Here is a 72,089-nt window from a genome sequence, read left to right on the forward strand (position 1 = left end):
AGCTTATACCTTTGCTACAGGAATACTACAGGGGTCTGTGCATAGTATGGCTGCACTAAGTTTTCACATTGCGGTGTTCTGCGTATCTGGCCCAAGAAAAAACCCAGTCTGACTGGGGCATGCAGTGTGGGCCGAAGCCCACCTGTACTTTATGTCACGTTAGCTCAGCTATCCGGGGCACTGCAATTGTATTTATTTCTGTACCGTTGGTGGCTTCCTGGGCCCCACCCATGCTGAGGGTCCACACAGACTTCCCAGAGCGGAGTTGTTCCTGCCTGTGACTATGAAAAAAAGCCAGACTGACTAGGGCATGGAGTGAGGGCCGAAGCCAATGTGTACTTTATCTCACGTTAGCTCAGCTATCCGGGGCACTGCATTGGGACAAACTAGAGGAGCAATACAGCGCTAATGAGACTCACAGCTACGCTAGCATTGGAGTCCGCTGTAGGCCCGCGATTTCTGAGGGTTTGTGCAGAGGCCTATGTCCTGGGTGCAGATAGCTTTCCTCTTGCAGTGTCGATTGAACTATGCGACACCTAGACAAAATGAACACTGTGCGGGCGCATGGATTACCCATTGCTATGTAACTCATGCCCACGTTTGCAGCTCCTGACGGAGGTGGCACAGAATTGGAATGAAGATCGAACGTCAATTTCTCATCGATTCTCTACAGCATTGTGGGCTATTGCCCCGCCCCTTTTAAAGAGGGTCGCTACCTGTCCCTGCGTACCCTCTGCAGTGTGTGCCTCCGGTTCCTCCTCATGGCAGACGCACTTATAAATAGACATGAGGGTGGTGTAGCTATGAGGCCAGCGTGTGGCATGAGTGCAGCTGAAGGCTGCGCAGGGACACTTTTGTGTGCGCTGCGGACGCAGGGTCGTGCACTGGGTTGGGCAGCATGTAACCCAGGAGAAGAGGCAGCGGTGTGTCCTGCAGGCAGTGATTGTGCTTAGTTGGAGGTAGTGTGGTGCTTAGCTAAGGTGTGCATTGCTAATGAGGGTTTGTCCAAAGTAAAAATTGTTGTGGAGGGGGCTCACTCTTGCCGCTATTGTGGCTTAATAGTGGGACCTGGGAGCCTGAGATGCAGCCCTGCATGTTGCCCCTCGCCTGCCCTATCTGTATCTGTGTTGTTTCCATCACTTTTTTTGGGTTTTGAAGATTTGCACAAATGAAAACCTTAGAGAGCATCGGCGATATACAAAAATGCTCGAGTCGCCCATTGACTTCAATGGGGTTCGTTACTCGAAACGAACCCTCGAGCATCGCGGAAAGCTCGACTCGAGCAACAAGCACCCGAGCATTTTGGTGCTCGCTCATCTCTAGTATTCAACATGCGTGTACCCAGCAGGCTGAGCAATAAATTGTTCAGTACTAGGGGCTGCTTTACTTCTTTCCAGGTGTTTTCCCCCTCTTTTTACCCAGTCAATAATGTCTAATTGTACCTACCAAACTGTATATGCAACGTAAGCTAGGGATGGCTTGTCCGCTTCCCCCTCCTTCTGCTCTATATCATATAAGTAGTGAAATTCTAGAGACCTTATTCCTCCAGATACATTTATTTATTGCTGATTGAAGAAATCTTAATTATTTTTTTTTTTCAGGAGGGGCAGGTCTGACTAGGCTGACCTTTTTTCCTAGGTTGTATCGTTCTATGAAATAGGTCTCTAAAACACTAGTGTTTTTTTCAGACTGACTGATTAAAAAAATGGATCAGGCTCAGATAACTCACATCTCCATATAAGTCAATGTGGCAAGACACACATCCGTTTTATTTTCTGGAACGCAAGAAGAAAAACCAAGGCATGCACTATTCTGATGTGATCTGCAGACAAGACTCACCCATTCAAGTTAATGGGGATACAAAAAAAACAGACAGTGCTCAGATGCCATCCAAATGCTGTCCAGTCCATATTCGGGCCTTATGCTGTCCATTTTTCTTAGAGATGCATAAAAAATAGAATTGAGCCTGTTTCAGTATTTTTTTTCTTTAAAGGGGTTCTGTCATTAAAAACAAAAAATTATATACTTACCTATTGCTCCCCAGGCAACCTTACCTCTCCTCTTCTCCTCCCAAATCTTCTCCTGAATCGTCTAGCAGCTTGTGTCACGTGACCTGCAGCTGCCTGATTTAGCTGGATCCGGTGATGTAACGTACATTGCGCTACATTCTGCTTCCTGCAGGTCAATGTACGCATACGTCACTAGTGACGTAGCGTTCATTGCCCAGGCAGGGAAGTAGTGGGTGTACACCACTGTTGGGCTGCTTCACAGCCAGGTGACGCCCCCACTTCCTCATTGGCTGGGCGCATTGATAGGAGGGTACCGGAAGGCACAGCAGCGGCAGCGCAGAGGAGCATCAAGGGACAAGGCAGAACAGCGGGCCAGCAGCAAAGGCTCCTACGACACAGGAGCTTCAGAGTGGGGGTCCTTCAGCGCCAGAGCATCAGGGGAGAAGGCAGAGCAGCGGTACAACAGCGGAGGCTCACAGCAGGGGAACGACACAGCCGGAGCAGTGGACCAATAGCGGAGGCTACAGCACCGCAGGGGAGCATGACAACAGGGGACTGAGAGCAGAGCATCAGCAGGGCAGATCCTTGTCTGCAGGGGGGGAGGATGGAAGAGCCAGGAGCAGGAACTGAGCTCCCGCCCCCTCTCTGCCTCCTCTCCGCCCCTCTGCACTATTTGCAATAGGAGGGGGTGAGACGGGGGCGGAGCTAAGTCTCGCCGCTTAGCTCCGCCCCCGCTCCTCCCCTCCCATTGCAAATAGTGGTGAGGGGGCGGCAGCTCAGTTCCTGCTCCTCTGGCTCTTCCATTCTCCCCCCCTGCAGACAAGGACAGCATATATGTATGTATGTGTACTCATATATATATATATATATATATATATATATATATATATATATATAATGTGTGTGTTTTATAAATATCTAGTGTGTGTGTGTATCTCTATCTGCGTCTCTGCGGCTACCCATCTCTCTGCTTGTGTATATACAAGCATATACATACATATATCTATGTGTGTGTGAGTATATGTATGTATGTATGTGTGTTTGTATATATGCACTTGCATATTTGCCTTGTGAAAAGTTGGTCTGAGTTACTTGGACTGAAATAGTGCTCACTTATGTAAAATCAGCCGAAGATTGTAAGGAAGATCTGGAAGCCCTTGGGAAGTGTTGGGTGTTCAGGGACAGAGGAAGGGAGAAACACTAGCAGATTTTGGTAGACTGCAGGCAGGACTATTCACTGCACTGGATGGGCGGAAGTAGCTTTGTGAGGGCGGAAGTGGTCAGCACAGCAAGGGGTGCTGGGAGATGACCTAGCAGGAGGGGCTGAACATGTAAACAGAGCATGGAGGTGAAAAATGGAGCCTAGGTAAGTGCTACTTCTGAAAAAAACGTTTTATATGTGTTATTTACCACAGCGTGTGTTGGCAGGGCAGATTTACTGGAGAAAAAAAATACAGATTGTAATGACAGAACCCCTTTAAGGCCTCTTTCACACGGGGTACAAAATCATTGCTACAAAACGCATGTATGTGAAGCCCATGGTCCCCAATGGGTTCTTTCAGGCTACAAACCATCTCTCATGTGAAAGAACCCATTGGGGACCATGGGCTTCACATACATGCGTTTTGTAGCAATGATTTTGTAGTGTGATTTTGTAGCCCGTGTGAAAGAGACCTCAACTACATGAAAAATGGATGACATACTGAAATAAGAAAGACAAACACATGGATTGCATATGGATGGCATACAGAACTGCACACATATGAGAAAATATCCATTTTTTGTGGACTTAACACATATACATCTTTTTACGCTGGTGCGCATCTAGCCGTAGTACCAAGTTCATCCATTCTAGTAGCTCGTCTTAAATAAAGAGATGTAAACATACAAAATAGAGAATGTATGACACACACAGATGATGAGTGTAACTAATTACATTTTATTACCAACTGGTAAAGTTACTTCCTTTTGGTTTGTATTAGAAATAATATAATGGTATTATCAATCTAGAATACAGTCAGTCAACTCGTACATAAAGCACAACAGCAATAATACTGGTTATCAACTAATACAGCTTCATTACAGACTACAATAGATGTATCATGTGAATGGGGAGAACTGTATGAATGAACCACTTAGCACAGAAACAGGCCCACTTTATCCCATACCCCATTCCAATAAGATCTTGTCTTTCTTGCTGTTCACTATAAAATACTATACACCATCTACATATAGTAACTACTCTAGAAATCAAGAGTGGGATGATCTATTTGTTAGGACCAGCGGCTCTCGGAGTCTCCGTGTCCGCACCACCGGTCCTATCACCCGAACTGATCAGGTGCGGCGCAGGGGAGCTCCGGTCTTGGTTACCTCCCCTGGCCGTCGGGGTCCCGGACACTGGCTCCGGGCGCATGCTCCCGTGCTCAGGGGGCGGCGCCTGGGTAATCGAGTTGCTGGGGATGCAGCTGATGCCATCCCCGTTGCCATGACATCCTGACTAGGATGATCTGCACTTGCTGCTGGATGTCTGGATCTCCGCACTCGTTGCCTTATGTCTGGGTCTGGTTGCTGGCAGGGCCCGCCCTAATTAGCTGCTGGGGCGGGAGTTCTGACAGCATTTAAACATGCCTGTTTCCTCCCAGCATTGCCAGTGTATGTTTGTCCCCAGGCTACACCCGCATATTTGGATTGTGCTCCTGGCTTTTGACCCTCGGACTTCGGACTCGACTTTGCTTTGCCTGACCCCTCTGTACCTCGTACCCTCCAGTTGCTGACTCGGACTGTCTGACTCTCCTCTGTGTTCGTTTGTTTCCAGTGTTTGTCTGTATCGGTCCCAGTGCCCCGCTTCCCTAGTGAGTGTAGGGACCGTCGCCCAGTTGTCGTCCTGGGGCTTAGCCCAGGGGGGCAAGTAGGTAGGGACAGGGGTAGTGGGTTGTTTTCAGGGAATCCCGTACCCGGCCCCCAGATCCCTGACACTATTCTTATAACAGCTAAAATGTTTCAATTAAGAAATATTTGTTTACCAAAGGGATATTGAATGCCCTAAGTACCCTGGAGTTGTTAATGATAATTATCTTATTCACATATAGTAACTATTTGATCTTTAAAAGAATATACTGCATGATTACGACTATTATCTTAAAGCATGACAACAACAAGTATTCTACCCTTCTTTTGGGTAAAATTATAATTCACCGATGGTTCCATTCAATAGAGAAATGCCTTCAATAGCACAACCTCTTGTTGTCCAAAATTTGCCTTGCAAATCGTCAGTGACATATACTGTATCTATATGCAAGCATACATATATTACGTATTAGCAAGGTGATAGCAAGAGTTCTGTCCCTAAACAGCAGGGGTAGCAGCCATACTGTTCCTCTTCTTCAAAGACAATTGTAATCCACTAGTAGGTTAATAAGTTAGTCACTGTAGAAAAAGGTTGTTAATATCACAAATTCTGTCTCCAGTGACAATGGTAACAGATGCTCTACCTCTCCTTTTCCACTGTAATTGTAATCTACCAATAGACTAGATGATGTGGAGAAAGGTCCCCAGTAGTAATATCTTTTCCGCAATCGGCTTTACAATATATCTGTTGAGTTTGCTGTCCAGAGACGAAGGTCAACAGCGAGAGTTCAGATCCACAGTAGTAAGATTCATAGCTCAACCATCAGCATGGCCTGCAGGGCAGAAAGCTAAAAGATGGACATCCAAGTCCCTCTGGAAAGTATGGTCCAATGGAATAATGTAGGGTTTACTGAAAAGAGTCCTCTAACATTAAGCTTAAAGTCTGTAGGAGTTATTTCATAGTCCACATCAAAGCAGGGACACAGATGACTCTAATATTTTCAGATGCTGCACAATTACTGTCAGTCTCCTCTGTTGTCCTCCTCTCCAACGCCAATATGTGATGGCCGTCACTGACAACCGACTCCAACTCTCAGGTTGGGACTATTAGTATCCTTATTGCCATAGCTGTGTTAAGGCCTGCAGAACAGTGCTGTCATCTCTTCTTCCTTTGGTTGATGGGTTAATAGGGTAAGAAAAACAAACTTACAGCAACAATAAGCTGGAATAGATTTTCACTATAATTTTTCAGTTTCTACCAAAATGTATAGTAAATCTTTCAACTAGAAGACATTGAACCTATCTGCTAACCCCCACCCAATTTTCTCCTAGAATTGATAAATTAGCATGAAATTGAAAAAAAAAGTTGCAACTCTTTGCACAAATATGGCACGCACCAAAATATGAGACTTTTTCACCATAAAACTGATGATAATGGATTGATAAATTCTCCCTTTTTATATCCTTAGAAGCTGATCCAAACAAATATAGCATTAGCAGTAAATAAATTAATTCACAATTCTTCTTACCCTTCTCCCCTGTATCTGTAATACTATGTTGAAGACCAAAGGAGAGAGAGGACAAACCTGCTTTCTTGTACCTTTTTATAAAGTAAAGATGTCAGTTGCCAAACCTTACCATTCTATTTAATGTGAAGGATAAAATGTGCTCAAAAGCAAACAATCTTTTTACCTTCTGGATGATACGGGGGGCATACGTATTTACATTATATCCCCTCATATTTCTTAGTGTGATAGATTAGAATTACTTGTTTCTTATTTTGACATTTTTTTATTCATGTAAGGAGAGAGTTTATTAAAAAATTATAATAAAAATGAGGCTGTATGTATTTTTTTCTTAATTTAACAGCCATTGGTAACACAATCCAGCCCCTAGAAGAAGTTGTCGTTTTGCTACAAAACTCGGCATGCAGTTACCTGGACCTAAAAGTGGTTCCCCCCTTGTCCTATGAAAAGGCTTTCAGAGGCTGCTTGTGTATAGTGGACTTCTTTTTCCACTTGGGTAGAGTATGTTGACCACTAGGAATGCTTCTACGACACAATCTAAGAGGTTTCTCCAAGTTAATAAAGTTTAAGAGGCAGTGCATTATTGGAATGTGAGAAGCTAGATGGTTGTGTTGATGAATTGCCTGCCACCTGGGTCATTCTGATCAGACTATTAGGAGGTTTTGGGACTAGTCTGGTCAGAATGATGAGTGCATGCACACAAGGCAACCAGGCTCTCGATGCCCTCAACAGACCCCCAGTGGAGATCACCCAATAAGCATGGGCAGCTCCAACTGTTTCATTCTTCACCATCCAGAGATAGGTACCATCATCATTATAGGACCCTGTGTCTCTTGGAACTATTTCCAGGCTCTTGGACTGCTATTGAGTGGAATTGGGTTGTCTTCAGTGACGAGCGTTAGAGTGGCACACTGCCCACATTGCTGGTGTGATGGTCTGGGGGGCCATCGCATATGACAGTCGGTCACACCTAGTGGTACAAGGAACAATGACAACTCAACGATATCTTCAAGACATCCTGCAGCCACATGTGTTCCTCTCATGGACAAGGCTTCCAAGAGGCCTTTTCCAGCAGGATAATGCTTGGCTGTACACACAAAGGTGTCAGAGGAATACAACATTATCACAATTTCGTGGCCTGATTTATCACCAATAGAACATGCAGGGGACTATTTGGGACACCAACTTCAACAGGCTACGAGTTTGCACGATCTAGAGACTCGGTTACACAGCAAATGTGGACTGAATTGCCGCGGGATACCATACAGATTCTGTATGTCTTCATGCTCACCTATATCACATCTTGTATCCAAGCTAGAGGCAGTACAACAGGGTACTAGAGCCTTCCTTCAGGGGGTCAATTTTCCACAATAAATTCTCCTTTTGCTCCAATATTGTAATTACTTACTCATATCAATGTTACAATCACAGACAGAAAGTTTCATTCTATTCCAACAACTCCTTCTAGGGGAGGGACTTTTTTGACAAAGATTGTACATAGTATAGGAAAGACATAAACTTTGAGTAAGAAAACTAGTACAAGTACATGATAGGAGCCCAGATAGATTGGCATTGACCACATTTACTGTATATAGTTTATATATAGAAACTACTTCTTGACTTCTGCATATTCGATTTCATCATTTTCTACAGCATTTTTAGCTTCCAGCTTTGAGAAGTTAATGGTCGTATATTCCACATCTTCGACGTTCATATATGAACAGGTGTCGCTGTCATCCTGCACTGAATCAACTGAACCAGTCCCAATCTTCGTCATTTGATTACCCTACAATAAATACAAGTTACATTGAAAATTATAGTGTCTGCTTATTTATTATCTGTCATTTATATTGTCCCAATATAATCTTACCCCTTGAAGAAACACAACCAGAAATTGTTTTCCCACCTATATTTAAAATTGTGTTCCAGTACACAGTAGTGTTCTTAAAAAACTTAGCAAGTGCTTTAATCCCAAATTTTTAGCCTTTATTGGGTCCTTCTCTTAAACCATGTGACCTGCACTCTGACTACAGAGGATCATACCTTATCTTATGTAATCCGATGAGATGCTCAATGTGAATGCATTGGGTACTCAGGACACTCAGAACTCATTGTATTAGTCAGAGTGGATGGACAGTACTATGAGTGCCTTTCGCTACATTGGCCCGAATCTCATTCGTTTGGGCCCCGCTCTCCAAATCAACACATCATCAGGATACCAATCCTGTCCAAACCACATCGGTCCCTGTCTTCAGTGGGGATCATCCCATTTCTCTATAATACATTAAGCCTGTACCCACCCACTGCGGCCAGTTTCAAGATGGCAATTAACTTAAGAATGTTTTTGGAGTATCTAAGACAATTTGAGCAGCCAAAACATTCCAGGAATATGGGAAAATTATTCAAACCTCATGTCGTAGATTCTGTGCTAACCACCATGCTTCCCATGGCTGTATATATATCATGTGTTTGCATTGTACTGGAGACCTAGACTCTGCAGGCCAAGAAGTCCTAAATGAGTATTCAAACCAAACATGCACTATCCTACCAAAAGTAATTGGACAACTGAGCAAGAATCAAAAGTGGTATTTATGTACATATGTTAATACATAGTAGGGTCTCCTTTGGCCCTAATGACATCGCATACTTCCCTGGCATACTTTTTTCTAACATCTAATACACTTCAGCTGATATATTTCTCCATTCATCCTGTAAACACCTGGCAAGTTCTCGCAAAGACTTTCTCATATTTCCTGACCTGATGTTCCAATTCATCCCAAATATGTTCAGTAGAGTTCAGGTCGAAATTTGTGCATGCCAGTCCAATTGTGGGACATCCATATCCTTAAACCAATGTAAACCGCCATTGAATTTGTGACAAGGCGCGTTGTCTTGTTGGAAGTATTGCTGACTAGAGATGAGCGAGCAAACTCGCTAAGGCTAACTACTCGAGCGAGTAGTGCCTTAGTCGAGTATCTGCCCGCTCTTGTATTAATATTCGGGTGCCGGCGTGGGTGAGAGGTGAGTTGCGACAGTGAGCAGGGGGGTGAGAGGGAGAGAGGGATCTCCCCTCCGTTCCTCTCCGCTCTCTCCCGCCGCTCCCCGCCCGCCGCCGGCACCCGAATCTTTAGACACGAGCGGGCAGACACTCGACTAAGGCACTACTCGCTCGAGTAGTTAGCCTTAGCGAGTATACTCGCTCATCTGTATTGCTGACCATTCCCAGAGTATTACCACATTGTCAACAGCACATCATTGTCTAGAATGTCAGAGTATATCTCCGCGTTCGTGGTTCTTGTCACTACAACCAGCAGACCGAGACCTTGTCATGTAAAATATCCCCAGGCTATAACAGAACCTCTGCCATACTTAACTGTTGTTTTAACACACTCAGACAAAGGACATTCCCCAAGCATCCTCCACAGCCAGGTCCATCCATCTGATTTGAAGATGGAGTAGTGTCATTTGTCACCCCATGGAACATTCTTCCATTGTCCAAAGATTACACTCCTTTCACCATTGTAAGTGTGCCAATACATTTTCTTTGACAGAAGTCACCAAACATTTGCAGGGTGAATTAAGGGAAATACCAGCTGAAGTGTATCCGACATTAGTAGAAAGTATGCCACGGTAAGCATCCAATGTCACTTGGGCCAACAAAGGCCCACTAAGTATTAACCTATGGAAATAAAAACTGCTTTTGACTTTTGCTCAGATGTCCAACTACTTTGGGTAGGATAGTGCATTTATGGCATATGTACATGCCTAAACTGGTCTCATAGCTCCAATAGATTTCAATATAGAGACCCATGTAAATGCAAAGCCACTTCTCCCTATCCTGATTGCAGCACAGTAGTCAAAGGACCTCTGTTAGGTGGATGTCCTAAATATGGGAGTTCCACCTATCAAACCTTTATAGCATACAGTATCTTGCAGACTATAATGATGCATCCACACAGGATGGATTTTCGACACCAGAGAATCTGTGACAAATTCACAGCAACATCCGCATGTGTTAAATGTCTACTGAAATATTTCCCTTTCAGTGCTGAAATAATTTCATTGTGTGTTTGCTCAGAAAAAGGGAACTGCTCAATTCTCCTTATTAGAAGGCACCAACAGATTATGTGGTGTTGTCCATTGCATCATAGAGAGGTGCATATAAAAACTCAAAAACTTGATACAGAAACATGATACATTAGGACAAGCAAGGCAATAGATTCAATGGTTGAAGGTAGAAGTCACAAATGTAAATTAGTCCTAGGACCCCAATGTCAAATCAGTAACAGGGTCCACGAACTATAATGTGTAATTTATTTTACTTGTGTCTTCTCATATGGCAATGGGGCTTCTACATCAGCTTACATACCAGGGCCCAGGTGCAGTTATTATCTCTCTACCAAGGTTGATAATAGTTTTTTTGTAGATACATAAGTTAGAGTTGAGAGGGAGATGGATAGTTAGATGCAGGGGCATAACTATAGAGGGTGCAGGGGATGCGGTTGCCCCCGGGCCTAGGAGCCTTAGGCCTTATGTCCACGGGCAAAATATGATTTAGGATCTGCAGCGGATCACCCGCATGTGGATCCGCATCCCATAGGGATGCATTGACCACCCGTCCGGATCCGCAGGAGACCAAAATCAGAATATACTCACCTGCTCCGGATCTTCGCTTCTTCGCGGCTTCATCTTTTCTCCGTCGCGGCCGGATCTTTTTTCTTCTGGCCGGCGCATGCGCGCGGCACGCAACCGACGTGCCGTGCACATCCGCCGGGCCGAAGAAAGAAGATCCGGCCGCAACTGAGAGAAGAGGAAGCCGCGACGAAGGGAAGATCCGGAGCGTGCGAGAGATGAGTTAATTCTTCTTTTCAGCGCTCATGTCCGTGGGGCAGGATAATCCATGGAGAATCCGTAGCTGGCCTGATTTTCCCCATGGATATGAGGCCTTAGGGGGCGCATAAGGCCTCTCTTCTCCATATTGGGAACCCAGTACTATGCAAAAAGCATTAGAGTTGGGGGCCCAGTTACAGATTTTGCACTGGGGCACAGAAGCTTCAAGTTACGCCTCTGGTTAGATGTAAAGCTATTTAACCTTTATAAATGCAGTTACTAATCTAATAGGACAAGGAAAAAAATTCTGAGTCGGGGCAAGCAAGGAGGTGAGAAGATAATAAGATTACTAGAGGATTTAAGAGGGAAATATGAAGACTTATCTTTCTATAAGTATAGAAATGTAGAATGACTCGTTGTGAAGTGACAGGTAAAATGCATTTGAGTATTGCCATTAGAGCCCATTTAGGCAGGCCAATAAATTGCCCTCATTCATACATCCAGCAGAAATCTGAATGATTATCGTTCAGTGTAAATGCCCCGACTGAACGATGAATTAAAATTTGTTTGCTTCTCATTCGTCGTTCAGTTTCTGCATGCAGAAAACTGTATGTGGGATCGGCTCGCGTAAACAGTCATTCATTTATGAACAACTGCCTGACAATTGTGAATGGAGGCGGGCGGCCGGAATGATCTTTGACCCACTTCATGTCCATTCACTAGCAATGCTCATTCCTTTGTAAAAGCACAGGACCGATTATGGCTGGGACGACCTGTCGGGCATCTGTGTCTGACAGATCGTCCCATATAAAAGTGCTCTTAGGCTGGTAAGTTTTGGAAGTAGAAAATTAAGCCCCATTAACATGGCATGATTGTAGTGCAAATCACTTATTAGATTGAGTGGTTTGCACGATAATTGTGCTATGTGAAAGCATGCAGTGAAAGACCAATCAGCGATAAATCGCTGATTGGATCTTTCATAGAAACCTTGATTCTTTGTATTTTTCTTTACTGTGAATGGAGGCAGGCGGGCTGGAATGGTCCCCGGCCCATTCCATCTTCAGTCATTGAGCAATGATCACTCCTGTGTAAAAGCACAGAAGCGATCATCGCTGGGACGGTTGTCGGACACTGAAGTGCCAGATAGTAGTCACAGCGAAAGAGGCGTTAGTCCTTATGGTTCATAGCAGATGATAATGGTAATAGCCTAATTTGTGTAAGACCAATTATTATTGGGTAGATTAGGACTTTGGGAGGCTCTTGACCACGGAACGAGCGTATTCTGGAAACGTTATATAGACTTGAAGATGCTCGAATTTAAGGAAAGATAAGCATTCTATGAGAGAACGAGGTGTTGGTTCTGAGCCGAAGCAGGTTGTATGACTTTAGCACTTTATCTTTACAAAATGATATGGAACATTGTGGATGGGGGGTATGGGAAGCACAAGAATTTTCAGAGGGTTTCCTAAGAAACACTCTTAAAAAATGTCAAAGACATTGAAACCTCCAGTTATTCGGAAAACGAGGATACCCTACTGATTGCAGAAGACTTATAGTATTCCTGGAGAGAACATTCTGAGGTACTTCTACCAATATCTGATGTCATGGAGAACTTCTTTAATTAAATAGTTCTGTAATGTATTGCACATCAGGTCCACTTACATAAATGTGCACTTCTGAGTTGGAATAAATCACACTGCAGTCATCCACATTGATCTCCTTCTTGTCTTCTGGTTTCATTGCCAATTTCTTCCTAAAAAGAACAAAAGGCCATTAAAATGACAAATTCAAAATGCACAAATCTATGAGGAAACATTAACATTTGTTCCAGTTTTTAAATATGGATGTACAAATGTGAAAGAATGGGACAGCAGTAAGACGAAAGCAGCTCCATTCTATATTCCTGCATGGTTTGGTTTAAGCCTATTGCATGTATCATCTAAGCCTTCTCATATAGTGGGATCCCTTGCAGAAGATAACTGATGATGGACTCCTAGTTGAGAGTCCTGGTGACAGAGTTCCCTATAGAGATCACTGCTGATGACAACATTTTATGACAGTTTTGTTTTGGCATTTTTCAGCCTAATGATGGCCACCTTCACTTTTATTAGCACTTTTTGGTCACATACTAAAGTGTTCCCATGAATAGCTACCAAATATAAATCAGCGCTTAAAGAGACGATGTCTCAATCATTGTGACATGCACAACCTTATGGTGCTCAGTGAGGTGCTGCAAGGAGATCGTGATAAGAGCCTCTTTTAATCAAATCCAGACTTTTTATGTCCTTAAAAGGGTTTTCCGAAAAATAACAACATTGGTGGCAGTGGGGGGATGACAAAGTAAAGAAAAAAAACATCTCCGCTGCCACTCTAGTCTTTCGGGGGGTTGTTTAAATTTTGCAGCGGGTATGTGGTTATTTACCCATGTGTCTTCTGCAGCCAATAGGAGGCCTGACATGACATGTCATCAGTGTCATCTGGTAAACAGATCAGTGCTTCTAATGTAGAAGCTCACATGACATGTTTTCAAGATGACATCCGCACGATGTCGTGCTGCCAGATCGGCACCACAGTAAGTATATTAATGAAGTATGGATTGTGGTAGTGGGCACAAATTTACAATGAAAAAACAACTCTGACAATTAATTTATTAAATTAAGTAATGGGACACACCGGATGATTCATTTGTCCAATGTAGGCCCGATGTTCACAGGCAGATCAGATTTGCAGAATCCTCACTGGTCACCCGGGCGGAAGATCCATAAATCAGGCCACCCATAGGGATACATGGGCCCTCCGCAATTGCATTAAAGCATGCGGATTTGATTTGGCGAGCTGTGGGGACCATCCGCAGTACAGATAACCCAGAATAAGAGGGGTCCGCGCAGACGCCACCCCCTGCCCGCATAGGTATGAATGCCCTCCTGCCGCGGTCACTGACGGATTCCGTGCAGGATTCCGTACATGGAATCCACGCCTGCCGTGGACATGAGGCCTTACATTTTAGCCTATGAAAATGGAGGGACTATGTTAAACATGGCTGTAATTCCTAAACAGTCAATGCAATATTTTCTAATATTTTTCAAACCCTTTGAATTAAAGATAAAAGTCCACACCACAGTCACATATTGATGGCTTTGTTTCACATTCATTGTGGTGACATACAGAGGCGAAATTATGAAAATTGTGTCACTGTCCAAATACTTCTGAACTCACTTGTATATTGTTACATTAATCAGCACAGAAATTTGGACATAAAAATGGAACGGAGGACATAAACTTTACAAGAGGCCTTTGGAGGAGCTCTCAGTGCTGGTGGGCTCCATTCTGAATTTTGCTATAGGGCACTATTTATATGGTGATCAACAATTCTTGAACACAATTGCTTTTTTCCAGAAATAGCGCCATCCCTGTCTAAAGGTTGTGTCTGATATTGCAGCCCCACTGCATATAATTGAATGGGGATAAGATGCAATACCACACACTGACTATAGACATAAGTGGCACTCTTTCTGTTTCATACCCTTTGATCAGAACTGTCATATTTTGTCTGTACTAATAATAAAGCAATGTCACCAAACCTATATTACTATCAGAACCCCAATATGTTAACGTATAACAGAGAAACTTACTTTCTGATATGATGCATGACTACGAAGCCTCCAATAAGCAACAGCACAACGACAGTTACACAGCTGACAGCAGCAATTATCCCAATGCTGTAGCCTGATTAAGTGGCGGGAAAAAAAAATTACTAGGCATTTGATTGTTTCTGGAAACAGCACCACTTATGTCAACAGGTTGTGTTTGGTATTGCAACTTGGCCCAACTGAAATGAAGCAGTGATACCAAACACAACTGCAATACCACTGCAATTTCTTATTCCCCATTTATACAGGACGACTGTCGGCTAAACAAGGGCACGAGCGAGTGGCGTCACCGCTAGTTGTTCGCAGTCATGCAGAATATTTAGACAGGCAGACCACCGTTGAGAGTCACTAACTTCTCGCTCGGGGCTTCACATTCTATGTCACACACTGAGCGGGGAGCGTTTCGACACAACGAAAAGTGAGCGAACCACCAATGATTTTTATGCCAGCTGAAAATGAGCAACAAACGAAAAGTGAATGCATAGTGCTCAATGGCTTCGCGTTTAGACAAAATCATTATTGTACATTTTCGATTGTTTGAACTAATTTTGCACAACAATCTTTACCTGTAAATGGGCCACTAATGGCTGACATCAGATTTTTTCAGAATGTTCCTCGAAATTAATGAACTTAATCATTGTTTATGAGGAAAGTAAATGATGTGCTGTTAAAGAGGAGATTTGGGACATTTAAGGTTCACTCCAGCAGTTTTCCATGCCGCCTGAGTACACAGGTTTCATGAAAAAAGTCACAGTTGAAAAAGTTGAAAAAACCATTATATCTAGAAAGAAACAAAAATTTGAATGATAAGGTTTATTTGTAGAGATGAGCGAGTATACTCGCTAAAGGCAATTGCTCGAGCGAGCATTGCCTTTAGCGAGTACCTGCCCGCTCGAGACGAAGGGTTCGGATGCCGGAGCGGGGGAGCGGTGAGTAGCGGCAGTCAGCAGGAGGGAGCGGGGGGGAGAGAGGGAGAGAGAGATCTCCCCTCCGTTCCGCCCCGCTCTCCCCCGCAGCTCCCTGCCCCCCGCCGGCACCCGAACCTTTGGTCTCAAACGGGCAGGTACTCCCTAAAGGCAATGCTCGCTCGAGCAATTGCCTTTAGCGAGTATACTCGCTCATCTCTATTTATTTGTGAAAAGGTCCGTATATCAGAAAAATAATAAGATGAAATCTATTTTTTTAAAAAGGACATTCTATTGGTGGCGCTGAAGAGTCTGCGTGTTTCTTTTTCATCTTCTCAGTTGGACACTGGGGATTCCCATAGTGACATCTCTGATATGGACTCTTCTACACCTAGTAATAAATTACAGGGTGTGAATAGGTGTCATGGCCAAGTGTCAAAGCACGTGTCCGTAGAAGTGGCAAAAGGCAGGGGAACAAGATATAAAATGAGGAGAAAGAAGAAATAACAACATCTACTCTTGAGGAATTGTTGACAGTACAAATTGAGGTCTTATCTAAAGGCACTTCTACACAGAGTAATTATCATTTAGGAAATCCTTTAACCCCTTAAGGACATGGCCTATTTTGGCGTTGAGGACCAAGCGATTTTTTTGGTATTTTTTCATCTCCATTTTTCAAAAGCCATAACTTTTTTATTTTTCCGTGCACGCGGCTGTATAAGGGCTTGTTTTTTGCGTGGCGAGCTGTAGTTTTTATTGGTGCCACTTTTGGGTACGTAGACTATATCGTAAAACTTTATTTTTTATGATAATAGGGAGAGAAAACGCATCAATTCTGCCATAGATTTTTTTTTCTTTTTCTTACAGCGTTAATCATGCAGCATAAATCACACACTAAATTTTTTCCTCTATAGCTGCATTCAAAGTCCTGTAACTTTTTTATTTTTCTATGTACGGAGCTCTATGAGGGCTTATTTTTTGCAAGACAAGCTGTAGTTTTTATTGGTACCATTTGGGGGAATTTATGGCTTTTTTGATCACTTTTATTGCATTTTTTGGGAGGCAAAATGCTAAAAATTAGCATTTTGCCTCTGTTTTTTAACGTTTTTTTTAACGATTTTTGTTGTACAAAATAAAAAGCATGTTCAACTTTTTGTACATGTCGTTATGGACGCGTCAATACCCAATATGTGGGGTTTTAATTTTTTTCCCCCTTTTTTATGCCAATATTAGAAAAAGCATAAAAAAAGGGGGTTTTTTACATTTTTTTTTACATTTTTCTTTTTTTTACATTTTTCTTTTCTTTTTTTTACACTATTTGAGTCCCTCTGAGGGACTTGCAGCACTGTGCCTATGATCGCTGTCATAAGGCATGGCAGAGCTACTGCTCTGCCATGCCTTATCGCTTATACAGCGATCATAGGCATAGGCAATACAGGACGCCAGTGTCTGGCGTCCAGTTGCCATGGTGAAAGGCCAGGCTCTCCCTCTGTGACCTCTTTCCCTGCTGCGATCTACTTAGATCGCGGCAGGGAAGGGGTTAACAGCGGGGGGGGGGGGGCATCTCCGATCCCCCCCCCCCCCCGCTGTTGCAGCGGGACGTCGGCTGTGACTGACAGCCGGCTCCCGCTGTGGGATAGCGCGGGATCTTATGTGATCTCACGCTATCCCCAGGACGTACCGGTATGTCCTGTTGCAGGAAGTACCAGGCTCTCAGGACGTACCGGTACGTCCTAGGGCGGGAAGGGGTTAAACGAGTGAAAATGATCTATGACTATAGTTTATTTTCTGTCGTTTAAACGATGGAATGATAATTTGTTGACTTTGTGTTCATTTCATGCAGGCATGAAAATCATCATTGGCTCATTTGCCAATCGCTCAGTCGTTCTCATTAACTTAAACAGTGAATGTGAACAACTGAACTGAAGTCGTTCACTTCTCGTTTATCGTTCAGTTTCTGCAAGTTGAGTGATGGATCGGTCTGTGTAAATAGTTCACTTATGAATGACTGCCTGCTTACTGTGAATGAAGGCGGGTTGACCATAACAATCTCCAGCCCACTCCAGCTTCATCCACTAGCGATGCTCATTCCTGTGTAAAAGTGGTCGCACTACAATACCCAGAGAGGTTATCAAAATTGGGATTTAGTTTAGAAAAAGACGGCTGAGTGGTGACCTAAAACTATGTATAAATATATCCGGGGACAATACAGAGATCTCTCTGTTGAATGACAGCTGAGAGCTGCCCCTGATTGGTCCCTGCGCTCAGCCAATCAGAGGCAGCACTCACTCACCCATTCATGAATTCATGAATGGGTGAGTGAGAGCTGCCTCTGATTGGTGAGGGTTGTGACCAATCAGAGGCAGCCCATTCAGCAGGCGGGGATTTTAAATCCCCGCCTGCTGAATACTACTCAGAGCAGTTCAGGAGAACTGCCGTCCGGCCGCGGCTGAACTCCGGCTGCAGGGACAAGGTGATTATATATATATATTTTATTTTTTTAACACATTTTAGGAATATTTTTCAGGGAAGGGCTTATATTTTTAATATTTTATTGCCGGCTCCATTGAATTCAATGGGCGAACATCGTTTTTCTCTGCCACAGCTGTTACAGCTGTGGCAGAGGAGAATGATCATTGTAGTATATGTTCTCAATGGGGTCGGCGCTGCTGCCGCGGGCCCCATTGAGCGCATATTTAGAACACAAGGAATCGCAGATCGCAGATAGGCGCGATCTGCGATTCCTTGTGTCCTATAATTTATCGGACATCCGCATAAAAAGCGGACATGTGACCGATCCCATTGCAAAGCAATGGTTCTATATATGCGCAGATCGCATGCGCATCCGCAAATCGCGGCAAAAAACAGTCGTCTGACCGAGGCCTTATTCTGATTTTCGGGTTGGAGGCAGGACGGATTTTTTTTCTCCTTAACCCTTTCCAATCCACTGTCTGATGTCTGAAGACATTCTGATTGAAAGCTGTACAGCTTCGATGTCGAAAGACGCCCGGCAGGGTAATCTTACTGTATATCACTGGCCTCTCTGTTGTCGGGGGCCTCTCCAGCATTTCCCATACATCAGTACTGGCTCTAGCCAGCAGATGGCGCCATTGTATAATGGCAGAAAGATAAAACCCCCTAGGAAACCCTAAATCCAAAATTGGATTGCAAAGGATTAAATGGGGAAAAATCGGCTTATATCTGTATGGTGTATTTTTTTGCCTTCCTCCGGATCAACATTGTGGGGTAATAGGCTGAACTGGATGGAGATATGTCTTTTTTCGGCCTCACATACTATGTTACTTATAGGGTGCAGAGCAGCCTGCTGGATTTAATAGTATGGGCATTATTAATAGCCCACATGGTGCAATACATGTATCTGTATGACTAGCACCCATTGCATGCTTTATTATGTGCAAGTATAATAATAAGCATCTGCCCCCCCATCCCCCCTCCAATATATGATGAGCATATAAATGGTTGTTGATCTGTATTTTCCATCAGTGCCATCTCCTCCATATAGCATGTTGCCTGTTCTGCATGTTGCTAGGTTTTGGTTTGTACCTCCCCATGTACGGTACTTACTAGCAGTAAATATAGCTGTGATTTTTGAATATATATTTAATTCTCTTTCAGTGCCTTATAAATACTTACCCTCTAACAATAGGAGCTCCAGCCTTCCATGCTTATTAGAGCTCATGCACCGGACTGTCCGGATATTCATCCAGCTGGATTTAAGGATCAGGGTGCTATTGGTCACTGCATTTACTGTTACAGTGAAAATATTCAATTCTTTATCGCTGTGGTTGGAAGAATATACTTTTTCATTAATGTTCCACTGGATATCTGCAGTTGGAGATGACTGGATTATGCATGCACACTCCGTGTGGCCTTCATGCTCCCGGCAGCTGGAATTTTTCCCTGTAACTGTTCTGGGTTTATCTACAGCAAAAATATAGAATGTTTTATAATATTTTTTAGAATTTTATGTAATTTCTATTACAGATACAGTACAGCCACATTTGTCATTTAAAGGGGTTTCCCTGCCCTTTAGAAGTGAAGGAAGATCACTAGGATGCGCCATGACTTCTGGATCAGTGGGAATGAAAAATCTCCATGTACCCATCTTGGAATTAAGGGGGGTCCCAAAGGTTGGACCCCCAATGATTATAATGCTCACAGATATTCTATGCTAGTCAAACACTTCTAAATACTAAATAACATTACAAAATTGGAATACCGCCTAAACTTTATTTTCATTGCTCCTTGACTCCACAGCCCAGGATGGCTATGAATGTGGTCCAAAGGGGAGTGTGGCTCACGCAGGCTGAGTCTGAAGGTCACTAGGCCACATGCGGTACCAGGCCACCATGGGCTGTGACCTTTCACTTATGGACAGGCTCATGCAGATGACGAGGCAGCTCTGTGACCGTCTGACTCACTCAGTCACTCCAGGTCCAGCACGTGGCAGCGATTCTCCTTTCTGTTCTCCCGAGTCCCGACAGCTTCTATCCAGTATCGATGTGAGTATGAGAGATGGTCATCTCATCTTGGCCAACCAATGCCGTGTGACCTCGAAATGCTTGTGAACTTGGATAGGTTCCGTGTCCAGGATCGCATGCAGAAGCAAGCACTGACTCCAGTTTGGAGACTATATGGCTTAGCAGCGGCGTATGGTATTTGGAAGATAATTAGGGTTGTTTGGGGCTACAGTGGAGGATGATGAGGGATTGCTTGGAGGACTGTGGAGGATGACGGGGGTTTTGTGGAAGATGATGGGAGTTGTGTTGAGAATGTTGGAGGTTGTGTGCAGGACTGCAGGGAAAGATGCCCTGCATCGTTAGTGTTTGAGCACTTAATGTGTAGCCCAGGTCAACTCTTCTTCTTCAAATGTGGCCCAGAGACACCAAAAGGTTCGACACCCCAACTCTAAAGGTATATACCAGGAATATTCCCTGATGTATACCTTTGATGGAAGGCTGTGACGTATGTCCTTGTGGAGGCATTCAGTGGCATACATAACTCATTGTGAAACAGAGTTCCTTAGATTGAACGTTTTTTTACAGGACAAAAAAAGGCATGCAGAAGATAACCCAAATGACATTGTTTTAATCATATACTGGCTACATGGGGCCCTATAGATACTTTGGCATACAAGCCGGGAGCCTTCCCAGCGTATACATTAAATGTAAGGACAAAATAAGTCTGAACTAAGCCTGATATTGACAAGCTTCCTCCTGTCATTGGTCACTGGTGATATTTTTCTTTTTCTTTTGCAGCTCTATAAGAGCATTTATGACTTGTAAACCCTGAAGAGATGAAGTTTTCTTATTCCTGGAAGAAATACACCATAAAATCTTCACATAGCTGCTGATATCTCTGCTTCAAGAATTAATGAAAATGGGATAATCAGGATTACTGAAGTCACATTTGAAAATGTAGGTTTTGAGAAAAGCTAGAGAATAAAGAAAGGTGGAGCTGCATTTATAATAAATCCATATACAGTCAAACCTCTAGTTTCATTTTCTTCTAGTTTAGTCAGTTTCCAGTGTCACAGATTTTTCAAGCCAGAATTTTGCCTCTAGTTTCACTGGCTGCTTCTAGCTTCATTGGCGGCCGCGGCACACGTGATCTCCTGCTCAGCGTCTCCTCCTCCTGATACTGAAACGCTACTCACCCTGCTCCAGTGTCGCTATGGGCGCTAGTAAAACAGTACTGTAGTGTAATGTAAGCGGCCATGTTTACCCAGATAACACAGTGATGTCACCTGCAGTTCTATGTAACACCACAGATAACACACAGTGATAACGCTGAGGACAGATAATGATTAGAGATGAGCGAACCTACTCGTTTTGAGTAATTACTCGATCGAGCACCGCGATTTTCGAGTACTTCAGTACTCGGGTGAAAAGATTTCGGGGGGCGGGAGGAGGCGTGGCGGAGCAGGGGTTAGCAGCGGGGAACAGGGGGGAGCCCTCTCTCTCTCCCTCTCCCCCCCACTCCCCGTTGCAACCCCCCACTCACCCACGGCTCCCCCCGAATCTTTTCGCCCGAGTACGGAAGTACTCAAAAATCGCGGTGCTCGGGCGAAAAAAGGGCGTGGCCGAGTAGGTTCGCTCATCTCTAATAATGATGCCACCTGCAGTCCTATGTAACACAACAGAGAACACAGTGATAATGCTAAGATCAGATGATGTAGTAGATGTCACCTGCAGTCCTTGGTAACACCACAGATAACACACAATAACACGTTCCATAACATGTTAGATGTTCATTTATTCTTTACATTAGTCTTTTATATTCATTTATTATTGTTTTTGGTATTAAAAACCATATTAATTCTCTATTAAATGTGCTTGGTGTTTTTTGGAATGTCTATAACAAATTAATTGGATTTACATTGATTCCTATGGAAATAATTGCCTCGCGTTTCATAGGTTTCAAGTTTGGCCGGTTTCTTTCGGACAGATTACCATCGAAATTAGAGGTTTGTCTGTAGTTACGTCCAGCTTATTAATGAACCTTGAAAGCCCACAGTGTTGTCATTGAATTTAAAGAAAAAGTTTTCATTTGCTTTACTTACAGGTCACTTTGATGTTGGCCAAGGCCACTGACTTCCCATAACTGTTACTGGCTACACAAGTGAACTGTCCATCATCACTGAGCGATACATTGTGAAGGGTGAGATGACCATTGACTCCACTTCGGTTAGTACTTGGACCTGATATTTTCCAGGACAATGAAGCTTCCGGGAGACTTTCTGCAGTGCAGAGTAAAGACAATGTGGAGTTCTCCAAGATGTATATCATATGCTGCTTGTCCATAATGCAATCTGTGGTTAAATAAAACAAAAGTGAATGCGTAAATTGTAAATTGCTTGTGTAAATTTTGCACAAGTAATATGCTGTATGAGCAGTCTAAGAGCAGGATCATTTCTGTACGCAGCACTAGACAAGACTTTCAGGTTCTATCTGACTTTGAGAGTGTATCTATAAATTGTAACCAAATTCTACAGTCCTAACCTTTCTTCTTTGCAGAATACTATTGACATATCCAGGGACACAGGTGTAAGGGGGTAACAGAAAGCTTAGCTGTAACAGCTCTGTTGTATTAAAAGTGTATTGCTGTACTATGTTGAATGGAGAAATGTTGACCTCTAGTGGTCATTCAGTATTACTGCTTTTGGTTCCTTTTGAAATGTATTGTCAGGACTTGAATCAGGGAACTCCTATGCTCCAGATGATGTCTCTACCTAGTGAGCTATTCAGCCTGCTGGACAGCTCCACTGCTTAACCTTGCCCAGTTCCTTGCTCCAGCAATCCAGCTCCTGATTAGCTCCACCCCCCATTATTGGACTTCCTATTTAAACCTTGCCCTGTCCTCCCCTCAGTGCTTGTTTATAGTTGTCTGAAACCTCAACCTTTTAGCCCCTTAGTGTCTAAGCTTTTTTTTTTTTTTTTCATTTTTTTCCTCCCCGCCTCGAAGTAGCTGTATGAGGAGTTGTATTTTTCAATGGTGCTATTTAATGTACTGAAAAACCTTTTAAAAATTCTAAGCAGAGTAAAATAAAATAAAACAAAATTCTGCCATGTTTCGTTGCGTCTTGTCTCCACGGTGCACAAACTGCAACAAAAATGACATGATAATTTTAGCCTATGGGTGAGTACGATTACTACGATCCCAAACTTATATAGTTTATTTTTGCTGTTCTACTTTTATTTTTTTCAAACAAATTTAATTTTTTAAAATTATTTTCTGCCACCATCTTCTGAGCGCAATAACTTTTTCATTTTGTCGTCGACGTAGTTGTGCAGGGCTAATTTTTTGCGGGACGTCCTGTAGTTTTTGTTGGCATCATTATGAAATACATATGACTTTTTGATCGCTTTTTATTGCATTTTTTTCTCGGAGACAGGGTTACTAAAAAAGTGCGTTTCTGGCGTTCTTTATTATTTTTTTTCTGACGTCGTTCATCTTGCGGGATAAATAATGCATTACTTTATTAGATCAGGCTTTTACAAACGCAGCGATACCAAATATATATTTTTGTTTTCTTATTTAGATTCTTTTATTATTATTTATATAGCAAAAGGGAGAGATTTCAAACTTGTATTACTTTTTTTTTTTTAATTAGTAAAACTTTATTGATTTTTTTTTAACATTTTTTTTTTTAGTTTCCAGAGTGGACAGCAACTTGTGATGTTTTGATTGCTTCTGCAGTATGTTGTAAAGGAACCCATCAATTGACAAAGACTATTTTGCTTGAAAAGCCTGATATCTGCCACCACTATGTGCCCCACCACCACCAGAAATAAGAGAGAGTGCAGCTCTGCATGCACTGAAGGACTAAACATGGACTCTAGTTGCTGTAAATCTGTTTGCTTGTCTTACAAAGAACTGTTACTGCCGATGGACCTACCAAGTAGTCCTTTGTTAATTCGATGTCCACTTTGAGTTATATTTGCAACAGACTGTTTGTTCATCGCAAGAACGTACATTCCGAATTATCGGATGTAAGAAGCATATCAAGAGACTGTTTCAGTTACTTGTTTTACTGTTTGTTAAAGTTAGGAAGTAAGATGTCAGGCCTCCAGCATGCTATTTTCTGTAAGACCCAGATTATCTTGATGCACTCTGGTGATGGGTCCATTATGATAAGTATGACCCAGAATCTGATCTGCTCTGCGAGTGGTAATGCGATCTGAAGATTGGGTTGAGCAAACTCCTATCCTGCCACTAGTAATTCCTGCAGGTTTGAATCCGGAGTCTTCTGTGCTCGCCAGGCTCTCAGCACCTTATCTGCCAGAGGGCCCAACCTCCATCCAAGGGCCTCTTTCAATGGCACATATATAAGTGAATAAATGGCATAGTGACTTGGGCACTACTATAGACATGGCAGGGTGGTGCTCCATATGGAATTCATTTGCTCACTGTTCTATTAATATCACCACAATGGAAACGACTTATAAGGTGTTTATGCATAGATATGTAGCTCCTAATTGTATTGCCCATGTACTGCCAAATTATTCTGCAACGTGTTTTTGGCTGTTCATCAATTGAAGATGTTTTACATACATTTTGTTCTTGTCCGTGATTAACTAGGTTCTGGGGTCGACTCTTTGGACTACTTCGCTTTATAATATGCAAAGATCCCATGGTGGCTATACAAACTACTCACTTTTGTTTTTCTAGCCACAAAGCAAACAATTGCAGGAGCTTGGAATAAAGTTACTGTTCCCTTTCATAAAGTTAAGTCTCACTTAGACAATAATTGTGCCCAGGAGAACTCTGGACTCTACTGCTAATTATGGGAAAATTTGGCTCCCATGAATTCAGTATGCCTATTCACAATTGCTAATTTAATCATTATCAGTATTATGACTTTGTCTGACTTCACTTTATTCTTTCGACCTTGAAGCATCGGGATGGCAAGCCCTCCCCCTTCCACGCTCTCTAGTTTTAACCTTCCTTCTTTTCCTCTCCCAATGATCTTTTTTGGTCAATATTAACCATGTGTCTATACAATTCTTTACAGGTTTGTATACCATAGTGCTCCACATATTAGAAATCGAGCTAGAATTGTCAATTCCAACCTCGTTGTTTTTGCTATAGTAACCATACTGGAACGGTCAGGCTGCAGTCTGTTACCTCACTAGTTCATTATTCTTCTTCCTTCCATAACAATGTAACCACTTTCAAACTATTTGTATATTTGTATTTTCAAAACATTTCAATAAAAATTGACCAAGAAAAATCTACATCGCCATCTAGTGGTAGAAGTAGCTAGTGCAGTAGTTTACATTTACTATTCATCTATAGGTACAACGATAACACAATGATTAAGACAGTAAAAGAAAAGTCATTATCATACCCTCAGTCGTTCGACAGATTATATTCGGAGGTCTCGGGGGATCTGAAAAAAAATCAACATAAACATTTTAGTAAATTTTGAATGATGCAACTAGCTGTACTCGGGTTATTAAAAAGACATCCATTTATTCCACATGGCTGTTTGAGAGGGATTATTTATTTTAATGCTGCACAATGCAATTGGTTACTTAAGGGCTTATTCAGACAACCATATTTGTGCAAGTATTTCCGCGCATTTAAAAGTCACATATAACGTGAAGCATTGGATTTCAATTGCTTCTTTCTGACAAATGTGTGGGGCTTTTTGTACAAAATAAAAAAAAAGGGACCTGCTCGATCTTTTTGTATGTCTCTTTTATATGGCAAGTGAAAAGATAGGTCTTGTCCTACCTTTAGCTCTGTTACGCAGCAGGCTCACATAGACCTCTTTGGCAGTTGGAAAAAAAGGAGGGGTAAAAGCTACCCTGCGTACAACGCTTGGAAAAGAAGACAGCCGGCCCTAATTAGGCATTAATTGCCATTCTGTGTATTTTATTCACATTGTTGTTTGCCATCGCTTTGGCGTATTTTTCTTAACATTCGCGCAGCGGTGTCCCGTGAGAATGGCTTTAAATCCACCAATTAAGCTTGGGAGTTGATTGTGGCAAAAATTAATTCCTGCGAATATACAGTGCATACGGGCAAGCATACTCTTGTGTGAAGGAGCCCTAAGGGTATTTGTACACATAGCGGAAATGCTGTGGATTTTCTGCAGTGGGAAATTTTAACTCTAAATCAGTGTTGCAGAAGCAGCTGATTTCAGAAGATACCGCGCTCCCTTTCACCTCCGAAGTCTTTACGTTTTTGGCACATCCTTCACCAGGCACTTGGCAGCCTATAGTGAGCGCAGAGCCGCAGGTCAGGTGATGCGGAGGTGACCAGTAGCACTGCAGTCATTAGAGATCGCCAAGTGCCCGGTGAAGAGAGCACCAAGAGCACAAATACTTTGGAGGTGAGGAGGAGTGTGGTATCTTCTGAAACCAGCGATCAGCTGTTTTCGATGAAGAATTGCTGTGGAATTTGACGCAGAATTTTCGGCTGTGGACATTCTACAGCATTTCCGCTAAGCTTAAACATACCTTAAAACCCCAAGATGCATGATATGGTGGTGCTTTTTGTTATATGACTGTCCATATTGCCGATTCTCATTAAAGCTCTTTTGAACAGTTTTTTTAAATTAAACATTAATCATTATGTCTAAACGCAGCATTAGGCAGGATAGTAACACTATTCACCAAATACATAGATAAGGCTCTATATGCAGCTGCCCTAGCCCTTGGAAGGTGTGAGTACTCCATCATATATTATTCCTCTTCTCTTAAATTAATCTTTCTCTGGGTACTTTGGTTTTACTCACAGTGAACAATTATTTCAATTGTCTTGGTAGAGTTCCCATGGTCATTCCTTCCTGTACACAAGTATTTCCCAGCATCATTAAGACTAATATTTTTAAGACTGTAGATAAGTGTGCTTTCATTAGTTGGTCCTTTTTTCAATTCACCTCCCACAAACCAGGTGATTACGGCTAGTGGGTTGCTGTCCACCATGCAGTCTATCATTTTGGAGTCTCCTTCTTTGACTATAAAAGTATCACTTGTGGCACTGGCTAAAAAAAAGAGAAACAGTAGTAACAAGTTAGAGAAGGATGTGATTGAAAGAGTATTAAATCCTTTGCATTGATTTCACCCTAGGCTGGCCCACCCCCTAAATGGTCAGATGACTATTTTCTGAACCACTTGTCATTCATGTTTGACCTGTAAAGGTTGTCATTCTGGATGACAATGTCATAAGTTACAGTAAAACACTAAGTGATCAATCTCTGCCTTCATATGTGGCCTGGGCTTCTATTGATAGTGTTACAGCATGTGAGTACAATTAATACTGGAAAAGATGTTTTGTGGAGTTCAGCGAAAAATCTTTGTGTATAATTTAATAACTAAGTGCCGTACTAATAATGTAAGAGCATACAGGTATATATCAACAGCAAAAACCACAAAGACAACTAAGTAAAATGTATAAAACAAACGTACCTGGGGAGCTTCTATGCACTGACTGGGGTGGAAGGGATCTGGGGAAGGGTTCTAGGAGGTAAGATAAAACAAGGAAGGTTAGAAACTGTTTTAATGACATTTTTCAAGACATTCCCAGTGCATATGCTGAACAACAGATAGTAACATAGTATGTGAAGCCGAAAAAGACATATGTCCATTCTGTTCAGCCAAATCCCCCTCCCCCCCCCCAATGTTAATCCAAAGGAAGGAAAAAGAAACCCCCACAAATTCCTTCCTGACTCCAATCTAGCAATCAGAATAATCCCTGGATCACCCACCGTTCTGAAATAATTAATGATTATAACATATAATATTGTATCGCTGGAGAAAAGCGTCCAAGCCCCTCTTGAACTCTTTTACAGACAGTTCCACAGTCTCACTGCTCTTACAATAAAGAACCCTCTTCTATGTCGGTGTAGAAACCTTCTTTCCTCAAGATACAGAGGATGCCCCTTGTTACAGTCACAGTCCTGGGTATAAATAGATGATGGGAGAGATCCTTGTGTTATCCTCTAATATATTTATATATAGTTATTAGGTCGCCCCTCAAGCATCTTTTTTCTAAATTAAATAACCCCAATTTTGATAACCTCTCTGGGTATTGTAGTCTGCTTATTCCGTTTATTACTTTAGTTGCCCGCCTTTGTACCCACTCAAGCTCTGATATGTCCTACTTGAGTACCAGTGCCCAAAACTGTATACAATAGTCCATGTGTGGTCTGACCAGTGACTTGTAAAGAGGAAGAATAATGTTCTCATCATGTGCCCCTAGACCTCTTTTATTGCGCCCGTGATCCTATTTGCCTTGGCAGCAGGCACCTGACACTGGTTGCTCCAGTTAAGCTTACAGTTACCTAAAAGTACCAAGTCCCTTTCCATGTGAGTGTTTCCCAGTGGTTTCCCATTTACAGTGTAATGGTGACATGTATTTCCCTGTCCGTGTGCATTAAGAGTGTCCTTTTGGCATCTATTGTGGAAAGTACTGCAGGAGAAGTTTAACAGCTCAGCACCCCACAAAATCAGTCCCATCTGCAATCCAGACATTTCTTCTGCAACGACCAATACAGGGCAAATGTAAAGATATATGGTGGCCATTCAGATGAAAGGCTACCTGTGTTATACATGGGCCACATGAGTTTGCAAAAGTGGAAGTTCCTCTTGCAGATTGACTTTCCATTCTGGCTAATGGAAAGAATCTCACCCTACTGATTATAGTTTCCTGCACCCTTGATATTAGTGTACAATGAAGTTACCTCTAATGGTAATGGTAACATCGGGAGGGTCTGCAAGAAAGAGATGAAAGTAAATTAGTTGTAACACAAGATCTCCTTTACTTCATTAAGGTATTACTACAGCATGTGTCTACATTGCCATTTAGCATGTGTCCACATAAGGTTTTTAAAAAAAGAACCGATCAAGAAACAATGTCAAACAACAAGAACTTTGTTTTGTTTCCTTGTTGTTTGACATTAGTTCTTGACCGGTTCTTTATTAAAAACCTTTCGTGGATACAGGCAGTAGTAAGGCCCTTCATTCCGGGTAGACCACCTGTTAGAGAAGTCTCATGTTATTTGTGGTGGGATACAGATATAGCAGTGCGGTGGGCACAAACTATGTGGAGCTCACCATGAAATCTTTGACTTTTCATGGGACTGAAGGTAAGTTTCCTTTATTATCTGTACTCGGGGTTGTTATGGTACATAAACAATATAGCAGTTACAGAACTAATTTACTTCTTCTACAATATATAGCATTTGCTAATTGGTAGAAGCAGTTATAAGTATGAAGTCTAACATGGGTTGTACTTGCTCTATCACAGACACAATACAATAGAGACACTTATGAAATTTCTTTAACCCCTTAGGGACCAAGCACGGTAAATATACGGTGCTTGGTCCTGAGCTTTAATTCCCACCAATAGCAAAAATATGGCACAAGATTAAAGCCTCTGCTCCTGCTATCAAGCAGGAGCAGGTTGGGTCTTGAGCTGTTAGTCACAGCAGAGAACCCGGAGGAGAAGGGAGAAGCATTTTTTAATGGCTTCCGACTTCTCCTTTCCTGGATACATAGCACTCAATGAGCGCTATGTACTGAGAAGTGAAAGTGGAAATGTTTCTTCCACTATGTGAGCCGGCAATCGTGTGACCTCCGAGTGTCCCCCGTTATAGCAGAGCTGCAAAGTCCTAGCAGACCCTGATCAGCTATGTTTTCCCCTGTAACTGGGGCTTCTATGGATGCTGTTTCTATGGATTTCCCATTTACACAGGAAAAGTGTGTAATAAAAAAAAGAAAAAAAGGCCATGTGAATGACCCCCAGAGGTCTTATATGACGTCATGGGGGTCATAGATGCTAAAAAAAAATTACAAAAAAAAGTTTTAAAAAAATTACAAAGTCAACTAAAAATATATACATAAAAAATAAAATGACGCAAAGTCAATGCCAACGAAACAGTCGCTGTAATAGCCCTGTAATTCAAAACCATACATAATATATATCAAAACATCCAAAACAAAATGAAGAACCCATGCTCATAATTTATTTGAGCATAAATTTACTAATCTATAAAAAACAACTATAAATATTTTTTAAAAATCTTTTTTTAGCTTTTTACCCCAATAAAACTAAAAAACGGAAAAAAAAAGTCAGTGTAAAAATATTTTAAAACTATGTTACGAAAGAAAAATGCAGCAAAAATAATTTTGGTAGTTAAAGGAAAACATATGGCAGTAAAAACCAATCCATGGGTAAAATCTAGAGATGAGTGAGTGCGCTCGGTAAAGGCTGCTTCTCGATCGAGTAGCAGTCTTATCGAGTAACTGTATACTCGCCTGAGCAGCAATGCGTGGGCGAGCGGGGGGGGGGGGTAGAGAGAGAGAGAGATCTCTCTCATTCTGCATCCCGCTCCCCCCCGCTGCCCCCCTGCATGCTGCTCGGGCGAGTATACAGTTACTCGATAAGACTGCTACTCGATCGAGAAGCAGCCTTTAACAAGCGTGCTCGCTCATCTTTAGTAAAATCCCTAAAATGTGTCTGGTCCTTAAGGTACAAAACAGCCTGGTCCTTAAGGGGTTAAGTTAGCGATAGAAATGAAAAAAGTCTAAGCCACACCATGGAAATCTGCAAGCATGGAAAGCTGATGGACACAGTTCGACAGGTGCTTTTCCAGGAAAAAATAAGCAAATAACGATAACCAACAAAGTGAACTATTTGCTATACAAATAGGATGATGACAATTCTACTCTGGCAGTTATGCCTGGCGCAGGCTTCAGGTAGGGCTTAGTCACACGGGTGCATCGACTTAGTCACGGGCTTAGTCACACGGGCGCACCGTGTTACTGCAAGTAGAAGACGAATGCACTTCAGGACGGACGTCTCTCTGCAGCGCCGGAAGAAAGAACATGTGATCGACTTCATTGCCGGTCATGTGTTCTTTCTTCAGCGCTGCGGGGAGTCGTCCGTCTTGAAGTACGGCCATCTTCTTCCTGTAGTAAGGGCTCAGCACACGGGCGCATCGCCGCCCGTGTATGGGTGCCGATGAGCCTGTGTGACTAAGCCCTTAAGGCTTACTGAGATTTCAGGCACAAGGAATTTTTTTTACTCAAAGCTTAATTTTAAAAAGGGTTAATGCTCTTTATTAGATTATTCCAAGTATGGGTGCCTACCCACTACTGTTAGGCCCCCTGTCCACGGGTGATGCAAAGTCCAGTGGCAGATCTCCGCCGCGGGAGCCGCCGCCCAGGAGCGGGAGCTGCTGCCGATTCTCTGCGAGTCAGCCCTATTTGATACATAGGTTGGCCGCGGACAATCGGGGGAGTTCGAAGCATCCTGCGAATTACCCGCCGCGAGCGGAGAATCGCAAGGATTCTCTGTTCGTGGACAGGTGCTGGCGCTTTCCATAGCAATGCTATGGAAAGCATCGGCCGGTGTGATTCGCTGGCGATTTATCGCCAGCGAAATCATGCCCGTGGACAGCCACTCTTACGTTTTCACTACAAAATTTGCAGTGTTTTTTTTCTCTAGGTGTCTATGGGACTTGTTAATGTTAAAATCGCAACGCGGCAAAATCGCAATTTATCGCAAAATCGTGATTTTGCCGCGTTGCGATTTTAACATTAACAAGTCCCATAGACACTTGGAGAAAAAAAATGCAGTGAATTTTGCAGTGAAAGAGAACTGTAGTGGGTAGGCACCCTAAATCTACGGTAACACTGATCACATGGGAGTACGACATAGTAAGCAGACTTACACTCAACATTTAGGTTGATTATCTGTGCAGTTATAGCCGTGTTTTGGAGGAAGGCCACTATACAGGTGAGTGGTGATCCATTGTCTTCTTTCGTAGGTGTGAATGTAAAGTTGGAGAAGTATATACTGGTGGAATTTGGGTAAGAATTACTAAAAGGTAATTTTTCACCATATTTTCCATTCCATGTGATGTCAGGAGGAGTTCCAGCGCATATACCAGGGCTTTTACAGGTTATTGTTGCCTTTTCTCCAGCAACCAGCTTCCCAACAGAGATCTCAGGTTTGTCTGTTAATCCTAGAAAGTGGTGTAAAAAAGTACATTTACACACTGGATTTGGTTGTATTGCATGGGGTTATATGCCAGAAACAAAGATGTATCACCACCCACAGTAGGACTGCAGCTAATGTTGCAAAAGGCGAGTAGTATTTTACCTACCTGGTATGTAAATATGTCTGCTACCACTGATTTTACTAGTACGACTATTCCGCTGCCTCTACCATTACTAGTACTGCAGCTCCTGCTCTCCTGCTCTGCTGCTAATACTGCCACCAGTACTACCATAGCCACAACTATCACCACTTGTGAAACGTCTTGACAACAACTGCTCTAACCGCTGCTACTCTTCTACTACCGCTGCTAATACTACTACAGCTACTCTTCTGCAACTACAGCTACAGTACCCTACTGCTACTATGACTGACTACTACTAATATTACCATACGGCTGAATGTATCACTCTACACCATAGGGTTGTATCTAAATAGGCAAGAGCTTAGTGGCCTTTCCCTGCTTGGTATGTTAGAATGAGTGCTACAACTGGTGCTGCCACAACTTCTGCTGTGCCAACTAAAACTGCTGCCTACTCTACCACCAGAACTACCTACAGGGTGCAGAAATATGGAAACACCGTATGAAATGCATGCAAGTTACATGGGATTATAAATCATATTTCAATAAGACACACAGAGACCAATTTTTAAGCGGAGGTAGTGCGATATCGATTCTACCAGTGAGAAGTGGGAATATGCCCGAGCAACAAGGTTTTTGAGTCAGTGGTTTGAGCCACTCAGCTGCTGTTACCAGTTGGCTCCCAAAACCACCCAGAGCAGGGAAAGAGGTGAAGTAAACACAAATTTGTCAGGAAAATTCTTAGCCAAGTAGGGGTCAAAAGGGCAGCTCAATGCTCATGATTAAAATCCATGCATTTCATATGGCGTTTCGATATTTTTGCCCTCCTCCTGTATATTGAACCACCATTTTATCAGAAACACCCATACAGCAAGGTGTTGGAGCTTCTTTGACCTTCAGAGCCGCAGGAATTTGTTGTGGCATCAGTTCACAGGTCTCAGAGGACTTGGGGTGTGCCAAAAAAACATTCCTACACCATTGCTTACCCTTCTTCAGCCTGGACTGTTGTGACCTTACAGGAAGAACTGATCGATTCATGCTGCTTGCTCCAAATTCTCCCATCAGCATGGAGCAACAGAAATTTGGATTCATCTGCCCAGACAATGTTTTTCCATTCCTCAGTGATACAATGTTTACACTTTTCCCCACTGTAGTCTTGTTTTTCTATTTCTCTTAGCCCGCTCTCACACGGGTGTATTTTCATTGCATGTCATACGTGCAATTTTCTCGCACTCAACACACAATGCCAATGGCCCACTGATTTGTATTTTCCGCATGCATATAGATAGTGCATGGGGATTGGCAGCATGCAGCCATTGCACATCTCATTACGTACTTGCTGCGAGCCCGCGTGCGAGAGATTGGCATGCAGCTTGCCGGAACACACGGTCATGTGAGCACGGTCTTAGACAGCAGTGGCACTCAAACTGCTGTTGTAAGTGAATTGTATATGACTGCAATTTACATGACTGTCCGTACCTGTTTGTCAGAATGATCCTTGGTGTCCTCGTCTGATCCCAATTGTTTGCATCCACAGGATTCCTTTTAGGCCTCCCTCACACAGGCGGTGCAGTAAGCTCCGCGATTTATATCGATTTGCCGCTTTTTACCGGCTTCTAGCACTCCTCCTCATTGTCTGAGTGGTGCCATTGAAAACAATGGGAGCATTACACCACAGTGCTGAAAGTGCCCCGCTACCTGCGGTAAAAACCGTCTGTGTGAGGGGGGCCTTACTGGCTGTTTTTCCTCAATCACACCATTTTTGCTATACTTTTCACAACATTGCATGAGAAAACTCCACAAGGCTGGTAGTTTCTTTTAAATATTGGCCCTAACTAGTCTAATCTAGCGCTGATAACCACACTTAGAATGGGAAAATCCAGTAATCTGAAGGACTTCAAACTAAGGCCGGCTGCACACGACCAAATTTGGATTGTGTAATCTGCAACCGTCATCTGGCAGAAGATCCGCAGCATTTTGCATCCAATAATAAAAATAGAACATTCGTATGTCCGCGAATAGTGATTGCGATTTCCGCTTGTGAAAGTAAAATCGCAGCATGTTCTATTTTTGTGCAGACCCCACGCGATGGCTTCCATCAAAGTCAAGCCGTGCGACCTGCGTCCCTTCCACAATTGACATTGCGTAAAGGTCGCGGACTCCGAGTCATCGCTTAGCGACCGCACAGGAAAAAAAACATTTGAAAAAAAAATCTGTACTGTGAGCCGTCCAGACCATAAGCAAAAGAGATAAATACAGGTATGCGTGGACGCCGGTCGGGCACAGGGATGGAAACCGCTGTGGACTCCCGCATGCGGAATTCCACCTGTTCATGTGCAGCCGGCCAATGTGGATTCACACTGAAAATGATCCCCCGACAACCTGCCCACTTGATTTTATGCCACACTCCGTGGAGACGGCTCTAATTTCCATACAGGGAGAGGGCAGTTGTCTCCAATTAAGGCCTTCTGCACACGGGCAAATTTGCATTGCGAAATCTAGAGTGGGATTCCACCTCCAGATTCTGCAGCAAATCCAGCCATAGCATGTGATGGCAAAACATGATTTCCTGCCCACGAGCGGAAATCGATTGCTATTTCCCGCTCCCAGAGGAGTAATCGCAACATGCTGCAATTTTGTGCAGGCTACACACCACCGGACATTGAAGTCAATGGAAGCCGTCCATCCCGCGACCATTCTGCAATATCATTGCAGAATGGTCGTGGGTGCCGCATCATCGCCATAGCGATGGCACGGCATCCTCTGTACTGTGCATGTGCGCCGGCCGTCCGGAAGAAACTGACAAATCACCCAACTCTTTTCAGATTCTTCATATATAATATTCAGTTGGTGCAGCCAACTGCATCGTAAGAGACAGTTCAGTGACCATTTCAGCACTGCTAACTATATATATTACTATTTAACATATCAGTCATACATTTATGAGTAGGTATCTCATTCTTCTATTTACCTGTCACTTTTAAGTAGGGTCTGCTTGTCACATAATTGTACTGTACAGTATCCTTAAATCTGAAATAATAATAGCTGTCATCACTTTCCTGGATGTCATTGATAAACAAGGAGCAGTCTCTTGACGAGACATCTCCAGTGAAAAAAAATCGTCCTCTTAAGTAACCTTTATTAAAGGCTACCTCTACACTTCCAGACCATCTTTGTCTGTACCAAAAGCCATAGGCTGATTCCCTTATCATTACATCACTCGGTACAGTAAATGAGCATGGAATGTGAACACAGAGTCCAGCTTGAGCCGTGACTTCTCGAGGTACTGATATCTCATATTCATCAGTGTGACAACCAATATCTGTGAAAAGAAAAAGTAGAATATGATCAATCACCTACAATACAAGGGAACTGGGTGGAACTGGGTCCGCAGTGCAACATCTAGCAGGGACCCACAAACGTATAAAATTTAGACTACTGTTGTCCAATGATGTGGCAGAAGCATCATTGAGCCCCTCAGGTGCCAGAACCTTGGGACAATTGCGGCTGTGCTTATAATAAAGTGAACCCTTGGGGAGGGTGCACAGCTTTATATATAGTGCAGTTGGTGATGCCCAAGGCCAAGCTACCAGGGACCTTAGTGTTCTCTTAGGGACACTGGGTAGAAAGAAGCAGTGAATGTTGGCATGGGTATAGAAGCAGGCATGCACTTCTCTCAATTGCTTGATTTGACACTTTCTATTAGCTACACTGTGAGAGGGTGAGACAGCCTCCAATATGTGCACATTGTTCTTGTTACTGTATATAGTCCTCTACTGTGTGTTTTATTATTCGTCCACAAGAGGTTGCTGTTCTACAAAAAAAGATTATGGTCAAGCTGTGAGGTGACAGGACCATGGTAGCCTGTGATTGGAACGCCAGTTGCCCAGTTACAGCGTGCGCACAGGAGGAGAGAAAATTAAAAGCGTGCGTACACTGTATTGGACAGTTGGTCCATGTATGTATCCCCATGATGGAGATGTCTGGTTAAGCGTGGTTTCACTTCTGTTGCTTGAGGCTCCACTTTCCTTCTCCATTCGGGGGTAATCCCCGCAGCCGAAAAATTCTGTCTCTGCATAGAACTGAACAGCACTGGATGGACCCAGTAACTATAATAGCGTCCGTTCGCTTTACGCCAAGCTGCAAAAATTTTAGACGGAAGAAAAAGCGTTGCATGCACAAAGTGAATGGCGCTGGTGGGAAGCTGCCTTACTGACAGGCTGCAGGCAGGGAGAGCGGAACTATAGGTTGCTACAATGTCAGACAGATGATACTTACCCCTAATAAGATATATGACAGTTTCATGTACTTCTAGATGTCATCTGCTGTGGGCCAGTCTACTGTGCTGCACAGAATACCTACCCATGACCAAATATATAGTGTCTATGACATGTACTGTATGTTGTGGTCACTGGAGACATGGACGCCTCCAAGCTTCCTGAAGAAGGGATTTCAATTGAAAAAAACCTAGCTGCATGTCATAATGTACAGAATTATAGTCTGATTGGGTTGTCATAAGGTGGATTCGTAAGTGGAGCTGTTATATCTTAACTTATGCAACACTTACCCCATATCTGCAGCATCAAGAAGGTAAAAAACAAACAATTCTCAAGGGTAAATGGAATCATTCTGACATCTAGCCTTCTTTAGTCGGCATTTATCACTGACTCTCCATCCAGCACAACGTTACTGCAACAGAACAGAGATATTACTACAACAGAATACGGATATTACTGCAACAGAATACGGATATTAGGCCTAGTGTCCACGGCCGCGACGGGCTTTGCAAGCGGAATTCCGCAGCGGAGTCCATCACGGCACCCCCCCAAAGACCCCATACTCACCTCTGGATCCGCTGCCCGATGTCCCGCATACCGTACCGGTGTGCATGCACAGTACAGAGCATGACACGCCGGTAGTGTCATGTGACGCGCCAGCAATGTCATATGACACGCCCACAGCATCACATAACGCGCCGGCAGCGTCATATGACGCGGGCGTTGGTGTGCTACAGCGGAAGATAGCGCGACGGACGGCTTCCACTGACTGCAATGGAAGCCGTCCGCGTGTACACCCGCAGCAAATAGAACATGCCGCAGGTGATTACGGGTGATTTCACGGGGCGGAATTCCACGGTGGAATTCCGCGCCGTGAGCATTGCGCTATGATGTTCAATAGAACCTAATAGCTGTGGGGCAACGCCGCAGATTTCTGCCGCGTGATACGTGGTGGAAATCCGCCGTGGGAATTAGGCCTTACTGCAACTCAGAATAGAGATATTACTGCAACAGAATAGAGATATAACTGCAACAGAATAGAGATATTACTGCAACAGAATAGAGATATAACTGCAACAGAATAGAGATATAACTGCAACAGAATAGAGATATTACTGCAATAGAATAGAGATATTACTGCAACTCAGAATAGAATAGCTACAATACAGAATAATAAAAGACAAGCAGGGAGATGACACAAATATGAAGCATGAGTGGCACAGCTATCTTTACTTCAGCTAAGCAGTATGTAATGTCACTGCAGTGACCGAGGCGCAGGGCCCACAACTGAGGAGATGGCGGGGTAGCTGTTAGGGATGTCATGGTGGCATTACCATCTCCTCCCCTGAAGGATGTGTGTAACCCTGTACCAAGACCCTGGTAGGCCTCTCCGGGTAACACTGGTGGTGCGGTTTCCTGTATAAAACTCTGTAGTGAAACTTCAGCAATTGTCACGGGTGACGCCACTGTTCCATCCACTGTGGTGAACTCCGACAATGGTCGGTAAAGTCTTTCTTTACTGGAACATCCAGCAGGCATAATACATAACAGTTCTTGCAGTGGAGGATTGGCTTAGAGACAACTTCTATTTGTGATGAGGTTGGGAGGCTGCTTGGGGAATCTGGGTGCATACAGTCCTGGTTATCTGTAGGATCTCTGTCCCGGACAACTTCTCTCACACTCCTCTCAGACAGATTGTAATCCACAAGGGGCTTGCAGACTCGCTCCATCACTGTGTAGACTGTCTGGCTGGAGACTGAACTGCCTAGACTGCCTGACTTGCACACCTTGCAAAACACATATCTTTCATGCTCACGTGATAACATTGGAAACACATAAACTGTTACATTTTCCAGACATACCTAGACATTAACCTCTTATACGCTGCAGCTGTGCAATACACATAAATCACTGACAAGGCAATTGGGGACACAGCTATGGGCAGTTATGGAAGGGCCAGATAAGTATACGTCAGACCACTACATCACAAGTGGGGGTTCAAGTGTTTAGACCTCTATTGATCACTAGAATGGGGACACCTTGTGAATGGAATGATTGCTGAGCATGTATGCTTCCACTCCATTCATCTCTTGCAGTTCTTCTCAGATGATTGGAACGCCAGCGTGCATACTCGATAGCTGCCTCATTCTTGTAACTCGTGGGGGAATAACTTTAAATGTTAGAGCTAAAACAGGCCGGCGCACTCGCAAATATGCATTCATCAGTGTTTTTTTGGTTTTTTTAAATTTACTGTTCAAACACTGCGCTATGGCAAGTGAGTTAAAATGAAAAAGCCGAAAGATAGGGCAGGATCCATATTTTCCCGCACATATAAAACATATGTGCGGGAAAGATAGGGCAAGTTCTATCTTTTCTTGTGCGCAGTTCCTGCACTCCAGAAGCACAGCGTGAAAACAAAGCCTTTGAATTCATCCTGTTTTGCGAGCGTGATTTTCAGAATCACGGTCGCTTGTTTGAGCCTTCAGCAAAACCCATCTAAGGCCTCAAGTATACAGGCGAATTTATCTAGAGCAGGCATCCGCCTCCGGTTTCTGCAGCAATAACCCTTCATAGCGTACTATGGAAAAATGATTCTTCATGCACATGAGCGGAAACCAACTGCGGTTTCTGCTTGGGGATGAAAAAAAACAAATTCGCAGCATGCTCCATTTTCCTGCGGTTCATGCTCGGACAACTTCCATTAAAGTCAATGGAAGCCGTCCGACCAGTCCGGAATGTCGCGGATTCCACGGGAAAAGCAGTAATTAAAAAAAAAGTTTGTACTGCGCATTTCCAAAGCGAGCCATGTGGACCATCCAATGTACAGATTGAAGAAAGCAAAAGCAGATATACATGGATGCTCCCAGAGCTGGATTGCACTGTGGGACTCTGCATGCGGAATCCGGCTCTGCTGTGTGCATGTGGCTTAAGACTGGTTTGACATGGGCACATTTGCATGCGTATTTGCGCATTCTAAATTTGCACATGCAATACACAGTGAACAGAACCCATTGATTTCAATAAGTTTGTTCACATGCATTAATTTTTCCTGCTCATTTTGATCACACACAAAAAATACACAGCACGCTCTACTTTGTTGCATATCTGTGCACCAAATGTCCCCATAGAAGTCAGTAGGTAAGCGCAGATGCACCCACAATATGCTAGGAGATCCGTGAGACACTATGTAATTGTGCAGGATAGAGAACACATTTAGAACTCAAACTAATTAGCCATTTCAATCGCTGCGTAGTTTTTTGCCACGTGCAGTAAAATATGCTAATGTGTGTGCAAGAAAGCATGGTTAATTCCACAAAAATCCATACGCTCATGTGAATTTGGCCTAATAGAGGGAAGTCCCTAAATTCGCTTGAGTAGCAGAGATCAGCTGCAAAGACACAAGGCTGTCTTTCTCTTTGGAGGAGCCAGCACAGCCATGCATTAGGGTGTGTTTGCACGTAGCAAATTTGGTGCAGATTTTCCATAGTGGAAAATCCATATCAATTTGATGGAAATTTTGATGTGGATTTTGGTGCCAAAATTTGCCACATCTGAACACACCCTTACAATGCATTTCAATGTGCACCATGCAATGCTTAATTTACCCTGTGGTGATGCAGCAGAGGAATTGAACACTTCTCTCTACAGATAACTGTGATAGCTGGGCATCTCAGCAGCAGGGTAACGTCTGGTTAGCTAATTTTGCTAACAGTAATTGCTTAGAGGATTTGGTATAGAGTCTGTATTAATCCTGGATCTGGATCTACTCTAGTGTGTGGTCTGAGGTCTGAATATAGAGGTCTGGGGGCTACATTTATTTATGTTACTATAGATGCTGAAGGAGCCAAAAATGTTTTAGTGCAGTCATCAGAAGTCAGAATGTTGGTCTAGGCTGGATGGGAAAAAAACAGGAAGGCATCGACTACAATCAGAGATCACTGGATTTATAGATTAGCTGCCCCTCTTCTGACATGTCTATTGTGTGCAAAAACACATAAAGTGAGAGAACCCATTGATATCAATAGGTTCTATTCTCTACGTTTCATATTGTGAAACCCCCACAAAATCCATATAGAACACTAGTGGATTTTGCTGCAGAAAAGTTTCAGCAAATCCCCCCTGTGTGCATGCATCCGTACGCAGCTTTCGTCATGTGAACATTGCCGCTGTGCCGCAGGACCGCAACTATGATGCGCGATTGTAGTCGTGCACTAATGAATGAGATAATTACTCTGATCTCCATCAGTTAACCCCTTGCATGCTGCTGTGAAAGAGGTAAGTAAAAGATGGATCCTCCTTTAATCACATCACAGAGATTCTGCGTGATGCTCCCCATTCACATACTGCAGGTAGGCAGCCCAGTGTCCATAGAAGGACCCTGTATACCCTAGCAATTTCCTCTCTGCTGATTGGTACATATGCCAATATACTTGCATATATGTATATATAGAGAGAGGTACGTTATTACGGTGGCACATTCTCTTTTCTATGTGCTAAATCATCTTCTCAAAACTCTTTATATGTTGTTTATGTTTGAGCACTCGTAATTTGTGTGTTTGTCTTAGAATTGAAGCTTGCTTCTCCACCCTCATGGCTCAGTCACACGGGCGCATCCGGGTGCCAATGCGCCCGTGTTACTGCACGAAGAAGGCAGCCGCACTGCAGGTACGGATGACTCTCCGCACCGCCGGAAGAAAGAACACATGGCCAGCGATGGAGCTGGTAATGTGTTCTTTCTTCCGATGGTGCGGAGAGTCATCCGCACCTGCAGTGCAACCGTCTTATCCTGCAGTAACACGGGCGAGTCAGCGCCCGGATGCGCCCGTGTGACTGAGCCCTCAGGAGTTAAGCTTGCATGATTTCCCTTTTTTTGTGCCTGCATTTTAAGAAATTTAAATAAAGAATTTAGTATTTTATCTCTTTCCGTCTATACTGTGAAGGCCCTTCTGTATTTTGCATAGACTACACTGCCCCAGTGAAAAATAACATTTATTCTATGGATTGGTATACATGAAATAATACAAAAAAAGATGTCTTCATTTCACATTATAGTTCTTTTGAATAATAAAAACATGTTTTAAGTGAAAAAAAATATTTACCATGGTAACACATTCACACCCCACAATCACTTTGTGCGGTGCCAAATGGCAGACAGAGAGTTCCTCCTCCCTGTGCCAGATGTCTTAGATGCTTCAGTCATTTTTGACGGTGATATCTAAAGCATTATATTGCCAGGATCAGTTATCTCCAATCCCGACAGTTGTGTCAGTAGCCCACTATGCATTACAGCCATGTACCCGCTGCAATGACTTGGGTAGACTGGAGAATACCCAGGAGCTCACTGCAAGATATAGCTTTCACAGTGTATTAACTAGCACTTCCTTGTGATTAACATTAACGTCATTGGTCATTCAGGCGTAACTCACAGAAGGCAGAAAAAGTTCCAAATTAAAGGGCAAAACCAATCACAGAGTAGAACCTAAAATTAAACTTTTATAGCAAATATAGATAAAAACAGAGCAAGTAGCTAAAAAGATACAAAAAGATACTTTCAGCATAAAAAACATTACTATTGCTACCATATCAAATAAGGAGTCAACAGTGTGTTTTCTCAAAAAGGGATTGCAAGAATCTTCATCATGGTTATAATGAATAAAAGTGGAAAAGGAAGATATGAATCTACTAGCTAATATACCCGGCTTCGACAAAGTTTACCTGTTGTTCACACGAAAAATGTTCATGAAGTCATGGTTACTTCAGAGGAACCGAGGAATAAAATATGTATACACATAGAGGAGAGTTAGATTCTCCTCAGACTGCATGCACGGATGTCCCTCTGCAGAATGTGCCACCCCTCCGACTCTCCTCACTTTTTCACCCTAAAGGTAACGCTCCTTTTTATTTAAATTTATCCCCAGACTGGAGGTTGCAGACCTTTCTTTGCCTTGAAGGCATGATCCATCCCTGAAGTTCATGGCCTATTCCTTATGTACTTTACAGCTTTTCAGTATATGCACATAGTGATGGTTACTTAGATTGTTGTGCCAAATCTCTCACTTGTACAACATCAAGAAGTTACATTATATAGGGTTGCATTTACTTTTGCAATTAGCATTGATTAATCGAGTTGTGACTCCTTTACATTTCCTATTAGAGACCTAAAAAATGTTTGTGCCAAATTTCACGCTTCTACGACACCGGGAAGTTACATTACATAGGGGTGCACTTACTTTTGCAATTAGCATTGAATAATTGAGTTGTGACCCCTTTTCTTCTCCTATTTAGGACCTAAAGAATGCCCATGCAAATTTCACACTTGTATGACACTGAGAAGTTACATTACATAGCAGTGCACTTACTTTTGCAATTAGCATTGAATAATTGAGTTGTGACCCGGTTACCTTTTCTATTTAGGACCTAAAGAATGATCATCCCAAATTTCATGCTTGTACGACACCGGGAAGTTACATTACATATGGTTGCACATACTTTAGCAATTAGCATTGAATAATCGAATTGTGACCCCTTTACTTTTTCTATTTGGGACCTAAAGAATGGTTGTGCCAAATTTTGATGTACGACAATGTACGACACTGGGAAGTTAGAGAATTAGATTAGGTACATTACATAGGGGTGCCAATACTTTTGCACTTAGCATTCACTATTTGGGATCCCCTTTACTTTTCCTATTTAGGACCTAAAGAATGCTTCTGCCAAATTCCATGTTTGTACGACACCGGGAAGTTAGAGAATTAGTGGCGAGTCAGTGAGTGAGGGCTTTCACCTTTATATATACAGATAGCCCACCTCATAGGCACCACACCTGACAGTAACTGTCCAAGTGGAACAACGTATCCCTAAAATTTATTGCACAGCCCAATGAATTGACAAATGTGCAAAAAGAAGTCCTTTGCTGCAAAAATGAGGACCTCCAATAAAAAATGATAATAAACACTGGCAGAAAGCAGGATCTAAAGCAACCATCGAGGCAATTCTAGCCCAATAGGGTATCACTATATCGCTGGTCCTATACATCACCCTATAAATTGGAACGGAGCCTGTTTTCCCACTAGCCATAATAAAATTGACTTGGTATGCTGAAGTTATCCCTAAATGTCTGTTAGGATCTGGTTTTACTCATTTCTCTAATCAGATGTTAACATTAGTCATGAGGAGCCATGCAGAGCAGCAAGATATAATAATATCAAGGATACTAAACGGCCATGATAATTAACAGCCCGCTAGCAGGCACAATTTATTGGGCTGTGCAATAATTTTTATGGATACACCCTTCCGCTTGGACAGTTACTATCAAGTGTGGTGCCTATGAGTTGGGTTTTGGACTCATATCTTTCCTCGTCCACATTTATTCATCATAACCAACCTTGCAATCCCTTCTTTAGAAAACACACCGCAGACACCTTATGCTATATGGTAGGAACAGTAGTGTTTTAAGCTTGAAAGTATCTTTACGTATTTTTTTGTCTAATTGCTCTGTTTTTATCTATTTTTGAAATAAAAGTTATGTTTTAGGTTCTACACTGATTGGTTCATTGCTTATTCAGGGGTTAAAAAAAACTTAAGACCATCAGAATTTTGAGAGGCAAAAGCAACAATTCTTTTCGGCTTGGTCTTCAATAGGTTAAGGCTTCACAAGGAGGCACTACAGTATCAAGTTGTACGTATAACGATAAATTAAATCCAGTAAAGAATGTTAGTCATTAGTGCATAGTCCTTAAAAGAATGCAAGTAACTTGACCAAGAAGAACTCTTTGTAGACTCACCTGATATATTATACTAAATGTACAGCTGACACCCATGATTCACGTGAAGGCAAGCAGGAAGCACAGAAATAACATTAAAATGAAGGTTTGCCAGTAATGAATTTACAATCTTTTATGAGGAAACTGTATAAAAGTACCTATTGGTCCAAGAAAATCCCAATTCATCTGGATATGCAGTCAAAAATGTCAGGTCTAATCTGCAGATTTTGGATCGATTAGTTATTTTTTCTTTAATTGGATATTATAGCAAAAGGTCCAATCCAGGACCAACTCCTATAGAACAGAGAGAGGAGCCACTAAAAAAGAGTGGATTCTGCTCTGGTGGACCTGGGCTGTCCTTGTTACACGGTCGAAAAGTCACTTGAATGATCACCATGTAATACGGCTGCAAGGAAAATGTAACTACAGTAAAGGTTGTCTGATGTTATTTAATATCTGGCCAAACGATACATTCCCAAGAAGTATCAGTTGATTGCCAGGACTTCAATGCCTGTTGTCGATGGCAATTACATTGTAATGGAAGCAGCTGTTTTTTCTGTAATGCGTCTGTCTCCATGACAGATCCTCTTTAACGCACAGTAGAACATGCTCACAACAGAAAATGCTCCAAAAATGCAGAAAATGCACAGAAAATACAAAAAATCCTTGGAGAGTTACACTTATATATCATCCAATATTCTTGTTACCTGGTTTTCTTAAGGTTCACAAACATTGTTACCTTGATAGGTTTCCTATTTCTTCTCTTAGTACAAATGCCAAACTTTCTCTGTCTGCTCTGTGAGCATTGTGGGCAGATATAAAATAGCAGAAGTTCCTCAGAAAGTTTGACTATTGCTCAATGTCTAAATTCATATGTGAAGGACTTTGTACAAAGGGCAAAATTAGACTACACAGACATTTCTGTGTCACAATGTTATCCCTATGGGGCTGGAATCTCGCACATGTTGACAGACGCGCGTCTTTACTTCAAAACCACAAGATTACATTTTGCAGCGAAAAGCCTTCTGCTACGGAATTAAGGAACGCCTTGGGGAAATGTTGTTATGGATTTCTAACATATAGGAGATGTAATTCCAAACCTAGAGCTTGCGAAAAATAACGTAATAAATTTTGCAAGATGTTTCGCAGAATGCATTCTGCAGTTAAAAATGCAACAAAATCTGCACTAATGGACAAAATCCATATCTGCGCTGCGTCCTGCATAAAAGTCAATTCTGTGTAGCGTGTCTCTAAAGCTGGGTTCTCACACGCTGGATTCCCGGCGGAAATCTCGCGGCTTGACCGCAGTGAAAAAACGCAAGATTTCCGTGGCGAAAAGCGCTGCTTCAAAACACGCAGCACTTGGACATAGGTTTTGAAGCAGCCTAGCCACTTGCGTTGCTGCTGCAGCTGGCGGTCCCATAGAGAAATCTCGTCCACATGGCTGGCTAATCCAGGAATTAGCAGCCTCAGGCGGATTTGGCACGGCAAAATTACGGATGGAATTTCAGCTGCAATTCCCTCCTGTGTGAATCCAGCATAAGTATTCTCACTCTCAATCCTTCCCCTAGCTAATGCATTAAATCAACCATATAAAATGCTCCATAAGAATTAGTTATATTCTTGTACATAGGGGGCAGTATTATAGTAGTTATATTCTTGTACATAGGAGCAGTATTATAGTAGTTATATTCTTGTACATAGGAGGCAGTATTATAGTAGTTATATTCTTGTACATAGGGGCAGTATTATAGTAGTTATATTCTTGTACATAGGGTAGAGTACTATAGTAGTTATATTCTTGTACACAGGAGCAGTAGTTATATTCTTGTACATAGGGGGCAGTATTATAGTAGTTATATTCTTGTATACAGGGGGCAGTATTATAGTAGTTATATTCTTGTACATAGGAGGCAGTATTATAGTAGTTATATTCTTGTACATAGGGGGCAGTATTATAGTAGTTATATTCTTGTACATAGGGTGGCAGTATTATAGTAGTTATATTCTTGCACATAGGAGCAGTATTATAGTAGTTATATTCTTGCACATAGGAGCAGTATTATAGTAGTTATATTCTTGTACATAGGAGCAGTATTATAGTAGTTATATTCTTGCACACAGGAGGCAGTATTATAGTAGTTATATTCTTGTACATAGGGGCAGTATTATAGTAGTTATATTCTTGTACATAGGGTAGAGTACTATAGTAGTTATATTCTTGTACACAGGAGCAGTAGTTATATTCTTGTACATAGGGGGCAGTATTATAGTAGTTATATTCTTGTATACAGGGGGCAGTATTATAGTAGTTATATTCTTGTACATAGGAGGCAGTATTATAGTAGTTATATTCTTGTACATAGGGGGCAGTATTATAGTAGTTATATTCTTGTACATAGGGTGGCAGTATTATAGTAGTTATATTCTTGCACATAGGAGCAGTATTATAGTAGTTATATTCTTGTACATGGAGGCAGTATTATAGTAGTTATATTCTTGTACATAGGGAACAGTATTATAGTAGTTATATTCTTGTACATAAAAGAAATGAAAAAGGAGGGTGGAGCAAGACCCAGTGAGGGTAGTGGAATATTTATGGAGTACAAAGAGTTTTCAATGATTGAGTATTTTAAATGGTGGAGGTGCTGCCAACCAGATGACGCTCCACCAGTGTGGGCATAAGTGTAGCGAAAAGGATGTGAAAAGAACTGGTATGGAGGCGCAACACTCTAAGCTACTAGAAGATGTAGATCAAAGTCCAATGTGTGATGGTGAAAGCACTTCTTTTTTATTATTTTTTCAGAAATTAAAAACCAGCAATGGAATACGCGTTTCGGGGAAGAACCCCTTCGTCAGTTCGGCTGGATAGGACAACAGGATGCCTAGGGGTGACACGATTCCAAAGATGTATAGAATGTGTCGGAGGTCCTGTGTGCAGGAGGACAGGGGAGAAAATGGTTAAAGCATTTTTTTTTTCTCCCCTGTCCTCCTGCACACAGGACCTCCGACACATTCTATACATCTTTGGAATCGTGTCACCCCTAGGCATCCTGTTGTCCTATCCAGCCGAACTGACGAAGGGGTTCTTCCCCGAAACGCGTATTCCATTGCTGGTTTTTAATTTCTGAAAAAATAATAAAAAAGAAGTGCTTTCACCATCACACATTGGACTTTGATCTACATCTTCTAGTAGCTTAGAGTGTTGCGCCTCCATACCAGTTCTTTTCACATCCTTTTCGATATTCTTGTACATGGAGGCAGTATTATAGCAGTTATATTCTTGTACTTAGGAGGCAGTATTATAGTAGTTATATTCTTGTACATAGGTGCAGTATTATAGTAGTTATATTCTTGTACATAGGAGGCAGTATTATTGTAGTTATATACTTGTACATAGAGGGCAGTATTATAGTAGTTATATTCTTGTACATGGGGAGCAGTATTATAGTAGTTATATTCTTGTACATGGAGGCAGTATTATAGTAGTTATATTCTTGTATATAGGGGGCAGTATTATAGCAGTTATATTCTTGTACATTGAGGTCAGTATTACAGTAGTTATATTCTTGTACATAGGAGGCAGTATTATAGAATATACCTACTATAATATTGCTGCCTATGTATAAGAATATAACTACTATAATACTGCCCCTTATGTACAAGAATATAACAACATAATGCTGCCTTTTATGTACAAGAGTATAAAAACTTTAATACTGCCCCTATGACCAAGAATACAACTATTATAAAACTTCTCCTTCTGTATGAGTATATAACTACTATAATACTGCTGCTATGTACAAGAATATAACTACTATAATACTGCTCCTTATGTATAAGAATATAACTGCTATAATACTGATCCTTATATATAAGAATATAACTACTAAAATACTGCCCCTTGTGTACAAGAAAATAACTACTATAATGCTGCCTTCTATGTACAAGAATAAAACTACTATAATACTGCTCCCTATGTACTAGAATATAACTACTATACTACGGCCTTCTATGTAGAAGAATATAACGACTATTATTCTGACCCTATGACCAAGAATATAACTACTATAATACTGTGCCTATGTACAAAAATATAACTAGTATAATACTGCTCCTATGTACAAAAAATATAACGACTATAATATTGCCCCTATGACCAAGAATATAACTACTATAATACTGTCCTCTACGTACAAGAACATAACTACTATAATACTGCCCCCTATGTACAAGAATATACCTACTATAATACTGCTGCCTATGTATAAGAATATAACTACTATAATACTGCCCCCTCTGTACAAGAATATACCTACTATAATACTGCTGCCTATGTATAAGAATATAACTACTATAATACTGCTGCCTATGTATAAGAATATAACTACTATAATACTGCCCCTTATGTACAAGAATATAACAACATAATGCTGCCTTCTATGTACAAGAGTATAACAACTATAATACTGCCCCTATGTACAAGAATATAACTACTATAATCCTGCTCCCATGTACAATAATATAACTACTATAATACTGCCTCCTATGTACAAGAATATAATTACTATAATACTACCTCCTATGTACAAGAATATAACTACTATAATACTGCTCCCATGTACAAGAATATAACTACTATAATACAGCCTCCTATGTACAAGAATATAACTACTATAATACTGCCCCCTATGTACAAGAATATAACTACTATAATACTGCCCTCTATGTACAAGAATATAACTACTATAATACTGCTCCTATGTACAAGAATATAACTACTATAATACTGCTGCCTATGTATAAGAATATAACTACTATAATACTGCTGCCTATGTATAAGAATATAACTACTATAATACTGCCCCTTATGTACAAGAATATAACAACATAATGCTGCCTTCTATGTACAAGAGTATAACAACTATAATACTGCCCCTATGACCAAGAATATAACTATTATAAAACTTCTCCTTCTGTGTAAGAATATAACTACTATAATACTGCTGCTATGTACAAGAATATAACTACTATAATACTGCCCCTAGGACCAAGAATATAACTACTATAATACTGCCCCTAGGACCAAGAATATGACTACTATAATACTGCCCTTTATGTATAAGAATATAACTACTATAATACTGCCCCTTGTGTACAAGAAAATAACTACTATAATGCTGCCTTCTATGTACAAGAATAAAACTACTATAATACTGCCTTCTATGTACAAGAATAAAACTACTATAATACTGCTCCCTATGTACTAGAATATAACTACTATAATACTGCTCTCTATGTACAAGAATATAACTACTATACTACGGCCTTCTATGTACAAGAATATAACTACTATAATACTGACCCTATGACCAAGAATATAACTACTATAATACTGTCCCTATGTACAAGAATATAACTACTATAATACTGTGCCTATGTACAAGAATATAACTAGTATAATACTGCCTCCTATGTACAAGAATATAAAAAAACGTCAGGGAGGCGCTTCTAGTGGCTACCTTGGAGTGTAAGTTAGATTTTCAACATAAGTAAGAACATGAAAAATAAAGAAATGGTTAGGACTCACCTGGTGTTTGTTGAGAACTCCTGTGGAGAAGAGTCTCGCCAACACCTCCTTGTCCAGGTCCGCTTATCAGATCTCTATGAGATCTTCCCAATAATGCCAATCGGTTCCCCTGGTGGTTGTAGTTTGCTGCAGGGCTTCTGTGTCCAATTCTAGACTGGACCCACGATGAAGTGATGACGGTTTAAAAAAAATAAAAATTGCTCCTGTTCTGTCTCAAACAATCAACTGGGTAGTGACAAATGCCGTATTTGTCGATAGGATTTATTAGTACAACGTGTTTCGTTGCATGCAGGCGACTTTATCAAGTACATAACATTCAGAATACATTGTATCTTTATATAGTTACTCACATTAATACGTGGCATCCCTCTCTATGAGCTTCCAGGTTGGAAGCGCTCACGTGACCTCCACGTCACGTGAGCGGCATCTGTATTTAAGGTATATGATGAAAATGAAAGAGAAACTTCTTCCGGGAAGGACCCGATCACGTGACTGTAAGGTCACGTGAGCGGCGTCTCGGAAGCGTCAGTGTTGCCAGCGTGATGACGTACTGCCGTCTAGATGTGGATTAGACCAGGGCATATAGTTAGTTCCGCTTAATCGGGTAATGCCCGCAGTTGCATGGTAACGCTAAATAGCGTGATGACGCGGGATGGCGTGATGACGTCAATAGCGTCATGACGTGGAGTTACATGGTTTGACTGGCTAATAATGCGGGTTAGTCCGCGTTACCATGGGAACATTACAACTCACAAACGTAGCTGGCTATTTCTGGATCTTAACAATACCAGTAAAAAGGAATAAAATACCTCTATCCATGTGTGATGTTATTATGGTAAATAAAATGCTTAGTGAATAGAGATGAGCGAACCTACTCGTTTCGAGTAATTACTCGATCGAGCACCGCGATTTTCGAGTACTTCAGTACTCGGGTGAAAAGATTCGGGGGGCGCTGGGGGCGGGGGGAGGCGTGGCGGCGCGGGGGGTAGCAGCGGGGAACAGGGGGGAGCCCTCTCTCTCTCCCTCTCCCCCCCACTCCCCGCTGCAATCCCCCACTCACCCACGGCGCCCCCCGAATCTTTTAGCCCAAGTACGGAAGTACTCGAAAATCGCGGTGCTCGGGCGAAAAAGGGGCGTGGCCGAGTAGGTTCGCTCATCTCTAATAATGATGCCACCTGCAGTCCTATGTAACACAACAGAGAACACAGTGATAATGCTAAGATCAGATAATGTAGTAGATGTCACCTGCAGTCCTTTGTAACACCACAGATAACACACAATAACACGTTCCATAACATGCTAGATGTTCATTTATTGTTTACAGTAGTCTTTTATATTCATTTATAAGTACTCGAAAATCGCGGTGCTCGGGCGAAAAAGGGGCGTGGCCGAGTAGGCTCGCTCATCTCTATTAGTGATGTATAAGGTACATAAGATATTAGGAAATACTAATATTTACTAAAACACTATAATAAAACCCTTTATACCTCCTGAGTTGGATGCCACGTCATTTCAAAAACATTAAATTTTTATATATATACGTTGCTGAGTTTGATAATTCAGTTTTCTTATATCTTTTTTTTTTTTTAATCAATTTTTTATTGAACTTTTCACAATAAAAGACGAAAGAGAATTTTACAGCGTACCGTACATATGTAGAACTGTAGACAAGGATAAACATATGCATTAACAATCTGCTATATCTAGGCATTACCGCGGGGCATGTACAGTATGTTTGGGTTAAGAAAGAGAAAGAGGGGATCATCAGGTCTCAACCAAAGCTAGTATTGTGAGTAATTATTGCAAGGACCTGTTCAAACAAAACATACTGTGGAAGACAAAAGGGGGGAATGAGAAGGGTTAAAAGAGGATGGGTGAGGGTGGGGGGGAAACGAGGGAGGGTGAGGGGAGAGTAAGCTTCCGAGAGGGGGGAAGGTTATTCCCATTGTTGGGGCTCTCACCAGCTGAGCCCCCAATGACGTTCCCGATGTCAGCTTCGTTCTAAGCCAGTAATGGAGGAGGAGGGAGAGGAAAGCTTAAGCGCAAGGACCATCTGGAGCCAGTAGGGCTAAGGTAGAACCTGAGCTGTGAGGTATAGTGAGGCTGTCTCCCTCCTGTGTGTGGGCCAGAGAAATATTCCCTTCTCAGCCAGACTGCTGCATGTCGCCGGCACTGGGAGACCTTCCGACCAGAGATCCTCTTATCCAGTTTTCTTATATCTATAATAGATATAAATACATTAAATAATGTGAATGAAATGATTATATCATAAAATACATGCATTTATAATTATTAAAAACATATATTAATAAAAGACATACATTAATAAAAATCATACATTAATAAAAATCCACACCACTAGATTTTCTCCAGTACTTCATTGAGGCCGTTAGGTACTAGTGTGTCTAATCTAAAGATCCAATACATTTCTTTTTCACGTAATTTTTGAATAGATTTAATATATATGGATTCAAGTGGCGTTACCTTAAAGGGGTTGTCTCACGCCGAAACGTTTGTTTTTTTTTTTCAATAGGCCCCCCATTCGGCGCAAGACAAACCCAAGGGATGGGTTAAAAAAAAAATAAGTTTATTACTTGCCCGAATCCCCGCTCTGCGGCGACTTCTTTCTTCCCTTACCAAGACGGCCGCCGGGATCTTCACCCACGATGCACCGCGGGTCTTCTTCCATAGTGCACCGTGGGCTCTGTGCGGTCCATTGCCGATTCCAGCCTCCTGATTGGCTGGAATCGGCACACGTGACGGGGCGGAGCTACGATGACGACGCGGGACCAGCTCTCCGGCACGAGCGGCCCCATTCACCACGGAGAAGACCGCACAGCGCAAGCGCATCTAAAATCGCCAGAGGACGGCGAAATTAGACGGATCCATGGCGACGGGGACGCTAGCAACGGAGCAGGTAAGTGAATAACTTCTGTATGGCTCATAATTAATGCACGATGTACATTACAAAGTGCATTAATATGGCCATACAGAAGTTCTGAACCCCACTTGATTTCACGAGACAACCCCTTTAAGGGATTTAAAATCTCTATTGTGATGATTTAAAAAATGGCGGGACACACTGTGTTTTAAAAAAACATTCTTTATGTTATTACGATGTTTGTTTATCCTTTCTCTTAGAGTCTTTATAGTCCTCCCCATGTACCCGAGTCCGCACGGGCATTCTAATAAATAAATGACCGATTTCGTTTTACAAGTGAGATGTTGTTTAATAACTAAAGGTGCTCCTTCTTTTACTTCCACTTCTGTTTATTAATAATGTTCCAACAACATTTACACTTTTTTTCACCACACCTGTAAACCCCTTTCGTGTTTTTGTCTATTTTACGTAATTTTATACTCGTGTTTTTTTCTTTTTTGGGGCAAGATGGCGCTAGGAGGTTTTTTAAAGTTTTATTTTTTCTAAATACACATATTGGGTGATCCGGAATCCTGTCCTTCAAAGATGTGTCAGGGTAAAATTCTAAGTACAGCACCAATCAGGCCCACCCCACTTGCCCCGCTGCCGGCGGAAAGAAGAAAACACCACACGGAGGTCTGGTATAGTTTCTCACACGGGGACATGACTGCGCTCCTTTATTACAGATTACATGAGATCTTATACCCTTTTGTCTCATCACCAGGAATGGGTGATGGGCTCATTGGCTAAAATTCACAGTATAACCATATATGGGAAGTCCGGATTTCCGGCCTGAGACAGTGAAAGTTCAGATGCATAGTTGAACAGTTGTTATCTTGCTACGGCGCCTCTGGAAAAACAGCCAAGTACACGTCCTTGTGTCTGGTTCTTCCTTTGCTGGGTTTTAAGATACATTTTGTCTTTGTCTCGCAAGGCCTTTGGAATATCTGATGTAAGGCGACAGATTAAGTTTTTTTCTCATTTGGAATTGAATAGAACTTGCATATAGGTATAAAGCATAAAAAACATATGGCAATATATACATATACCCTCACAACCCCCCCTAAAAAACTTAATATGGAGATCAAGTACCAGGCCTTGCACTCTTCCTCGGTCGCCTCTCCCTTACGTCAGGGTTCCTCCACTGCCCGTAAGTCCCTACTCCTAAGAGGGGGGATCCCTACCTCACCTCAGAAGGAGGCCATGGATTCCCTGGGCTTATTTCCGGGCATCCATACCCTCTATCTGTACAAGTTAACACCCCACAGGGTGTGCCCTCGCCGGAACCTAAGGTCTTCTGCACTAACCCTAGGCAAATGGGAATTCCACTGACAATCCATCTTATGAGACCGGGGTAGGCATAGTACTAGTACATTTCTCCATGTTTTTGGTAACGTATCTGGTTGGCATTATCGGAACTGGCTCTTCATCTTTTTTTTTCAAACAAGGGAAATTTTGGTCACATTATCCAGTCCCTTACTCATACTCTTTTTGATCAAAGGGATAATACACATACAGGAAATTACATTCCCCACCTCTTTCTGCTAAAATCATATCCAGGGCCACTCTAGGGCCATGGATGCAGTGGGCCCTAACTGGTCAGCTAACCCTTGCAAAGCATCCCTGGTGTAGTTTACAAACCTCTGCTGATTGGAATAGATATAATTCATCCAATCTACATTATTATTAACAGTGACAATAGCAAATAAGGACTCAAAACCTGCTTTAACCTGATCTCTAGAATTAAATTCATCTGGCACCCCTCTTGGCACTCCTATTGCATCTATGTGTACATGTGGATGGCTAGTGTACAGTAGTCAAAGGTGTGTGTTAGAGGAATTGTACCACATTATAGCATGTAAAGGATATACAGGATCATGAGTTTTTGCAGTGCGAAGTGTGGATCCAAGTGGGCTTTCCTTCGAGCTTGACTGCAGTTGGGGTGGTGAACAATATCTGGTAGGGACATTCAAACAGGGTTTCTCGCTCAAACTTTTTTACATAGACCCTGTCACCTGGTTTCAGATTGTGACACTCATCTGTAGGACCTGGGAGAAAAGCAGAGACTGCAGAATGCATTACTAACAATTCCTTGGAGGGACCTGTGACAAAATTAACAAGAAAATCATTCCCCAAACTCAGCTACTGTGGCATGTACCCTCCGGAAAAAAGAAAAACTAATGGAAGACACTCAATTCAAAATGTTCCCCTTTTCTTCATTGCCTTTTTGTGTCTACTTTCCTCCTACTCCGCGAACGGTAAGGTGTGTAAAAAGCCTGGAATATACCCCAAACAGACATGATGTATTGCATTATTTCACCTGTGAACTGTGTACCTTTGTTTGACTCAATCACTTCCGGTACCCCATATCTGCAGATTACCTCATTCATGAGCTTCTGTGCGGTTACCTGCTTATTTACTTTGGTAACAGAGTAGGTCTCTCCAACCTGAAAAGACATCAACAACAACAAGCACATATTCATACTTCCCAACAAGTGGGAGCTGAGTGTAGCCAATTTGCAATCTCTGAAATGGGTAGAGTGGTCTAGGCAAGTGTTATGTGGCAAATTCACTTCTGCCCTGTTGCTTTACGGCAAAGATCATGCAAAATTGGACAAATGATGCAGCAGCTACAGAAAACCCAGGAGCCACCCGTCCTCGTTCAAGCGTCGACATCATTACTGCTTTAAGAGGTGCGTCTTTCCGTGCGTCAGCTGGGCCATCATGAGGCACAGGGACCGTGGTAGGCAAGTGCTGTTGACTGTTCACCATATGCCGTCCCTTTTTAGTCCATTTTTCCTTTTCTTCCTTGCTGGCTTGTAACTGTAAAGTCTTTAGCATATCAAAGTCCAAAAGTTTTTATCAAAGTCCAAGTTTTTATCAAAGTCCAAAGTTTTTATCAAAGTCCAAAGTTATTGTTAAATTCTTCTTTTCTTCTTTTCTTCCACGGCTTGAGGGCCGCTGCCTTTGCTGTGTGGTCTGTGATGGCGTTGCCTCTTGTTTCTCCGGTGTAGGAATTGGTGTGAGCTTTCCACTTTGTTAGGTAGAAGTAGAACCTCCATGAGGCTCTGCACCGCTGCATCATTCTGAATTGGCTGTCCTGCTGTGGTAAAAAACTGTCTGGCCTTCCATTTTGGGTCGTAATCATGAGCTATGCCAAATGCATACCGGGAGTCAGTGTAAATGTTTGCCGTCTTACCTTCTACCACTCTACACGCCTCAGTGAGGGCCTTTTTAGTTCCGCTTCTTGTGCTGCGACGTGCGGAGGCATTCTGTTTTTAGGACATCTTGTTGTGTAACCACTGCATATCCAGTGTGGAGTCGTCAATCCCCCTGGGTACCATCTATAAAAAACAACTCAAAATATGCATTGTTAACAAGGGCTTTCAGTAACTTTTTTAAAACTTAAATTTTCTTGTTGCATCAATGCTAGACAATCATGCTGGTATTCTATTTCAAAAAGATCAGAATCTTGTTACAAAAAATTTAAAAATGGCTTGCAAAAAATTTAAAAATGGCTGATTTGCAATACCTAGATCACCTATGCCTTCTCCTCCCCCCCTTTGAACCAGGGTACTCAATTGGAACAATAGTACCCGTTTTCAAGGTAGTACAACATTGTAAAAAGATTTGATGAATGCAGATAAGGCCTGTAAGATGTTAGCACCAATAACAGAGACATGAGTTACATCAGGGAAGAATAATCTACAAACATCTATTAATATTTGAAATGTGATATTCCTTTAAGCAAATTCATTATTAATCTGTTCCTGCCTGCAATGTTTTATCAAATTTGAGAGAGAGAAAAAAAAACACAAAAAAAAACAACTTTTACTAGCTGCTCAAGATCCTCACCCCCTCCCTTGTGGACAAGAGGGATGAAACATTACGTCCTTTACATCATCTAGCTCCACCCCTTCGATATTGGTCGCTTGCATCTTTTTTCAGAACTTCATTTCAGCTTAACAGTCTAAGCATCCACATCACAACCAAGCAAAGTCCCATGCATGGGGGGGACTTTTATCCCCAGTCATTAACTCTCATCCATCCATGCGCTCAAGTCTGCTCCGTCACCCCCTTTGAAGGTGTACCAGTACATACAGATGCACAGACAAAAAAGTGTGACAAACATACATACATCAGTTGAAAAACATTGAGGTGAGTGCTAGAATGTTATAAAGTACATGATTCTATTGAGATGAGATTGTGAATGAGCGCTATTTATGACAAACTATGTGAAAAAGTTTGCTGAGACATTCTATCTTTCTTATCTACTGAAGCTATTATATGCTGTATTAAACGCTGAAGTATTTTAGTTTCTATGACCCTGAGTTTGGAGTGAAATCTGAAAGCCCCCACCTTTGTAAAACCAACTGTTATCTCTCCGAATATGCATTCACTGACTGAGTTGTTTTAGTTTAACTATTCCCTGCATTTGAACTCATAAATAACACATATCCTGGGACCTTGCAACATTCATTTTCAACCCCTGTATAGGTAAGAATATATCTTAGAAATTGCTATATTTCCTGCCTACTAAGACAGTATAATTAATTAAATTCATTTCAAGCCTCCATTCCATTTAAGCAAGCAAAGATATTATCCAGAGTCAGTATTTCATTTTCTCTGCTTTGTTATCGCTTGACCTTGAAAACGAGACACAGACTCTACAGCTTTAGGTAAACAAACCCTTTTCTTCTAAAAGCAAGCTCAGTTAACTATTTGCACATACAGTATATACATATATACACACACATATATATCTATATCTATTATCTATCTTGTATTATACACCTTTTCTTCTTTCTCTCTGCCAACAAATCACATGCATTGTAACTTTCTTCTCGACTTTGCTTGTTCCTTCAGCACTTTCTCCCTACCTAACTGCCAATGTAACCTTCAATAGACACTCTCCCGACACCCTCTTGATCACTTACTGTACTTTCCAACATTTCACTTACGGATACTTTCTTAATACGTGTACATACTTAACTTTCTCTGACTGTCTCTCTGCTTCTCACTCCAGCACTTTCTAGAAAACCTTGGTCTTTCAAGGCACGCTTCTTGGTCCTAAAGACCTCCTCCCAGACACCATTTTTGTAATCTACCGTGCGGGTCGATGTTACACATTTTCATAAGTTTTCTTACATTTTACAGATTGTGACCCTTGTCTCTCCGCCATCAATTGATTCGCACGGCGGCAGCCCTTGAGGGGCTCTGTCTTCTTTAATAAGGTCTTACGCATATTAGAACAACAACAACAATAATAATAATAACACGCTCCATAGAATGCATCCCTCTTAATTTCCAAATTGTCAGCCCCTTATATACCGGCAAAACAACCGAGGGTCCCTTCTCCTATGGAACCAGCCTCACAGAATGCATCCCTCTGAAATCAAATCGTTAGCCCCATATATAAGGCAAAACAACCGAGAGTCCCTTCTCCTATGAAGCCTGTCTCACAAAATGCATCCCTCTTAATTTTCAAATTGTTAGCCCCTTATATACTGGAAAAACAACCGAGGGTCCCTTCTCTTATGAAACCTGTCTCACAAAATGCATCCCTCTCAGCATGCATCCTTCTTAATTTTCAAATTGTTAGTCCCTTATATACTGGAAAAACAACCGAAGGTCCCTTCTCTTGTGAGACTAAATACAACAAACAACCTTCACTATCGTTAAAACACCATGGACTTCAAAGTACAAATAAACTACAGACTAGTTCCTGGGTGAGCGATTGGTGCGCATATCACGGTCAGTGGTCCATGACGGCAAACCCGAAGACCACACGAGTTACCGTGTAGAACTCTTAACCCAACCCGTCCGGTCACAAAACACAGATAGTCCCTCCTGCTGCAAGACTCAGCGTAAAACACAACATAAATATATGCTGGTCTTACCTGGAGTTCTGTGAGTTGATCAGGCTCGGTTTGCAGCAGGACGGCTTCTCCGTGGCGTGGATCCGGGTGGAATGCGTTGTAAGCTCCGGTTTTGTCGCCCCAGTTGGTTGCGCCAAACTGTCAGGGTAAAATTCTAAGTACAGCACCAATCAGGCCCACCCCACTTGCCCCGCTGCCGGCGGAAAGAAGAAAACACCACACGGAGGTCTGGTATAGTTTCTCACACGGGGACATGACTGCGCTCCTTTATTACAGATTACATGAGATCTTATACCCTTTTGTCTCATCACCAGGAATGGGTGATGGGCTCATTGGCTAAAATTCACAGTATAACCATATATGAGAAGTCCGGATTTCTGGCCTGAGACAGTGAAAGTTCAGATGCATAGTTGAACAGTTGTTATCTTGCTACAGCGCCTCTGGAAAAACAGCCAAGTACACGTCCTTGTGTCTGGTTCTTCCTTTGCTGGGTTTTAAGATACATTTTGTCTTTGTCTCGCAAGGCCTTTGGAATATCTGATGTAAGGCGACAGATTAAGTTTTTTTCTCATTTGGAATTGAATAGAACTTGCATATAGGTATAAAGCATAAAAAACATATGGCAATATATACATATACCCTCACAGATGGATCTTCTTTTAATAATGACCAGTTAGAGTTGATGATCTTCTTGATAGTGCTGTACTGTCTACTATATTTGGTAGTAAATGCTAATCTGAAATGATTTGTTTCATCTTCCTCCTTTAGTTTGACTTTATTATGTTGTTCTTGATCTTTTTCTTTTTCTTTCTTGATAACCTTGTGATATGCAAAATCCACCAGACTTTTTGGATAACCTTTATTTTTGAATCTCTCTTTTATCACTTTCGCTTGCCTTTTGAATTCTTCTATATCTGTACAATTTCTTTTCACTCTTTGCAGTTGCCCATATGGTATATTTAACTTCCATTTTTTATAGTGGCAACTGCGGAAGTCTAAATAGTGGAGATGAGCGAGCACCAAAATGCTCGGGTGCTCGTTGCTCGAGTCGAACTTTCCGCGATGCTCGAGGATTCGTTTCCAGTAACGAACCCCATTGAAGTCAATAGGCGACTCGAGCATTTTTGTATATCGCCGATGCTCTCTAAGCTTTTTATTGGTGAAAATCTGCAAAACCCAAGAAAGTGATGGAAACGACACAGAAACGGATAGGGCAGGCGAAGGGCAACATGCTGGGCTGCATTTCAGGTTCCCAGGTCCCACTGTTAAGCCACAATAGCGGCAAGAGTGCCCCCCCCCTAACAACTAAACACAAGCACTGCCTGTGGGACACACCGCTACCTCTTCTCCTGGGTTACATGCTGCCCAACCCCCCCGCATGACCCTGCGTCCACAGCGCACACCAAAGTGTCCCTGCGCAGCCTTCACCTGCCCTCATGCCACACGCTGGCCTCATAGCCACACCACCCTCATGTCTATTTATAAGTGCGTCTGCCATGAGGAGGAATCGGAAGCACACATTGCAGAGGGTTGGCAGGGCCAGGCAGCGACCCTCTTTAAAAGGGGCGGGGCGATAACCCACAATGCTGTACAGAAGCAATGAGAAATCCAATCCTGTGCCACCTCCGTCAGGAGCTGCAAACATGGGCATAGCAATGGGGAATCCATGTGCCCACACAGTATTCATTCTGTCAAGGTGTCGCATAGCTCAATCCACACTGCAAGGGGAAAGCCATCTGCGCTCTGCCCCCATACGCAAGTCAGCCAGTGCCTTTGTGCCAGACAGGTCAAACACCGCAATGGGAACTAAGTTTGCACCAACAGCATAGGTGGGTCCTAGGAAACCCAAGACATGAACAAAAATTGATCTGAGCGGCCAAACATGGCAGACTTGCACCGCGCCCACGGCATAGGCCTCGGCCCACAGATTCAGCAATCCTATGCAGGAAGCGGTCTTTCACTGCACCCAGGACATAGGCCTCTGCACAAACCTTCAGCAATCGCGTGCCTACAGCGGACTCCAATGCTAGAGTAGCTGTGCACGTCTCAGTAGCGCTGTATTGCTCCTGTAGTTTGTCCCAATGCTGTGCCCTGGACAGCAGAGCTAACGTCATATTAAATACAGGTGGGCTTCGGCCCACACTGCATGCCCCAGTCAGACTGGGGTTCTTTATAACTAGACACAGGCAGGTACAACTCTGTGTGGACCGACAGCATGCCTGGGTCCCAGGAAGCCACTGGCGTTACATAAATAAATCCATTGCATTGCCCAGCACAGCTGAGGTAACGTCAGATTAAATGCAGGTGGGCTTCGGCCCACACTGCATGCCCCAGTCTGACCGGGGTTTTTCATACATAGACACAGGCAGGTACAAATCCCCTATGTGAAGTCCCTGAGGACCCAAAGCATGGGTGGCTCCCTGGAACCCACCGGCGGTACATAAACAAATCCCATTGCAGTGCCCTGGACAGCAGAGCTAAGATCAGATTAAATACAGGTGGGCTTCGGCCCACACTGCATGCCCCAGTCAGACTGGTAATATGTACCTTAACAGTAACCGCGTTGGTAGGAAAGTGGTCGCGACTGCGGACCTAGTAGCGCGGTTTTATTTAGTTGGTTTTCGGAATGTGGCCAGGATTAAGTGGGCCGTGGCGGGGGGATGGTGGGGGGGCTCTCTTATTGTGTCGTTAAAGGTGAAATTCTTGGACTGCCACCAGACAGACCAATGCAAAGGAATTTGGCAAGAATGTTTTCATTGTTGGAGGAGAAGGAGGGGGATGTTTTTGAGGCAGTGCGTGTCCTCTCTACGTGTCCTTGGTTATATGCATCTTAACAGTAACCGCGTTGGTGGGAAATGGCCTCGCTGCCATCATGTTGGGAAGCCTCCATTTCCACACCCCAGTGACATAGCATTAGCAGCGGTATAAGCAGAGCCCAGAATTAGTAACATTTCAGCGGTAGCATTAGGGACAGGCCCCAGTAACATTTCAGTAGCAACAGTATAGTCAGACCCCAGTAACATTTCAGTTCGAGAAGTGGACACAGACCCCAGTGACATTTCATTGGCAGCAGTGCAGACAGACCCCAGTAACATTTTATTGGCAGCAGTGCAGACAGACCCCAGTAACATTTCATTGGCAGCAGTGCAGACAGACCCCAGTAACATTTCATTGGCAGCAGTGCAGACAGACCCAGTAACATTTCAGGTCCAGAAGTGCAGACAGACCCCAGTCACATTTCATTGGCAGCAGTGCAGACAGACCCCAGTAACATTTCATTGGCAGCAGTGCAGACAGACCCCAGTAACATTTCATTGGCAGCAGTGCAGACAGACCCCAGTAACATTTCATTGGCAGCAGTGCAGACAGACCCCAGTAACATTTCATTGGCAGCAGTGCAGACAGACCCCAGTGACATTTCATTGGCAGCAGTGCAGACAGACCCAGTAACATTTCAGTTCCAGAAGTGCAGACAGACCCCAGTGACATTTCATTGGCAGCAGTGCAGACAGACCCCAGTGACATTTCATTGACAGCAGTGCAGACAGACCCCAGTAACATTTCATTGGCAGCAGTGAAGACAGACCCCAGTAACATTTCAGTAGCAACAGTATAGACAGACCCCAGTAAAACTTCAGTTCCAGAGGTGCAGACAGACCCCAGTGACATTTCATTGGCAGCAGTGCAGACAGACCCCAGTAACATTTCATTGGCAGCAGTGCAGACAGACCCCAGTAACATTACGTAGAAGCAGTATGGGCAAAGCAGCAGATTCACATTTCCCTGGCAGCAGTGTAGGGAGAGCACAGCATTTGTAACATTTCAGTAGTAGCAGTATAGACAGGCGCCAGTAACATTTTCGTCAAAGCAGTATGAGCAAAGCAGCAGATAAACATTTCCCTGGCAGCAGTGTAGGGAGAGCATAGTATTGGTACGATTTCAGTAGTAGGAGTATAGTCAGGCCCCAGCAACAGTAACGTAGAAGCAGTATGGACAAAGCAGCAGATTCACATTTCCCTGGCAGCAGTGTAGGGAGAGCGTAGTATTGGTAAGATTTCAGTAGTAGGAGTATAGACAGGCCCCAGCAACAGTAACTTAGAAGCAGTAGAGACAAAGCAGCAAATTCACATTTCCCTGGCAGCAGTGTAGGGAGAGCATAGTATTGGTAAGATTTCAGTAGTAGGAGTATAGACAGGCCCCAGCAACAGTAACGTAGAAGCAGTATGGGCAAAGCCCACGATTTGTTACATTTCTGTTATAGCAGTATAGACATGCCCCAGTAACATTTCCGTTGAAGCATTATGGGCAGAGCCCAGTATTAGTTAAATTACATTAGTAACAGTATACACCAACCAAGGTAAAAGTATCGGCAGACCGAAGTAACATTTCTGTTGCAGAAGTCTAATCAGACCCCTCAAGTGTTACAGTGGCAGAAGTATAGGTAGGCAGAACAGAGTTACATTTCTGTAGCAAAAATGTAGGCCAACCCCAGACACAGTGGTGTACCATGAGTGCAGGCGAAGCCCATAAAAATTACTTGGATTACATTGTAGGCGAGGGCTAGAAAAATTGGTGTACAAATGTACCTCAGAAAAATTGCCCATGCCCAACCCAGAGGGCAGGTGAAACCCATTAATCGCTTAGCGTACTGTGGCTTAATTTTTAACTAGGCCTGGAAGCAGCCCAGTCTAAAAAACAATTGCTTCAGGTGGAAGTTTCAATGCTTTAATGAGAATTGAAACAGATAAATATTATTTAGAAAAGTTATATGAGCCTTTTGGCCCACAGAAAAATTGCCCGTTCGCGGTGATTACGAGAGGTTTCAGGAGGAGGAGCTGGAGGAGGAGGACGAATATCATACACAGATTGACAAAGGTCTTTAGGTAGCGCTGCTGTCCGCTGGAGAAGAGAAGTCTGGGGAAATCCAGGTTTTGTTCATCTTTATGAGTGTAAGCCTGTCGGCGCTGTCAGTTTATAGGCGGGTACGCTTGTCCGTGATGATTCCCCCAGCTGCACTAAACACCCTCTCTGACAAGACGCTAGCCGCAGGGCACGCCAACACCTCCAGGGCATACAGCGTGAGTTCGGGCCACATGTCCAGCTTTGACACCCAGTAGTTGTACGGAGCAGAGGCGTCACGGAGGATGGTGGTACGATCTGCTGCGTACTCCCTCACCATCTTCTTACAGTGCTCCCTCCGACTCAGCCTGGACTGGGGAGGTGTGAGACAGTCTTGCTGGGGTGCCATAAAGCTGGCAAAGGCCTTGGAGAGTGTTCCCCTGCCTGCGCTGAACATGCTGCCTGATCTCCGCGCCTCCCCTTCTACTTGGCCCTCGGAACTGCACCTTCTGCCACTAGTGCTGTCAGATGGGAAGTTTACCATCAGTTTGTCCACCAGGGCCCTGTGGTATTGCATCACTCTCAAACCCCTTTCCTCTTCGGGAATGAGAGTGGAAAGGTTCTCCTTATACCGTTGGTCAAGCAGTGTGTACACCCAGTAATCCGTAGTGGCCAGAATGCGTGTAACGCGAGGGTCACGAGAAAGGCATGCTAACATAAAGTCAGCCATGTGTGCCAGGGTACCTGTACGCAACATATGGCTGTCCTCACTAGGAAGATCACTTTGAGTATCCTCCTCCTCCTCAGGCCATACACGCTGAATGGATGAGAGGCAAGCAGCATGGGTACCCTCTGCAGTGGGCCCAGCTGTCTCTTCCTCCTCAGGCTCCTCACCCTTCTCCTCCTCCTCCACGCGCTGAGATATAGACATGAGGGTGCTCTGACTATCCAGCGACATACTGTCTTCCCCCGCCTCCATTTCCGCCCGCAAAGCATCAGCCTTTATGCTTTGCAGGGAACTTCTCAACAGGCATAGCAGGGGAACGGTGATGCTAATGATTGCAGCATTTTCAAAGACTCCTCAAAGTTTCCAAGGACCTGGCAGATATCTGCCATGCAGGCCCACTCCTCTGTAAAGAATTGAGGAGGCTGACTCCCACTTCGCCGCCCATGTTGGAGTTGGTATTCCACTATAGCTCTACGCTGCTCATACCGCCGGGACAACATGTGAAGCATAGAGTTCCACCGTATGGGCACGTCGCAAAGCAGTCGGTGCACTGGCAGATTAAACCGATGTTGCAGGGTGCGCAGGGTGGCAGTGTCCGTGTTGGACTTGCAGAAATGTGCGCTGACCCGGCGCACCTTGCCGAGGAGGTCTGACAAGTGTGGGTAGCCTTTCAGAAACCGCTGAACCACCAAATTAAAGACGTGGGCCAGGCATGGCACGTGCGTGAGGCTGCCGAGCTGCAGAGCCGCCACCAGGTTATGGCCGTTGTCACACACGACCATGCCCGGTTGGAGGCTCAGTGGCGAAAGCCAGCGGTCGGTCTGCTCTGTCAGACCGTGCAACAGTTCGTGGGCCGTGTGCCTCTTCTCTCCTAAGCTGAGTAGTTTCAACACGGCCTGCTGACGCTTGCCCACCGCTGTGCTGCCACGCCGCGCGACACCGACTGCTGCCAACGTGCTGCTGCTGCTGACAAGTCTTGATTGCGAGGTAGAGGTTGCGTTGGAGGAGGAGGAGGAATACACCGCTGCAGATACCAGCACGGATCTGGGGCCCACAATTCTGGAGGTGGGTAGTACATGAGCGGTCCCAGGCTCTGACTCTGTCCCAGCCTCCACTAAATTCACCCAATGTGCCGTCAGGGAGATATAGTGGCCCTGCCCGCCTGTGCTTGTCCATGTGTCCGTTGTTCAGTGGACCTTGCCAGTAACCGAGTTGGTGAGGGCGCGTACGATGTTGCTTGAGACGTGGTCGTGCAGGGCTGGGACGGCACACCGCCAAAAATAGTGGCGACTCGGGACAGAGTAGTGCGGGGCTGCCGCCGCCATCATGTTTTTGAACGCCTCAGTTTCCACCAGCCTGTAGGGGAGCATCTCCAGGCTGATCAATTTGGCTATGTGGATATTTAAAGCTTGAGCATGCGGGTGCGTGGCGGCGTATTTGCGCTTTCGCTCCAACGATTTTCTTAGCGACAGCTGGACACTGCGCTGAGAGACATTGCTGGATGGGGCCGAGGACAGCGGAGGTGAGGATGTGGGTCCAGGCCAGGAGATGGTCGTGCCTGTGTCGTGAGAGGTGGGTTGGATCTCAGTGGCAGGTTGGGGCCCAGGGGGAGAGGCAGTGGCGCAAGCTGGAGGCGGTAAACGGCCTTCGTCCCACCTTGTGGGGTGCTTGGCCATCATATGCCTGCGCATACTGGTGGTGGTGAGGCTGGTGGTGGTGGCTTCCCGGCTGATTTTGGCGCGACAAAGGTTGCACACCACTGATCGTCGGTCGCCCGCCATCTCAGTGAAAAACTGCCACACCTTAGAGCACCTTGGCCTCTGCACGGTGGCTTGGCGCGAAGGGGTCCTTTGGCAAACAGCTGGTGGATTATTCGCTCTTGCCCTGCCTCTACCCCTGGCCACCCCACTGCCTCTTCCAACCTGTCCTGCGGCTGCAATTGCCTCCCCCTCTGAAGACCTGTCCTCAGTTGGCTTATCACACCAGGTGGAGTCAGTCACCTCATCGTCCAGCGGCCCTTCCTCCGAATCCTCTGTGCACTCCTCCCTCGGACTTACTGCCCTCACTACTACCTCAATGATAGACAACTGTGTCTCATCGTCATCGTCCTCCTCACCCACTGAAAGCTCTTGAGACAGTTGCCGGAAGTCCCCAGCCTCATCCCCCGGACCCCGGGAACTTTCCAAAGGTTAGGCATCGGTCACGACAAACTCCTCCGGTGGGAGAGGAACAGTTCCTGGGAGTCTGCCTGCTCCTCAGAATGTGTCATTTTCATGGAGTGAGGAGGCTGGGAGGAAGGAGGAGCAGCAGCCAGAGCATTCAGAGTTGCAGCAGTGGACGGCGTAGAAGACTGGGTGGTCGATAGATTGCTGGATGCACTTTCTGTCATCCACGACAGGACCTGCTCACACTGCTCAGTTTTTAATAAAGGTCTACGACGTGGACCCAAAAATTCCGATATGAAGTTGGGGACCCCAGAAACTGTCCTCTCTCCTACTCCCGCAGCAGCCAGTTGCGATTCACCTGGACCAGGAACTCGTCCTATACCCACACCCTCACTTGGGACTCCGCGTCCTCGACTGTGACCGCGTCCACGTCCTCTGCCCCTACCCCTCAGCATGCTGGATTAAGAATCGAACAGAGACAGAGCGGTGTAAAAATGTTTTTGAATTATTGCCGCGCAGTTGGTGGCTGCCAGCGGTAATATAACGCAAAATGAAGCCAGAGATAAATTATAAGGAAGGCTGCACTTAGGCCTTGCTGTGAACTATGCAGTTTGGATGGACGTGAAGTCCCACAGGCCACGCAGGCAAATGCACTGGGTCACCGGTAGCCGTAAAAAGGAATTTTTTTTTAAATCTCCCTATTTTTCTATGCAATGCAGGCTGAGGCTATGCAGTGTGTATTGCACTTTCAATCTATGGGCGTCGAGCAGACCGTGAACGTCTGAGACAGCACACGTATAACACAGAGCGTTGTAGAAAATGTGTGGTTTCTTGGCGTACACTTAGAGGCAGACTGAACTGACGTAACGCAAATTGCGCACAGAAAAATGTTTAAATGAAGGCTGCACTTAGGCCTAGCTGTGAACTATGCAGTTTGGATGGGCGTTAAGTCCCACAGGCCACGCAGGCAAATGCACTGGCTCTCCGGTAGCCGTAAAAAGGATTTTTTTTTTTTTTAAATCTCCTTATTTTTCTATGCAATGCAGGCTGAGGCTATGCAGTGTGTATTGCACTTTCAATCTATGGGCGTCGGGCACACCGTGCACTTGTGAGACAGCACACGTATAACACAGAGCGTTGTAGAAAATGTGTGGTTTCTTGGCGTACACTTAGAGGCAGACTGAACTGACGCAAAGTGCGGACAGAAAAATGTTTAAATGAAGGCAGCACGCAGGCTCTGCTGTGCAATACAGAGGTACTACAACTCCCAGCAACCACGGAGTTCAATGCACATGGTCACAGGTTGCCCTAAGAAGAACCGTTGGGGTACTTGTAGGCAGGATTCTACACTACCACTGTCCCTGCCTAACCAATAGTGCCCCTATACTCAAGTACAGACTGCAGCCTGAGAACGCTACAGCCTGCACGCCCGATATACATTTTTTTAAAAATTGTGCCTAACTGCTTACAGCAGCCACAACAGTAATGCACTAGGTGAGCTGTGGCCCTAAGAAGGGCCGTTGTGGTTCTTGAAGATGCTAACACTGTCCCTATAGCAGCAGCAGCATCAGCAGCACTTTCCCTGATCTCTCTTAGCGTGTGTCTGCGGCTAGCCGCGGGCGGGGCAGATTTAAATACTCGGGGGTCACTTGATCTCGCCAGCCACTCACTGCAGGGGGGTGGGATAGGGCTGGAACGTCACAGGAGGAAGTTGTAATGCCTTCCCTGTCTTTCTATTGGCCAGAAAAGGGCGCAAATTTCTCAGGGAACGAAATGTAATAGAGTCGAGTGCCGCGTGGTGCTCGTATCGAGTAACGAGCATCTCGAACACCCTAATACTCGAACGAGCATCAAGCTCGGACGAGTGCGCTCGCTCATCTCTATTGAACACGCTGTCCAAACTGCCGGCATCATGTTATAGAGCAGGAGGAGCTGAGCAGATTGTATATAGTTCTATGGGGGAAGATTCAGTAGAACTTGTATTTTATTAATTAAAACCTCTGCTCTGCACTGCAGAGGTATTGTTCCATCTTCCTTATTTGAAAACAGTTTTGAACATTTCTAAAAGCAAGCAGATAGGATGGTATGGCCTTTCTTCAAGTCATAATGGGTAAGGCATGCTCTTACTAGGAGTCATACTGGGTACCTAATCTTAAAGGGGTTGTCCCGTGAAACAAAGTGGGTCTATACACTTCTGTATGGCCATATTAATGCACTTTGTAATGTACATTGTGCATTAATTATGAGCCATACAGAAGCTATAAGAAATTTTTCACTTACCTGTTCCGTTGCTAGCGTCCTCGTTTCCATGGAGCCCGTCTAATTTTCAGCGTCTAATGGCCAAATTAGACGTGCTTGCGCAGTCCGGGTCTTCTTCTTTTCTCAATGGGGCTCCGTGTAGCTCCGTGTAGCTCCGCCCCGTCACGTGCCGATTCCAGCCAATCAGGAGGCTGGAATCGGCAATGGACCGCACAGAAGCCCTGCGGTCCACCGAGGGAGAAGATCCCGGCGGCCATCTTCAGCAGGTAAGTAAGAAGTCACCGGAGCGCGGGGATTCAGGTAAGCGCTGTCCGTTGTTCTTGTTTAACCCCTGCATCGGGGTTGTCTCGCGCCGAACGGGGGGCCGTTGAAAAAAAAAAACGTTTCGGCGCGGGACAACCCCTTTAATAGTTAAAGAAACGCTCAGCTGGATTATAGAATCCAATGCAATTCCGCTATTCACATCAGGTATACATGAAAAAGAGCATCACTTTGTTTAGATGGGCCTGTATCAAGCTTTAGAACTTAATAAAGGGTCCCTTTAATCAAGTGGCTAAATGTTATTGTAGATTGACATTGCACCACCTGTTCTAGTGCTTTAACCAAGAGGTTAAGATATGAGATCATTTTCTAATCAGATCTGACTGCTGGAACTCTCACATACTCTCTGAATGAAGGAGCTAGTGTGGTCCCTTCAGTTCTTCCCCTGCACTGTGATGCTCCTGTGCACCTTCTATGTAAAGGACTACAACACAACTCCATTCGCTTGAATGGACCTGTGCTAGAATTGCCTGTATGATGGTTGGCTGTGGAAATCACTCCCCAGGGCAAAATGCTGAAAAGATCTATTCTCAGGACCAGTGAGGGTCACAGAGGTTAGCACCCACTAATTATGAATGTGTATAGTAACAGTATTACATTTTCTTCGTAGCATTAAATGTGCTATAAGATAAGTCCAGTTCTGCCATTCTGGCCATATAATGACATGCGTAAATGCTATCTAAGCTGGTTGACCGGAACAATGTGACCTTTGCTGAAATCAGTTTTGTCATTTTAGAGTAAACAGTAGGTCAGCTCTGCTTCAATGGCCTTAGTAGTTATGTAAATGCCCACCCCAAAGCTGAAAAGCTGAGTATCGATACATGTGCACATAGCCTTGAGGCAAGCCTAGTGCTTTGTGACACCACTGATCAGAATGATATGCCATATCATAAAAAGACAAGAATACTGTTTTAATAATGAGTCACATCAATAATTGTGTTGTTCCATTGTCCCAGCATTAGTATGAAGCTAGTAATATTGTCTCTAAAGATTCGGGGGCCGGCGGGGGAGAGCGGGGAGGAAAGGAGGGGAGATCTCTCTCCCTCTCTCCTCCCGCTCCCCGCAGCAACTCACCTGTAACCCGCGCCGTCCCCCGATATCTTTAGAGACGAGCGGGGAGATACTCGGCTAAGGCACTACTCGCTCGAGTAATGTGCCTTAGCGAGTATACTCGCTCATCTCTAGAGACAACCCTTTTTCTTGCATTTGGAGGATGGAGATGGGGGCATATTTTCTCTCCACAGAGACAATGTACATAGTAACAGACCACATACTGGTATAATAAGATCATACTTACTGCTCCACAGCTGGGATCCAATCAAAATTAAAGCCAAATAATAATTCACGAAAAACCGATTTTTGTTTAAACACATATTCTCTGTTTCGTAGTTACATTCTCCAAATCATAAGGCGACATATATATGAGAGTGAAGACATGAAGGTAAAAAATGAATCTACTGCAACACAATATTTAGTACATCATTTTATAGTATTTCTTTTTAGACTTGTCAATCAAATGCTCACATTTAAACCCCATTTATATTTACAGTCTATGTAGAATTTATTTACGGAGTGAATATACATAAAAATATGTATCACAGTTTGGATATATATATGACATTGCTGATCCTGGGGTACATCCTGTATTATACTCCAGAGCTGCACTCACTATTCAGCTGGTGGAGTCACTGTGTACATACATTACTTCTCCTGCACTGATACAGAGTTATATCCTGTATTATACTCCATCCAGTGAATGAGATTTTTTGCATTTCCTACACATTGCTGATACTGGGAAATACTCAGGATTGTCTGCAGCCATTTCCACTTCAGAAAAAAAATGCAGTATTTCCGCTATGTGTGAAGATACTTTTACAAAGCAGGGCTAACAGGTATACAGAAGCCTGGGGTGCCAAAAGTATATACTACAGTGTACAGCAATATACATCTCTTTTAAAGGCACATATATACAGTATTTGGTAGGAGTGGACGTTGGGGGTAGGGGCAGATATAGGAAAGCTTAACTTGACTTTTAATGTGTTATAACTTCCTGGGCCAAAGTTTCAATTGCTTTACGTTCCTTGTGTTAAGATAAAAACAATAACTTCTGAATGTATTAAAATAATTTGCAACAGAAAGTTATCACGGTCAACTTAAACTTTGCTACATCTGTTCCTGTGGTTACAACCCTTTATCCTTCCCCAGGTTTAATAAATGTGGTCAGAGGCGTAACTTAAAGCTCCTGGGCCCCAATGCAAAATCTGTAACAGGACCCCAACTATAAAACTTTATTCATAGTTCTGGGCTCCCTATATGGCGAAGAGAGACATTATGGGCCCCCTAAGGCTCCTGGGCCCGGGTGCAACCGCATCCCCTGTATCCCCTATAGTTACACCAGTGAATCCTGTCCTCTGCACTTTATTTCCACTTCTCATGGAACTACATTATACTCTAAAAGAAAGTCACCCATCGTTACTTGGTTGGGCTTATTTGTATGGCCTTTGCCCCACTGGCACTTCATTGCCAACAGATCAGCTATCAATGTCTACCTTACACAGTGTAGTAAGCAGCACTATCAATAATAACTCAAAAAGCTGTATTCTTGGGGTTATTGCCTTCTTACCTTGAATTACCCTCTGCGGTCCATGCTTTTATCGTTCCTTTCCTTTAGTGTTCAAATTCCATTACTATGTACAATATGAGGTTTGTGCTCTGCTCTCTGGCTCTTGTGAACACCCAGGTGAATGCCTGATCTCTACTGAATCTGTGCAGGGATTAGATAGTTATACATGAGTATAAAGCAGAAGTAGATAAGAATGAAGACATTTCCCTTGTTTCCTGCAATTCAGTTAAATCACTTTTCACATGATGATTTTCTTTACAGCGCTAGTTCCATCTCTTCATCGTCTATGCTGGAAACTGTGATTTGGTGCAGATCTGCAATAGATTTCACCCCTTCAATGTGAA

The 72,089-nt window shown here is 43.3% G+C and overlaps 1 protein-coding gene across 1 annotated transcript; it reads right to left on the reverse strand.

Moving 5' to 3' along the window:
• Positions 1-6,910: 6,910 nt before the first annotated feature.
• On the reverse strand, positions 6,911-45,215 carry LOC136632280 (sialic acid-binding Ig-like lectin 16). Its single transcript, XM_066607056.1, has 13 exons — positions 45,130-45,215; positions 36,950-37,071; positions 35,354-35,704; positions 31,975-32,268; positions 28,981-29,010; positions 27,707-27,757; positions 27,034-27,282; positions 25,639-25,680; positions 22,351-22,599; positions 19,422-19,709; positions 14,845-14,938; positions 12,875-12,965; positions 6,911-8,168 (listed from the first exon to the last, which is right to left on the reverse strand). The coding sequence occupies exons 2-13, from the start codon at positions 37,008-37,010 to the stop codon at positions 7,992-7,994; spliced, it is 1,977 nt and encodes a 658-aa protein (XP_066463153.1). The 5' UTR covers positions 37,011-37,071; positions 45,130-45,215; the 3' UTR covers positions 6,911-7,991.
• Between the last annotated feature and the right edge of the window lie 26,874 nt (positions 45,216-72,089).

This window comes from Eleutherodactylus coqui, chromosome 6 (assembly GCF_035609145.1).
Source record: "Eleutherodactylus coqui strain aEleCoq1 chromosome 6, aEleCoq1.hap1, whole genome shotgun sequence".
Lineage (NCBI taxonomy): Eukaryota > Metazoa > Chordata > Amphibia > Anura > Eleutherodactylidae > Eleutherodactylus > Eleutherodactylus coqui.

Excerpts from the sequence above, each read along its gene's own strand:
- LOC136632280 (XM_066607056.1), bottom strand. The coding sequence starts at position 37,010 with ATGATTCCATTTACCCTTGAGAATTGTTTGTTTTTTACCTTCTTGATG. Across the intron at positions 32,269-35,353 it reads ACCCTACTTAAAAGTGACAG|GATTAACAGACAAACCTGAG; the intron begins GTAAATAGAAGA and ends ACCACTTTCTAG. Across the intron at positions 27,283-27,706 it reads AGTGCATAGAAGCTCCCCAG|CCAGTGCCACAAGTGATACT; the intron begins GTACGTTTGTTT and ends TCTTTTTTTTAG.